Raw genomic sequence first — 72,089 nt, forward strand, 5'->3', positions numbered from 1 at the left:
TCGATGACATCCGTCGTTTCCTCCTACTTCGCTACTAAGAAGAATTCCCACTATTACCTATCCTTGAGGGTCTGCTTCCAGGGTCGGTGTGTCGAGAGCGCCGCCATGTTGGACTCCGGGGCCAGTGGGAACTTCATGGATATCGCGTTTGCAAGGAAGCATGGAATCAGGGCAGTGAAGAGGGAGTCGTCAGTCTTGATGGAGACAGTAGACGGGTCGCCACTTACATCTGGACCGGTAACCATGGAGACTGAGTCGGTGAAGGTATGCATTGGAGAGGAACATGTGGAACATTTGTCCTTTTTACTAATATCTTCTCCTCACTTCCCTATTATCCTGGGGTTACCTTGGCTCCAGGTTCAGAATCCTCGCATCAACTGGGAGACCAGGGAAGTGCAGTTCCCTCCAAGTTCTAACAACAACCCCGCTATTCCTAAGGTCGCTGCTATCCCCAAGGTAGTAGCTACGACTGAGGGACAATTACCACCGGAGTATCAGGATCTGGCAGAGGTATGTGACAAGAAGAGGGCAGATATGTTACCTCCCCACCGGCCTTATGATTGCCCGATAGAACTGGTATCTGGGGCGGAGATCCCATTCGGGCGTATTTACCCTTTGTCTGGTCCTGAATTAAAGGCCTTGAAGGACTTCATCGACGAGAATCTCGCCAAGGGCTTCATCCGACCGTCTACTTCTCCTGCAGGTGCACCAATCTTCTTCGTGAAGAAAAAGGACGGGGGTCTGCGTCCTTGCATGGACTACCGTGATTTAAACAAGGTAACGGTCATGAATCGGCACCCGCTACCCTTAATCTCTGAACTACTGGAGAGGGTGAAGCAGGCTAAGATATTCACCAAACTGGATCTTCGGGGAGCCTACAATCTCGTGAGAATTCGGTCTGGAGATGAGTGGAAGACGGCCTTCCGCTGTCGTTATGGACACTTCGAGTCACGGGTCATGCCGTTCGGACTACGAAATGCTCCTGCAACCTTTCAGCATTTTGTTAATGACATTTTCCGAGATGTGCTTGATGTATTTATGGTTGTGTATCTCGATGACATTTTAATCTTTTCCAGTGATCTCGAGGAACATCAGCTCCACGTGAGGACAGTGCTGCAACGCCTGCTGCATAACCATCTTTACATCAAATTGGAGAAATGCGAGTTCCACAGGGCAACAGTGCAGTTCCTCGGTTATGTCATCTCTCCACAGGGTCTCCAGATGGACGATCAAAAGACCAGAGCGATCCAGGAGTGGCCAGCGCCAGGATCGGTGAAAGAAGTTCAGAGGTTTGTGGGATTCGCCAACTTCTATAGGCGCTTCATCCGTAACTTCTCTGAGATTGTGGCACCCATCACCCAACTGACTAAGAAGGGGGTACCGTTCCGGTGGACTCCGCAAGCCCAGGAGGCGTTCACACGGCTGAAGGACAAATTTGTGTCGGCTCCCATCTTAAGACATCCAGACCCAGACCTGAGCTTTACTCTTGAGGTGGACGCATCGGATGTCGCCATCGGCGCAGTGTTGTCACAGAGAGGAGGTGAGAAGGCAGTTCTTCATCCTTGTGCCTTTCTTTCTCAGAAGCTATCCCCGGCGCAGAAGAACTATGACGTAGGGAACAAGGAGTTACTGGCGATTGTGACGGCATTCAAGGAGTGGAGACACTTGCTGCTGGGGTCCTCAACTCCGATTACAGTTCTTACCGACCACCGAAACTTGGAATTCATGCAGTCCGTAAGATGTTTGAACCCACGTCAGGCACGTTGGAGCTTGTTTCTAAACCAATTCAACTTCATCATCTCCTACAGGTCGGGGGCACGGAATGGTAAGGCAGATGCGCTATCTAGGATTGCTGCTCCTGAGGAAGTGATTGAGTCGTCTCCTAGTACTGTTGTGTCTCCCGCTCATTTCATCTCTGCAATCCATCATCAGGATCTTCTGTCTGAGATCAAAGCAGCATACGCAGCAGATCCGTTGCTAAGGCAACCTACCCCCGAAGTAAGCCTAAATTTCAGTGGAGGAGTGTGGTTACAGGAGAATCGGCTGTATGTACCAGAGGTGACAAGACTTGAAGTCCTCCGACTGATCCATGATTCTAAGATTGGGGGACATCGTGGAATAACGAAGACCCAAGAGTTCCTGGCTCGGTACTTCTGGTGGCCTTCGTACCGGAAGGACGTGGAGGGATACGTGTCATCCTGCGAGGTATGTGCTCGGTTCAAGACGCCTCGTGCGTCGCCTTCCGGGTTGTTACAACCCTTGCCTATACCATCTCGTCCCTGGAGATCCATCTCAATGGACTTTATTGTTGAACTACCGGTCTCCAAGGGTAAGAACACCATTCTAGTGGTCGTAGACCGCCTCACTAAGGCAGCACACTTTATCCCTTGCGCTGGATTACCCACAGCAAAACAGACTGCAGACTTGTTGATTCAAGAGGTGGTCCGTCTGCACGGGGTCCCGGATGAGGTGATCTCGGATCGTGGGGTGCAGTTCACGTCTAGGTTCTGGAGGTGTTTCTGCGCGGCTCTGGATATTAGAGTAAGTCTGTCTTCGGCTTACCATCCACAGACCAATGGACAGACGGAATGTACGAATCAGACCCTGGAGCAGTACCTCCGTTGCTACTTAAGTCATCTGCAGGACGATTGGGTAGATCTGCTTCCCCTGGCAGAGTTCACATATAACAACTCGCAGCACTCCTCGACTAAGCAGTCACCGTTCTTTGCTAATCAGGGTTACCACCCAAGCATCTTGCCGCAGTTCCCCAAGGAGGCTGCAGTACCTGCTGTGTCTGACCATCTTTCCTTCTTACAGCAGAATTTGGAAGCTCTAAAGACCACCTTGACGACAGCGCAGGAGAGGTATAAGAGAGCAGCAGATCGTACCAGGAGGCCGGCTCCGGTGTATAGGGTGGGAGATACGGTCTGGTTGTCTACCAAGAATCTGAGGGTGAGGGCACCGACTGTCAAGCTTGGACAGAAGTTTGTAGGGCCATACAAGATCGTGGCTCTAGTGAATTCGGTAGCGGTGCGTCTGAAATTGCCCCCTGCCTGGAAGGTTCACCCGGTGTTCCATGTTTCCCTACTAAAGCCAGTTGTACCAAATTCCTTCCCAGGGCGTACTTCCTCTCCTCCAGCTCCAGTGCTCGTTGATGGACATGAACAATATGTCGTGGAGAAGATTCTGGATTCACGGATCTTCAGAAGGAAGCTGCAATACCTGGTCAAGTGGCAAGGATACTCTGTCGAGGAGAATTCCTGGGAACCGGTGGAGAATATCTGTGCTCCGCGGCTGCTGGAGCAGTTTCATCTAAGGTACCCGGACAAGCCTGGTCGAAGATTGTCCGGAGGACATTCTTTAAGGGGGGAATAATGTAAGCATCGTTCCTATTCTGCTGTGTTCCGGACTTTGCCCTTACTGTTGCCCTTAAGCCTGGCTTCATTCGGCCATACTGGTTCCTGTGACATCACCGCCTGTTGGTCCCGCCCGCCGGGTTTAAATAGCTTTCCTGGACGTGACTACCTTGCTTGTATATCTCGTCCTGTACCTGATCTGCTAGCTGGGAGTTGCACGCTGTGCTACCTCCTTCCTTCCTTCTGAATCCACCTGGATTACCTGCTGCCTAACCGCCGCCGCCTGGACCTTCTGACGGTGTCTGCCTGAAGGCTCCTTCCAGCCCTGCCTCCACCGCTCACCGCTCCTACAGCACTCACGGTATGCGCTGAAGATCTTGACTGCTGTGTGCGTTTCACCTGAGAGACTTATCCCTGCTACCTTTACTCACTCAGTATCAATTACCTAGTGACTTTCTCTGCCACTGCACTGTGCCCGAAGATTCCCCTTCCGCAAGGGAGAGGGCTAAGTGACTGTCCTTGCCCTGCATTCTTAAGACTGTGTCTGCTTACATCTACATAGTGCTGGTGTACAACTTGCTATCTACTGGACTGAGTTCTGCTGCTGTTACCACTGCTGTCATTGTCTGGCTCCGCCAGCACCTGTGCTGTTCTGTGCTGCTTGTTTAATACAAACTACTTTCACGTATACCTGTGTCTGTGACTCTATCATCTAGCCACTGTCTTCATAGAAACCTACTATACATCATTACAACAGGCTTTACTTTCTCTTGGAGAAGGTGAGTATAAATACCGCTATCATTTATACATTTTTCTCGGATAAGACCCTATTGCGCTCTTGTCTCAACCTTTTAGTGCATACAATTATTGAAGACCCTTGGTTAGCACCCGAGCATGGCGGACAACTCCTTATCTCAGCAAGTTAGCTCATCACTATTCATTTTCTCCCAGTGGTCACACACGTAGACGTGTAGCCCCCAGTTTTAGAAACATTTACGACTATTGCAGCGACTGTAGCTCAATGCAACTCCATAAAAAAAAATCATTGTGATGTAACGTGACATGTTGCCATGCATCCCTAAAATCAGGGCTCATTCAGACATCAGGTTTTCTCACTGATCGCACTTGTAGCTATGACCGTCAATGGAGCCGTTCATAAGTCCATGATTTTCACAAACTAAGTGATCTGCACAAAGCCGCATAGGCTGCCCGATATTCTTCCAAGTTTCTCTATCTTCCTTTTGTTTCCCCATCCAAGGAAAACTGATGAAACTCAGCCCAAACTATGATTGTTAACATGGATGCTGACAAAACCTTCGATAAAAAAAAAACAAACACTGTTAAAACTTGGAAGGATTTTCTTGCATCAGAAAAATCACTAACATCTGCATAAACTCTTATAGGGAGTCTTGTACTCCAGAGGGAGAGCGATTCTTTTCGGCAGCTCTCTAGGGTTTCCTATTAAAAGTTTGATCATCAGGACCCCTTATCCCACCAAGGAAAGGACGAAACATTTGAGGCATTAAAGCCACTGGAAAAAACAGTCAAATGTACTCTACAGTAGGGTCACATCACTATTTCTTGCCTGCAAAATAAGAGGTTTGTGAATCCAGCAAAACAGACAGCAGGTTTACTTATACAGTGTAATATATACTGATTAGTGCATTCTCCGCTTACCAGCGCCACTCCGTTACTCTTCTGGCCCACATGATGTGCAAATAAACTAACCTAGATCACACAGGGGTTCATGTGTGGATCGGGGCTACTTTCTCAGTGAAATGCTATGGAGCCTCCTTGGGCTTATATTGGAGGACAAGGCACTGCCTAATACAAGATCCTTGTGTGAGCCAGCAAAGAATGGCACTGAAATCCAGAGAACACCACAATTGGTAAGTCACTATTACTGAAAGCTACAAGCAGCAGTGTGATGGACAGGTGCCAGCCTCCATGCAAGCTACTTTTTTCTTATCCTTCTGACATGCCATATCCCCAGTTTTCATTCTGTTTGGGTATATAGTCGTAATTAAAGAGTTATTCCATTCTGTAGAAGTGATCACCTACGTGACCCTACAGATCAACACAATGGGGCTTTGCAAAGCCGCATCTGAATGGACCTGTGGACAAGCACAAACACCTCTGCTCCATTCATTCCCTATGAGGTCACACAAAAAAGTTAAGTACTCAAGTTGTCCATGCAGTCCTATAGAACAGGGTTCCGCAACTCCAGTCCTCAAGGCCCACCAACAGATCATGTTTTCAGGATTTCCCTAGTATCGCTCAGGTGATCACCTGAAAACATGATCTGTTGGTGGTCCTTGAGGACTGGAGTTGCGGAACCCTGCTATAGAGAATAAATGGAGTGGCGGCGCAAGTGGAGCTGCCAAGGTTTTTTTAAGCCTTTGCCTAACAAAAAAAAAAGTAACTAATCTGACTTTTTTCCTAAAGCAGCTTAGTTGGCGCTTGTGCCTGCTTTTTTTTTTTTTTTTTTAAATACAGGAGAATCTTTTCCCTATACTTTCTGCTACAGTTTCAAAACAAAGCCGCCCCAGAATGAGCATGTTAAAGACTGCTTCAGAACCCTGAAGAGGTTAAAAGTAGCAATAAAAAAAAAAAAAAAAAAAAAAAAACTCGAGATGTGCACAGCATGGTTGTTTTATACATTGCTGTGCAATTATTGCAGCTTTTTTTCCCCTTTTAAAAAGGTAGATTTCAGGCAGACTCCACCTGAAGGAGATTCCTGTGCACAAACCCTTATAGATTCCCTAGTGCCCAAGCGTCACTGATCTTGCATGGCTCTTATCTGGTCTGATCCCTCAGAAGCACAAATTGCTGAAAAAGTGAATGCCTGCTGTGGAAAAAAGAGGTCACAGTGCATTGCAGCTTACTTTGTAGCCATAGACCAGTCTGATTGCTCCTGCTGACCCCTCATCCACCCATGAAATCCCCTACAATGGGCATTTGAGAATCAGAACTGGACTGAAGGTGCCACCTTCCAACTTATGAAGGCTTTCACTCATGTCTATATTATCAAGCAGATGGTTTAAATTTGTTGTTCATTACTCAGACAACCCCTTCTTAACCATCACAGCCCCCCCGGTAAAAGTTATACTCCCCTCGGGTACGGGTGCCTGCACTCCTGGGATGATATTGTGCTATGTGAACCTTGCAGCCAAACCATGTCATGAGCCCCGAGAGAGGAGGCGCTGGAATGGCACCAGCAGCGGAGGAGAGCACAGCTGCTATTATTTTACATGGAGGAACTATCATGATTGGCCGAGTAGTGGACAACCCCTTTAATGTGTTCTGGATGATGTATTATTGGAAGGTTTGTTTGGCTTATTTTGTATTTCCAAAAAGGTGAAAAATCTGTATATGATATTCATCCTACATCTTTTATTAAAAAACATTAAACAAGTTTCTTTATATTTTTATTTCTCATTTTATCAAAACATTCTCCGACTGAGATATGGATCCACTTCCACAAAAAAAAAAAAAAAAAATCCTTGACAGGTTGTTATCTTTCTTATGTGTTCACTAGCAGACCGAAAAAGATGGAGGGATGTAGACAGAAGCCTCCCCAATCATAGCTACACAGGGTGTCACATTAGTGGGCTAATCTTTGCACCTCCTCAGGTACGAGCTCGGGTGGGGGGTCAGGGGAAAAAGGGCAGTTATCTGTCGACAAATTTTACTTTTTATTAACTAATAATCCGAACATTTCTAACAACGGCTGCAGTCCTGAGAATTATTTACTAGTCATTTATGTATCACGTGAAAAATCTGATCACCCCTCCTACCACCCTAAAATTTGGACATTGGGGAGTGTTGTAAGGCAGATCAAAGGAACAGAAAAAAAGATCTCAAATCTGAGAAGAAGTGATCCAGTGTCTTACTGTTAATTGTGACAGTACACTATCCGTATATACACAAACACATACACACCATAAGTGCAGCAGGGCAGTGCCCAGAATCATGGTCGGACATTCACACACACATTCAGCGCTCTGACACTCTCTGATCTCTTAATTCTCACATTTGGTCCACATGGAAAAAAAAAAAAAAATCCACCTTACAACACTCGTTAGTTAGGGGGGAGATCACCTGCCTCTTCGGTCTTCCCCCACCATTTCCCTGAAGACTTGGTAAATCAGTGGTGTTATCGAAGAGAAATTGTAAAATCTGAAGCGATGTTAACGCCTGGTTTTCGTACAGTTATCACAGAAGTTTGTGCATCGTAGTCAAATTCCAGCTGCACTTCTGAGCCACCTACAAAAGAAAGAAAGAAAGAAAGGTTAATAAATGAGCAAGTGTTCCGGTCGCAGACCCGTGGGGGTGCGTACTCCACAATGGCGGCTTAGGCATATAACCGGCAATAGGTTGTCCACTACTTTAGCATTGATCGCTTATCCATAGGATCGGTCAGGGTCTGAGACCCGGCACCCCCGCTGAGCAACCCGTAGAGCTGCACCGTCTCCTGATCGTGGCAGCCTCAGGGTACTGTACATTTGCCTATTGATTTGACTAAAAAAGGTAAATGTGCAGTACCCTGCATGGGGAATCTATGAAAGATATCAATCATGTCAAGGGAGATGCGATTAGGAGAAGATCTGTGGCTGTCATCTCCTGTAGTGTATACGAGGATTTGGGGTACACACGGTAAAATCTCTCTATCGCTTCATTGGGGGACACTGGTAACCATGGGGCTACTCAAGATCAGCAGGACAGGAATCATAGGGGAACAGGAATGAATTAAAGAGGAATCTTTAGCACTAAGGAGTGCTTTTTATTGATGACATGCGAGTCGGAGAGGTTATTAATAAAAAAACAAAACCTTCCCTTTATAATAGGATTCCTCTCTAATCAATAACAAGCTCTCGTTAATAAAAAGATTCCTCTTCTTTAATTCATTCCTGCTCCCTTGATTCCTATCCTGCTGATCTTTGGGAGCCCCACAGTTACATGTGTCCCCCCAATGAAGCGATAGAGAAAAGGAGATTTTTGTGTACTCACCGTAAAATCTCTCTTAGCCTCTAATTTGGGGACACAGAACCGTGTGTTATGCTGCTGTTCACTAGGAGGCGACACTATGCATAATCTGAAAAAGATTAACTTTGGCTCCTCCTCTGCAGTATACACCCCTGGACGGCGTCAGCCATCTCCAGTTTTGTACAAAAGCATTAGGAGGAACAGAACAATAACAACATAACCATGCCTGTAATAGGGCTACTATGTACGAGCTCAAAGAACAATATGAGAACTTAACCGTAACAACGGCCCGTAAGGGCAACAGGGTGGGAGCTGTGTCCCCCAATTAGAGGCTAAGAGAAAGAGATTTTACGGTGAGTACACAAAAATCTCCTTTACTCTGTCGCCTCATTAGGGGACACAGAACCGTGGGACGTTCTAAAGCAGTCCCTGGGTGGGAAGCAATGGACGAATATTGTGCTAGCAGGTCCCTAAACTTGGGGCACTGCCGCCTGCAAAACCCGTCTACCCAGGCTCGCATCCGCTGAGGACTGGGTATGAACACTGTAGTGCTTCGTAAACGTGTGCAGACTAGTTCAAGTGGCCGCCTTACACACTTGTTGTGCCAAAGCTTGGTGCCGAATGGCCCAGGAGGCCCCTACTGCCCGTGTAGAGTGTGCCGTGATACCGGCCAGAAGAGGGGAACTGTTAAGTCGGTAGGCCTCATGTATGGTGGACTTGATCCACCTGGCAAGGGTAGCCTTGGAAGCCGGCAGTCCCTTGCGACCGCCTTCCGGAAGAATGAAGAGAGAATCAGACTTCCGGAAGGGAGCAGTCCTGGACACGTAAATCCGCAATGCTCTGACGAGGTCAAGCGTATGCAGAGCCTTCTCCACTCTATGAACCGGGACCGGGCAAAGGGATGGCAGTGAAATTTCCTCATTGAGGTGGAAGTTGGACACAACCTTCGGAAGGAAGGATGGTACTGTACGGAGAACCACCTTGTCCTGGTGAAAGGCTAGGAAAGGCCGTCTGCAGGAAAGTGCTGACAATTCAGACACTCTGCGTAACGAGGTGATTGCCACTAGAAAAACCACTTTCTGTGACAGAATGCAGAGTGGAACTTCTTTAAGGGGTTCGAAGGGTGGTGCCTGCAATGCTGTCAGGACGAGATTGAGGTCCCACGTGTCCAGCGGACTTTTGTAGGGAGGAACCAATCGGGAAACTCCCTGGAGGAAAGTCCTTACTTGCGGTTTGGTAGCAATGCGCCTTTGAAAAAGGACTGAAAGCGCTGACACCTGACTCTTAAGCGAGCCTATGGATAGCTTGGCGTCTAGGCCCGATTGAAGAAAACTTAGGACCTTCGGGAGAGAACAAGGGAGTGGGACTTGTCCATGAGATTCGCAACAGGAAAAGAAAGCTCTCCAGGATCGATAATAAATCTTGGCGGAGGCTGGCTTCCGTGCCCTGATCATGGTCGCAATGACTTCCGGTGAAAACCCTGCCTGGGTTAGAATCCAGGTTTCAAGGGCCATGCCGTCAAACTGAGAGCCCCTGAATTCTGATTGTAGAACGGACCTTGAGACAGAAGGTCGTGACGGTCGGGTAAATGCCAGGGGGTATCTGCCGTAAGTTGAACGATGTCTGCGTACCATGTACGTCTGGGCCAATCTGGCGCGATGAGGATGGTTGGAACTCCCTCTTGTTTGATCTTCCTCACGACCCTGGGGATCGGGGAGGGGTGGAAAAATGTACAGGAGTTGGAACTGGGACCAGTCCTGGACCAGGGCATCTGCTCCGAGCGACCGCGGGTCGTGTGTCCTGGCCATGAAATTGGGGACCTTGGTATTGAGATGGGATGCCATTAGGTCCACATCCGGGGTTCCCCAGCGTTGACAGATCTGGTAAAAAATCTCGGGATGGAGAGACCACTCCCTCGAGTCCATTCCTTGCCTGCTGAGGAAGTCGGCTTCCCAGTTTTCTACACCCGGAATGTGGACCGCAGAGAGTACAGACCTCGTGTCTTCCGCCCAGTGGAGGATATGTGCCACTTCTCTCATCGCCTGGGCGCTGCGGATCCCGCCTTGGTGATTCACGTATGCCACAGCCGTGGCATTGTCCGACTGTATCCGTATGTTCGAGGCTGCAAGCAGGTGATGAAAGGCTCTCAGTGCCAGGAAGAGGGCCCGGATTTCCAGGACATTGATGGGCAAGGTCGCTTCCCTTGGTGACCACTTGCCTTGTGCCCTGTGATGTAGGTGCACCGCCGCCCAGCCTGTCAGGCTTGCATCTGTAGTCAGGATCTTCCATTGACCTGAGAGAAAGAGTTTTCCCCGTGCAAGCGAGGTTGGCTTGAGCCACCAATGCAGGGACCTCCTGGTTGACGACGTCAACCGGAAGTCCCTGTCGAGGGAGAAGGGATTCCTGTCCCAAGATCTGAGTATGGCTAGTTGAAGAGGCCTGAGGTGAAACTGGGCAAATGGCACTGCCTCTATTGCTGCTGCCATTCTGCCGAGGACTCTCATGGCAAACCGGAGAGATCGGGGAGGACTGTGGAGGAGTGTACGAACTCCCAGACGGATGGCCAGTGTCTTGTCCTTGGGAAGGCGCACCAGGCCCCTGGAGGTGTCAAATAGCATTCCCAGGAAGGGTAGAATCTGACACGGGGTAGTCGACGATTTTTGTAGGTTGACTAACCATCCCAGACGACTCAGTGTGTCTATTGTGATTGAGACACTGACCTCGCAGTCCTTGAAGATGGAAGACTTGATGAGGAGGTCGTCCAGGTACGGGACGACTAGAATGCCTCTTGAGTGCAGAACGTCCATGGTGGCTGCCATGACTTTGGTAAACGTTCTTGGAGCCGTGGCGAGTCCGAACGGAAGGGCGACAAACTGGTAGTGGTTTTGGTTTACCGCGAACCTGAGAAACCTTTGATGGGCGGGAGCAATTGGTATGTGCAGATATGCATCTTGTATGTCTATGGAAGCAAGGTATTCTCCCTGCTCCATGGACGCAATGATGGACCGGAGGGACTCCATGCGGAAATGACGGACCCGTACATATTTGTTGAGCCGTTTTAGGTCTAGTATGGGCCGAACGCTGCCTCCTTTCTTGGGAACTACGAACAGATTGGAGTAGAACCCTCGGAATCTTTCGTTCGCGGGAACCGACACCACGACTCCTGCTTGAAGGAGAGAGGAGACCGCTTGGTGGAAGGCACGAGCCTTGTCTGATGGTGTTGGAGGGGTAGAGAGGAAGAACCGATTCGGTGGAGTGGAAGTGAACTCTATCTTGTATCCGGAAGACACTATTTCCCTGACCCACCTGTCTTCTGTAATAGGCAGCCAGACTTGTTGAAAGAACAAAAGTCGCCCGCCTACTGGTGGGGTGTCGTCCGGAGTTCGTGAGTCATGATGAAGCGAAGTTCTGAGGTTTTCCTCCCTTGGGTTTCGCTTGGCCTGCTTTCGACTGCCAAGTCCTGTCCGGTCTCTGCGCCGTCCTTGGGTTGTCCCTGCGTGGATAGTGGTTCCGGTTTAGCGCTGGGTGCGAGACGGACCAGCCCGAGGAATTCCGAAAGGATCGGAATCGTGTCTGGTTTCTTCGTTTAAACGTGCGCTTCGGTTTTAGTTGAGGGAGAAAGGTACTCTTACCCCAAGTGGCATTGGCTATCATTGTGTCCAACTTTTCGTCGAAAAGCCTTCCAGTAAGGTACGGAAGATGCGTGAGGGACTTCTTTGAGGCCGCATCCGCTTTCCATTCTCGCAACCAGAGGATACGCCGAATCGTAATGGCCTTCGCCGCTATCCCCGCCAGATCTCTTGCTGAGTCTAGGGCTGCGTGACGCATGTAGTCTGCTACCACTGCTATCTGGACCGCTTGGTCCAAGAGCCCGGCATTTGGAACTTGAAGACTCTCCTGTAGTTTGTTGGCCCAAGCCAGGATGGCTTTGGCTGCCCAAACTGAAGCAAACGCAGGGGCCAGGGAGGCCCCTGCTGCTTCGAAAATGGAACGAGCCATGCGTTCTACTTGCCGGTCTGCTGCGTCCCTGAGGGTTGAGCTGTCTGGCAGAGAGAGTAAGGTCTGCGCTGCTAGTCTAGATACCGGGGGTCCACCTCGGGCGTATCTGTCCACTGTTTGGTGTCTGTGAGAAGGGGTATTTCGCTTCCAAATATTTGCGATTGGCAAATTTTTTCTCAGGCTGCGAAAACTGTTTAGTAAGTATCTTCTGGAACTCATGGTGATTAAGGAACACCTTAGGTGGTTTCTGAACACTTTCAAAACAAATCTTATGTTCTGGGGCTTCCGAGACTGGCTCTGAAATTTCCAGCACCCGATGAATGGCAGAGACTATGTCCTCAACTAGCGCTGTATTGCTAGGGGGGGGGGGTAGGTACCACGGACCTCTCCGTTTCGTTGTCCGAATCGGAGTCACAGATGCCTTCCGAATCCTGTGTATCGCTAAGGTGATCCCTGGTGGGCGACCTGGGGCGGGGGTCTTCTGTGGTGGGGGATCTCTGTGGTGAACTGCATTGTCTGTCTCTGACAGGGGACTGCCTAGGAGACCTGGAATGACGGTATCTCTCCCTGGGATGGGATGACCTTGTGCTATAGGACAACTCAGGCGATCGTGACCTGTGGGTCCGCTTACGTCTGTGAGTAGGAAGCAGCATGTCCCTGAGACAAGCTGTCCGTTTGCTGGGTAACGTTCATAGCCGGGACCCGACCCTGCAGAGCTTGCAGCAATGTGGTGGTTAAGTTATCTATGGACTGAGTCATAGACTGTGACATCTGAGTAGTCCATTCCGGCGTGGTATCTGACACTGGAGCGTTGGTAGGTACTGCCTGGGGTTCTGACCCAGAGCTCTGGATGCAATCCCGGCAGTGCGGATATGTGCTGCCACTGGGGAGCGTGGCTTTGCAGGCTGTGCAGAATGCATAGAAACATTCCTGCCTGGTTCTCTTTCTTGAGCCCGGCATAGTGCACAGAGGCTGGCTATCAGGGATCCTACAGGGGTGGCTACGCAGAGGGAACCCACAGAGAGCCTTATAGGAAGTATGGATTCACAGCTGAGTAAAGAGAACCCAGCTGTGATCTTACCCCACCAGTGTGCCTCTAGGTCCAGCGCCGACAGATCCCCGTTCTGTGCCCCCCGGAGACTGTTGTGGTTCTCCTCTGCTGAAGGCGTCCGTTATCAGGGTGTCTGCAGCCAGAAAAATGGCCACCGGGACGCTGAGGAGAGGAAGGAGGGGGCGGAGAGTTGAAAAGGGCGCGCTGGGCTATGTAGAAACGCGCCCTTTCTGCCTCGATCCGCCCCCTCTATGACACTCTAGTGTGTCATTTTAGTCATCCGGGGTGCGGGCCGGGGGGCCGGGAGAAGGCGACGGCTTCAGCTAGGCCAAAGCCGCGGTCTCAAGTAGAGGCCTGATGCCCAGGAGGGCTCCAGAGCGGCGCGGTAGTCTGGGAGGGGGTCGGATTTGTACCAGACCCCCCCGGAATGGGCGACTACCTAGCGGTGGGGGCAGCAGGGGTAGCGGTTCCTGTGTGTGGGGTCCCTGGAGCCACTGCTGCTGCAGAGACAGGGGAGCAGAAAGCCCTGTCTCTGCTGTGCCACGTCTGCCTGCACCATCCCCCGGCCTTCACAGGATCCCACAGCTGGTCTGGGGTCCCTGGATGCTGCAGTGCCTATTCTCCGACCCTACCTGCGGCATCTTCACCTAATGCCCCCTGCGGGGGATTAGGGAGGGTGCGTCTGTCACCGTCAGGGGGTCTTCATCCTCGCCTCAACCTCAACCCAGACCCCAAAGGGGTTGGGGAAGGAGGGGGGTCTCAACTTCGCACCAGTACCCGAGGGACTGGGGAAGGAGCGACATGGGGAATAGCCGTCTCCACTTCAACTGGGCACCCCTAAAAAGGGGGCCAAGGAAGGAGCCATGCCGGGAGTCTCGCTGGAGACCCACTTTTCTTCATCTGTATTTCCGGACGAAAAAAGGAAAAAACGGAAGAAAAAAAGGTGTGCCTCCTTGCGACACTAAGCAAAAACTGGAGATGGCTGACGCCGTCCAGGGGTGTATACTGCAGAGGAGGAGCCATAGTTAATCTTTTTCAGATTATGCATAGTGTCGCCTCCTAGTGGACAGCAGCATAACACACGGTTCTGTGTCCCCCAATGAGGCGACAGAGTAATAACCCTTTAAATCTCATTCACCATGCCGCAGTGCCCATCTGCTGTATGCAGCCAAATGGGGTCATAACCTCTAATTCTAAATACATTTTTCAATCCATTTCTTCCTATGTAATGCAGCTATCAAAGCACCGTACACACCATGCTGTACTGTCTATACAGAGAGAACAGAAAAATTATATATAACTCTAAGGAATAGTTTCCTACAGATGAGCGCTCACCTGGCTGATGTAAGGTTATGTTCTTTGGCTTTGTTGCTCCAATTATCACGACACGCTCCAACCAACTGGGGGTCTCAAACTTTCCATTAAGATCCAGGGAGCTGGTAAAAGACAGATTATGTTACACAAGTACCAATTAGGCCATGTTCACACATTCAGTATTTTCCATCAGTATTTGTAAGCCAGAATAAGGAGAGGAACAATCAGAGGAAAAATATAATAGAAACACGTCACCACTTCTGTCTTTATCACCCTCTCCTGGATTTGGCTTACAAATACAGGCAGTGTGAACGTGGCCTTACTCAGATCCCGCCATTTCTTCTGATCACGTCTCCATCATACTGACGTTACTCAGCCTCACCTTGATGTCAGTTTTCCATGGCTATAGCTGAATTTTCTGTATAAGAACTCATTTTGTTGGTAACTGAAGCTGTGACCATCATCCAAGTACAGTTCACCTTGGGCTTCCCCCTAAAACAAGGGGAAAGATCTGCTGCTTATAGGAAAGTCATAGACAAAGTGCCTAAGAGGTTCCGTTAGATGATGGCATCAGCCGTAGAACGACCACCCAGAAATGTCCAGTTCACTCACCTGCAGATTCAGGGCCACGTGCAGAGTAAACGGATCATCTTGCACACAATCTGAGGAACGTCTGGCTCGATCCATCCGAGGGATTATAGACCCACCGCGCTGAAACACTGGGATCTGGAAAAGTCACAAGGACAAACACAAATTATCAGGAGCTCTGAATGCCAAGAAAGCAGAAGTACATGTTTTACTAGTTAATAATAAAGAAATAATCCACAAAAATATTTTTCTTACAGTCGCCATATTCTGAGATCATTTTTCAGTCTTTTTATTCCATTTCTTTTTTGGAGGAAATCTGATGTGACCACAGATTCTGCCATTTTTTGTTTCCCATTTTGATGTTCACTGTATGCGATAACTATTCTAATATTTTATAATTTCAGGAAAATATGTATGCAGTGATAGCATATCATTTTTTTTTTCTCCTCTACATTTTTCTATTAATATTTAGGGAAAGGGAGCATATAAAAGGGAATCTGTCAGCGGGACTTCACGCCTCCAGACTATTCATATATGCATATGTAGCCGTTTCAAAAACAAGTCCAGCAATATCTTCACATGGCCAGTTCATTCCTCTGTTACTGAGAAATCAGTGTTTGAATTGATATGTAAATAAGACTGAAGAGCTATGGTAGATCTGAAAGCCTCTGTCACTCCAGCTCTATTCCCTGCCCAGTGCTGCTTCCTCCTGCTTTACTGTGATAAAATGAAAACCTGGCACTCAACTTAATGCTTAGTGAGTCGATTTATTGTAGCACCAGAAAACGTTTCGGTCGATATTGACCTTCATCAGTTACGTGCTAGTATGACTGAGTATAGTTTAAAGGAGGGCGCTTATTACGAGTTTCACTGGAAAGCCGAAAACATGGATTTTTGTGATAACTCACCGTAAAATCCTTTTCTCCGAGACGCTCATTGGGGGACACAGGTACTGTGGGTGTATGCTACTGCCGCCTGGAGGCTGATACTAAGTGAAAAAAAGAGGTTAGCTCCTCCTCCGCCATATACACCCTCGGCCCTGACTGCGGGCGGAAACCAGCTTGGTGCAAAAGCAGTAGGAGATCAAACAAAAATTAGACAACATCAACCTTAATGCAGGCAACAACCTGTCTAGAAATAATCACCCTAATCTCATACAGAGAGCATATTAAATAAACAGAAGCCAACTTGGCCATCAGGGTGGGTGCTGTGTCCCCCAATGAGCGTCTCGGAGAAAAGGATTTTACGGTGAGTTACCACAAAAATCCATGTTTCTCCTTCGCCTCATTGGGGGACACAGGTACTGTGGGACGTCCTAAAGCAGTCCCTGGGTGGGAAGTTGACTCACCGATCCAAGCTACATGCACCTCCTGTCTAAAGATGCGCCACCGCTGCTTGGAGAATCCTTCTACTCAGGCTCGCATCCACTGAAGCCTGAGTATGGATATTGTAATGTTTAGTAAACGCGTGCAGGCTGGACCAGGTTGCTGCCTTGCAAACCTGTTCCGCCGAAGCCTGGTGCTGAAGCGCCCAAGAGGCGCCCCCTGCCCGAGTAGAGTGTGCTCTGATCCCTGCTGGAATCGGCGCGCTTCCTATGCGGTAGGACTCCTGAATAGCCAAACAAATCCATCAGGCTATGGTCGATTTTGAGGCAGCAAGTCCCTTCCTGTGACCTTCAGGGAGCACGAACAGCGCGTCTGACTGACGAAAGGGTGCTGTCCACGACATGTACCCCCTGAGTGCTCTCACCAGGTCCAAAGTATGAAAGGCCTTTTCCACACGGTGTACCGGTGATGGACAAAAAGAGGGCAAGACAATATCCTCATTAATGTGAAACGAGGAAACGACTTTTGTCAAAAAAAGGAGGAGCTGGTCTAAGAACCACCTTGTCCTTGTGAAAGGTCAGAAACGGGGCTCGACAAGCTAGTGCTGCCAGCTCAGAGACCCGCCTGATTGATGTTATAGCTACCAGGAACACCACCTCCCAGGAAAGGTCTGACAAAGACATCCTGAATCGGCTCAAATGGAGCTTCCTGCAGAACACTTAGGACCAGGTTAAGGTCTCAGGCGTCCATAGGTGCCTTATAGGGAGGTACCAAGTGGGAGACCCACTGGATGAAAGTCCTTACTTGCAGGTTGGTCGCAATCCTGCGCTGAAAAAGGATGGATAAAGCCGATAACTGTCTCCTGAGAGAACTGGGGGCCAAGCCTGAGTCTGTGCCAGACTGGCGAAAAACTAAGATGTTAGGGACAGAGAATCTCAGTTGAGAATAACCGTGGCGTCGGCACCATGCAAAGAAAAACTTTCCAGGTGTGGTGGTAACTTCGTGGCGAGGTAGGATTCCGGGTGCTAACCATTGTAGCAACCACTTCGTGCCCAAACCCCACCTGAGTCCGAATTTAAGATTCAACGGACAAACAGTCAAACCCAGGGCCCCCAAGTTCGGGGCAGATCGGCCCCTGAGAAAGTAGATCTGGGCGTTCTGTTAGTCGCCATGACACGGTGGCGAGCAGCTGCATTAGATTTGCATACCACGCCCGACAAGGCCAGTCTGGGGCCAGCAGAATTGCTGGCACCCCCTCTGCCTTGATCTTCTTGATGACCCTCAGAAGTAGTGGCAGCAGGAAAAATAGGTATGTGAGGCAAAACAGGTTCCATGGCAGAACCAGCGCATCCACGGCGATTGCCTGCGGGTCCCGGGACCGGGCGACCAATACGGACACCTTGGCGTTGACCCTGGAAACCATCAGATACACATCCGGTGTTCCCCACCGTTGGCAAATCTGCTGAAAGACCTCGGAGTGCAATGACCATTCCCCGGACGCAAGTCCCTGTCGGCTGAGGAAGTCTGCCACCCAGTTTTCTACACTCGGGATGTGGACCGCCGATATCACTGAGCGGCTCCTCTCGGCCCAGTGAAGAACGTGCCCTACCCCGTGCATGGTTGCCCTGCTGCGGGTGCCTCCTTGGTGATTTATGTAAGCCACCGTCGTGGCGTTGTCCGACTGGATTCGGACTGGACGGCCTGATAGATGGTGATGAAAACGTTGCAGAGTAAACCGGATTGCCCGTATCTGCAACAAGTTGATCGGGAGGCGTGCCTCCTGCGGCGACCACCGTCCCTGGGTCGTGTGGTGGCGAAAAACCGCTCCCCAGCCGAAGAGGCTGGCGTCGGTTGTGACCACCAGCCACTGATCTGGGGGAAAGGGTTTCCCCTGAAGAAGGGAGGAACTGGTTGTCCACCACTCTAGTGATTGTCTGACCTGAGAGGACAACCGGCATCGGTGATCGAGCGTGGACAGGTTCTTGTCCCAGGATAACAAGAGGGCGAGCTGCAGGGGGCGAAGGTGAAACTGGGCGAACGGGGGTCGCTTCCATCGCCGCCGCCATTTTTTCCTATAATCCTCATGCAGGAAACGGATGGTGTGAGGGACTGGTTGGCGCAATACTAGCACCCCCTGCCGGCTAGGGCCTTGTCTCGAGGGAGAATTATCAACCCTCGGAACGTGTCAAAGACCATCCCTAAGAAGGAAATCCTCTGGGTTGGGACAAGGGATGACTTCTATACGTTGACCAACCACCCTAAACGGGCAAGAGTATCTAGCGTGATGCTGACACTTTCCTCGCATGCCCGCCTTGAAGGGCTCTTGACCAAGAGGTCGTCTAATTAAGGCAATACGACTATGCCCCGGGAGTGCAGGATGGCCATGGGGACTGCCATGACCCTTGTGAACTCTCTGGGGGCAGTGACTAGCCCGACGGGCAGCAAATTGAAAGTGTAGACCGTTGATGACGAAGCATAGAAACCTTGATGCAGAGGGAAACTGAGGATATGCAGACAGGCGTCCTGGCTATCGATAGAGGCCAAGTACTCTTCCTGCCCCATCGCCGACATAACTGAACGGATAGACTCCCTCTGGAACTGTCTGATCCTGATAAATTTGTTCAGGAGCTTTAGTTCCAAAACGGGCCTGACCGACCTGTCCTTTTTGGGGACTGCAAACAGGTTGGAATAGAAGCCCCGAGTTTTCCGGTACTGGAAAGAAGACTCCATTGTGGCTGAGCGAATTGATGGCTCCTAGTAGCGCCTTTGTCCGGCTATCCACCTTGGTAAGACGGGAAAGAAAAAAAAAAAAAAAATAGTCTTGGGGGTACCTGACAAATGCTATCTTGTACCCCGTGGACACCAGCTCTCTCACCCATGTGTCGAGCGCGACATTGAGCTAGGCGTGGTGGAACCAGAGTAGGCGACCGCCAACCTTGTTGGTGTCGCCTGGCAGATGCCCTGAGCCATTTGGCTGCAGATCTTTGGGAAATGGATCCTCTTGACCTGGATTGGTTAGCCCGCATTCTGCCCAATGGGTTGGCTCTATATGAGACCTGTCGGTCCCTATTCTGGTTGGGGCGCCCTGACGCGGCGTAATTAGCCGCTGTTGCCCACCCGGGGTTGCGACAGGCCCGAAAAATGCGCCTGAAACTGGTGACGAAACAGCGGTTTGACCTTTTGTTGAGGAAGAAACAACGCTCTTGCCTCCTGTGGAGTCGGAGATAAGCTGATCTAACCTCTCTCCAAACAGATGGCCACACTGGTATGGTAGCGCTGTCACTGACTTCTTTGAGGCCGAATAGGCCCGCCATGCCCTAAACCATAGAGCTCTCCTAATGGAGATTGCATCTTCGGCCGCAAGTGCCGCGCAGTTGGCCGCATCTAAAGATGCATTGATCAAGTAGTCCCCCGCCATGGCTATTTGATTTATGATTTCTGATACTTCAGCTGGTAGGTCTATGTCTTGCAAGGCTCTATTCAACGATTCTGACCAAGAAATCATGGCCTTGACTACCCACGTTGCTGCAAACGAGGGAGAGAGTGCTGATCCCGATGCCTCAAAACACTGAGCGAGCCAAGTTCTCTATGAGACGATCCGTGGGATCCTTAATAGAAGAACCACTAGGTACTGATAGTAGAGCTTTCCAAACGTGACACAGGTGGATCCACCGTTGGAGATTCTGTCCACTTTTTACGGAGATCCGGGGCCAAAGGATACCTCGCCTCTGTGTCGTTGCGCTATGTCCTCAAATTCAGGGTGAGTGCAAAATACTCTAGGGGGACGCTTGACTCGCTTAAATGACACCTTATGGCTCAAAGCCAGAGTGGAATCATCCTCAATCCCCAGCGTCTGGTTGACTGCTTCTATGAGACTGTCAACAGTTTCCTCACCCCCCAGCGTATCAAGGTCAAGGGGTTCGTCCGAGTGGTAGTCCGAGCCCTGCGAGCTCATGGATGCCGAGGCACCGGATGAAACGGGAGACGCCGTGTGGGTTCGTTTCCCTGGGTCGGCCTGGAGTGAGAGTGGCCCCTGCAGGCCGGAGGCTCCTGTGAGGTAGGGGACCCCTCTAAGACAGGCGAGCCACTGTCCCTGCCCCTATCTGAGGCCTGAAGGGACTCAATTGATCTCGTGACGCCATGGATTGCGACAGTGATAACGCCCATTCCGGGGGACCTGGTACCCTGGGCTCGGTCGCAGGGGAGGGCTCCTGGGTGCAATCGGACTCGCAGGCTTCGCATACTCGCTTGGTCTACGCCTGCGGAAAAGCGGACCGACAGGAGATGAAAGCAGCGTATAAAAACGTATGCGTCTTAGGTTTTCCTGACATGCTGTACCCATCAGACCTCCGTGCTGAAAACACCGCCGGGGGAGGGCGCTCTTCGTTTCTCTTAGCGGCACTCTGTGGGGCTAGGGGGCAGCACTTACTCCAGTCCTGTGTCCCGTGTCCTGGCGTGCAAGACACTGCGGGCGGGCCCCCGGAAGAAGAAAGGGATCCTGGGGGCGGTACTTCCAAGTGCGGCCTAGCTTCGGCCTGAAGCCGGGGCCTAAATTTCTTCGGCGTCCGCCCAGGCCACAGGGCAGCTGCAACGCCGGGGGCGGGAATTTCCGGCCGCGGCCTAGCAACGGCTGAAGCCGCGGCCTTGATTTCACTATCTGCCCGGGGGCCAGAACCAAGGCCGGGAACCGATCCGTTCCTTCCAGAAGCACCCATCTCTGCTCACCCAGAAGTTAAGCGCCGCTGCAGGAGCCCTCCCCGGCCATCCTCCTCCATCCAGCTCAGGTAGAGGGGAGGGGAGGCCATATGAAAAAAAGGACGGTGCAGGCACCCTAACTCCATCTAACCCTTTGCAAGGGTGAGGAGAGTGACCGTCCGCCGCCTTGCCGCACCGCAGTCTTAGCATTGGTGGGACAGTGGGGGCTGCACGGACTACACCTGAGCCTCTGTGCAGCCTAGGGTTTCAATACGCCAGGGTGGACAGGGATAAGTCCGGCATCATGTCCCATGGTGCGGGAGAGGATGCATGGAGGTACACTCACACGTGCTCGCCCGTTGTAGGTTGGGGGAGATCGGCCCCTTTCATTAGGGTCCGTCGCCCGTATCTCACCTCCGTGGTTTGACAATATCCCACGCTGCGGGAGAGGATACGTGGAGGGATACTCGCATGTGCTCGCCCGTTGTTGGTATGGGGAGATCGGACCCCTTCAATAGGATCCGTCGCCCCTAGCTCATCTTTATGCGAAAAAAAGGACAAAAAACCCTGGTTGCGGGAGAGGATACGTGGAGGGATACTCGCAAGTGCTCGCCCGTTGTTGGTTTGGGGAGATCGGACCCTTTCAATAGGGTCCGTCGCCCCTGTCTTATCTTCATGGGAAAAAAGAAAATCAGCCTGGGAAACAGACAGACGTGTGCCTCCAACGGACACTAAGCATGAACTGATTTCCGCTCGCAATTAGGGCGAGGGTGTATACGGCGGAGGAGGAGCTAACCTCTTTTTTTCACTTAGTGTCAGCCTCCAGGCGGCAGTAGCATACACCCACAGTACCTGTGTCCCCCAATGAGGCGAAGGAGAAAATCAAGAGTGCTGCTGTAATGCAGAATAATCTTAATGAATGGCAGTGTAAGCGCAGCCTGGTCCTCCTGGACGCGGGTAAACACCGGCTTTCCAGTGAAACTCATAATAAGCGCTGATTTCACAGGAATGGATCAATGGACTGGGCATGTAAAAGGTATTGCTGGACTTGCCTTTGAAAGCGCTACATGCAGTCTAAGGCTACTTTCACAGTGTTTTTTAGCGCTGCGCTTCGTTCGCAATAGAAACGCATGCAAAAAAAAAAAACGCATCATGCGTTTTGCATGCGTTTGTGTTTTTTAGGCGAATGTGTTTTAACCAGTTTCTAACCATGTTAACTCTTAAAACGCATGCGATTTTAAACGCAGACGTGCGCATGCACACGCCTGCGTTCCCATAGACTGTAATGCGTTATTTTGTCGCATTCCGTGCGCATGCGTTTTTTTTTTGTTTTTTTTTACACAGTTGGACGGACCCAAAAATGCAACAGGTTGCATCCGGCGCGCCTAGGCGCACACTACAAAAAACCGCATGCGCACGAAAACCCATACGAACGCATGCAAACGCTAGACCATGCGCCCGCCATGTTAAACAAAGGGGTGCATAGACGCGCCCGATGCTCTGCGCTAAAAAACACGTGTGAAACCAGCCTAAGTGATGATCTATGTGTATAGTAACGTGGCAGAAATGGGGCCACGGTAACCCATCAACACCCTCCGATCGCATAGCACACTGGCAGATAGATCGGAGAGCTGCCATATTTGGTAGCTTTTAAATGCCGTCATCTCTACTGACTGTGGCATTTAAGATGTTGACCTGTTGTGATCAGAGCTACCTATATACAGAAGATGTTGTTAAGTGCTTAAGAACGCGCATCAGCTCATCTATCACGGTAATGATACTCACTGAACTCATGGTGACCGACTGGTAGAACTTATGAGGAGACTTGTACTGCTGATATGTGTGGACATCATACCAGACCTGTGAAGAGTTACCAGGGGTCAGCAACATGTGTGTGATCCTTGGAGGCTACAATCACAATGATGGACTGGTGCACTCACTTCTCCGGTCCCAGGAAGATAGATCTGCACTCCGCGAGCATTGCTCTCTGTTACAGGGTGCACCAGAAGTCCAGAGCCTGCACAATGTTCATAAGCAGAACCAAACATTACAGGCGCTACCGAAATACCATAATATCTACAAATAATAATGGCGTATATTTCGCTTTTCAAAAAAACAAAGTAATTATAGGGGTTTTCCACATACAAAGAAGGGGTGACAACATGGTGGCAAGACACAAATAGAACGTCTCCGGGTCCATCGGTGACGTCTTGACAAAAGCGAACATCACGGCTGCATCCACTCACGTGGCTCAGCTGCTGTGCTGAAACACACGACATGAGTCACTTAGCTCGGTGATTGGCCGCAGCTGTGCTGCGCGCTTCAGTTGTGACGTCACCGTTGCAGCCCAAAGAAGCGGTGAAAAACCAGTGATGGGACCTGGAGAGGGGCGAATACTGTGATTGCTGGCTGCCAACCAAGCAATTGATTGGGCACCACTTTTGTGAAAGTGAAAAACCACTTTAAGTGTCAAAATAAAGACTCCTAGAGTTGATAAGAGAGGTACATATGCACAGACGTGGATAATCGGCTCACCCAATAAATACTGGTCGTCCATCGCAAATGTGGAGACGTCTGATGGAAAGTCGATCCAGAGAGCCCTAAAATATACAAAGCCTCCATATTTAGATCACTACTGACATCTGCTTTCCATGATTTCTAATGTTAAAAGGACGCTGACATCGCCAGCGACATCGCAGCGCTGCAGCCAAGCACTGAGCTCAGCGATGTCGGCTGTGTCTCCCGGCAGTTAGGTGATCAGTTCACAATCTTAATCCTTAAAATGAGACAGAACTGTTCCAGGTGAAACAGAGCGCGTCGGTACTGGTAGAGGACCAAGGACTAAAGGGGGGGACAAACCCTCTAAACCCCACATTTCTATCCCCCCCCAGTTTCCCAGCATTGAACAATCCCCTCACCTCATTACGGGCTCGCCATCACGATGTGCGGAGTAGAACAGTGTATACCAGTATGGAAGGAGCGCGTATCTTTCCTGTAGGGCTTCACGTATAATATCTGCATTGGTTTCTCCGTGTAACCAGGGCTCACGTCGAGGTGTGTCCAAATGCGCGTGAGCACGGAAGAAAGGCTGATATGCCCCGGCCTGGTACCAGCGGACAAGCAGTTCAGTTTCGGGGTTCTTGAAAAAACCGCCAACATCCGCTGTAAAAGTTGAAGCAGACTATAGTTTATAATCACTTACTATTCATATATCGCTAATATAATCCAGGGCGCAACTGATTGCAATACGGATGACCTAGTAATGATGTTACTTGTAGGTTCCACTTGTCTTTAACCGTGCAGCCACATGGACTACACTGTGGCATGAAGCAGATTTGTTCTATTGATTAACCCCTTCATGACCCAGCCTATTTTGACCTTAATGACCTGGCCATTTTTTGCAATTCTGACCAGTGTCCCTTTATGAGGTAATAACTCTGGAACGCTTCAACGCATCCTAGCGATTCTGAGATTGTTTTTTCGTGACATATTGGGCTTCATGTTAGTGGTAAATTTAGATCGATAATTTTTGCGTTTATTTGTGAAAAAAATCAGAAATTTGGCGAAAATTTCGCAATTTTCAAATTTTGAATTTTTATTCTGTTAAACTAGAGAGTTATGTGACACAAAATAGTTACTAAATAACATTTCCCACATGTCTACTTTACATCAGCACAATTTTGGAAGCAAAATATTTTTTTGTTCGGAAGTTATAAGGGTTAAAAGTTGACCAGTGATTTCTCATTTTTACAACAAAATTTACAAAACCATTTTTTTTAGGGACCACCTCACATTTGAAGTCACTTTGAGGGGTCTATATGGCAGAAAATACCCAAAAGTGACACCATTCTAAAAACTGCACCCCTCAAGCTACATTCAAGAAGATTATTAACCCTTTAGGTGTTTCACAGGAACTAAAGCAACATGGAAGGAAAAAAAGGACATTTTAATTTTTCCAACCAAAATTTTCTTTCAGCATCAATTTCTTCATTTTCACATGGGCAACAGGATAAAATGGATCCTAAAATTTGTTGGGCAATTTCCCCTGAGTACACCGATACCTCATATGTGGTCAAAAACCACTGTTTGGGCGCACGGCAGGGCTCAGAAGGGAAGGAGTGCCATTTGACTTTTTGAATGGAAAATATGCTGGAATATTTAGCGCTTGCCATGTCGCGTTTGGAGAGTCGCTGTGTGCCTAAACACTGGAGCTCCCCCACAAGTGACCCCATTTTGGAAACTAGACCCCCCAAGGAACTTATCTAGATGCATAGTGATCACTTTGAACCCCCAGGTGCTTCTCAAATTGATCCGTAAAAAAAAAAATAAAAAAAAAAAAAAAGTACTTTTTTTCACAAAAATTATCTTTTAGCCTCAGTTTTTTCATTTTCACATGGGCAACAGGATAAAATGGATCCTAAAATTTGTTGGGTAATTTCTCCTGAGTACACCGATACCTCATATGTGGTCATAAACCACTGTTTGGGTGAACGGCAGGGCCCGGAAGGGAAGGAGCGCCATTTGACTTTTTGAATGGAAAATTCGCTCCAATCGTTATCGGACACCATGTCGCGTTTGGAGAGCCCCTGTGTGCCTAAACATTGGAGCTCCCCCACAAGTGACACCATTTTGGAAACTAGACCCCTTAAGGAACTTATCTAGATGTGTAGTGAGCACTTTGAACCCCCAAGTGCTTCACAAAAGTTTATAACATAGAGCAGTGAAAATAAAAAATCATTTTTTTTCCTCAAAAATGATTTTTTAGCACGCTATTTTTTTATTTTCACAAGGGTAACAGGAGAAATTGGACCCCAAAAGTTGTTGTCCAGTTTGTCCTGAGTATGCTGGTACCCCATATGTGGGGGGGGGGGCACTGTTTGGGTGCACGGCAGGGCGCAGAAGGGAAGGAGCGCCATTTGACTTTTTGAAATGAAAATTAGCTCCAATCGTTAGCGGACACCATGTCGTGTTTGGAGAGCCCCTGTGTGCCTAAACTTTGGAGCTCCCCCACAAATGACCCCATTTTGGAAACTAGACCCCCTAAGGAACTTATCTAGATGCATAGTGAGCACTTTGAACCCCCAGGTGATTCACAGAAGTTTATAATGCAGAGCAGTGAAAATAAAAAAATCTTTTTTTTCCCTAAAAAAAAATTTTTTAGTTGGCAATTTTTTATTTTCACAAGGGTACCAGGATAAATTGGACCCCAAAAGTTGTTGTCCAGTTTGTCCTGAGTATGCTGGTACCCCATATGTGGGGGGAAACACTGTTTGGGCACACGTTGGGGCTCAGCAGGGAAGTAGTGACATTTTGAAATGCTGACTTTGATGGAATGGTCTCGGGCGTCATGTTACATTTGCTGAGCCCCTGTGTGCCTAAACAGTAGAAACCCCCACAAGTGACCCCATTTTGGAAACTAGACCCTCCAAGGAACTTATCTAGATGTGTGGTGAGCACCTTGAACCCCCAAGTGCTTCACAGAAGTTTATAATGCAGAGCCGTGAAAATAAAAAATCATTTTTTTCCCTCAAAAAAAATGAATTTTAGCACGCAATTTTTTTTTCACAAGGGTAACAGGAGAAATTGGACCCCAAAAGTTGTTGTCCAGTTTGTCCTGAGTACGCTGATATCCCATATGTGGGGGATGACCACTGTATGGGCACACGTCAGGGCTCGGAAGGGAAGTAGTGACGTTTTGGTATGCAGACTTTGATGGAATGGTCTGCGGGCATCATGTTACATTTGCAGAGCCCTTGATGTACCTAAACTGTGGAAACCCCCCACAAGTGACCCCATTTTGGAAACTAGACCCCCCAAGGAACTTATCTAGATGTGTGGTGAGCACCTTGAACCCCGAAGTGCTTCACAGAAGATTGTAACGCAGAGCCATGAAAATAAAAAATCATTTTTTTTCCTCAAAAAATGAATTTTTAGCCCGCAATTTTTTTATTTTCACAAGGGTAACAGGAGAAATTGGACCCCAAAAGTTGTTGTCCAGTTTGTCCTGAGTATGCTGATACCCCATATGTGGGGAGGGACCATTGTTTGGGCACACGTCGGGGCTCGGAAGGGAAGTAGTGACGTTTTGAAATACCGACTTGATCGAATGGTCTGCGGGCATCATGTTACGTTTGCAGAGCCTCTGATGTGCCTAAACAGTGGAAACCCCCCACAAGTGACCCCATTTTGGAAACTAGACCTTCCAAGGAACGTATGTAAGATGTGTTGTGAGCACTTTGAACCCCCCAAGTGCTTCACAGAAGTTTATAATTCAGAGACGTGAAAATGAAAAAATCATTTTTTTTCCACAAAAATAATTTTTTAGCCCCCAATTTTTTATTTTCCCAAGGGTAACACGAGAAATTAGTCCCCAAAAGTTGTTGTGCAATTTTTCCTGAGTACGCTGATACCTCATATGTTGGGGTAAACCACTGTTTGGGCACACGTCAGGGCTTGGAAGGGAGGGAGCACCGTTTGACTTTTTGAACGCAAAATTGGCTGGAATCAATGGTTGCACCATGTCGCGTTTGGCGACCCCCTGATGTGCCTAAACAGTGGAAACCCCTCAATTCTAACTCCAACCCTAACCGCAACACACCCCTAACCACAGCCCTAACCCCAACACATCCCTAACCACAAGCCTAACCCTAATTCCAACGCTAACCCTAATTCCAACCCTAACCCTCTTTCCAATCCTAACCCTAACCCTCTTTCCAACTCTAACCCTAACCCTCTTTCCAACCCTAACCCTCTTTCCAACCCTAACCCTCTTTCCAACCCTAACCCTCTTTCCAACCCTAACCCTCTTTTCAACCCTAACCCTAACCCTCTTTTCAACCCTAACCCTCTTTTCAACCCTAACCCTAATGGAAAAATAAAAATAAAAATATTTTCTTTATTTTATTAGTTCTGCCTACCTATGGGGGTGATAATCGGGGGGTTTATTTACTTTTTCTTTCATTTTGATCACTGTGAGAGTGATCAAAATGAAAGAATGGAATCTGCAGCCGGCAGATTCGGGCGGGCGCACTGCGCATGCGCCCGCCATTTTCTAAGATGGCGGCGCCCATGAACCGGACCCGCCGGACACCGGGAGCGACAGGGGGACTTAGAAGGTGCCGGGGGAGGTGAGAGTGGGTGAGGGGGGGATCGGAAGCTGGCGGGGAGCGGAGGGAATGGGAGGGGGGCAGATGATGACAGCGGCGGCAGATCGCCGCTGTCATTCAGTTGCGGGGGGGGGCGATCGCCGGTGGGGGGGTGGAATCGGTGTCTCCAGCCATGTCCGATGCTACAGCAGCATCGGCCATGGCTGGATTGTAATATTTCATCAATTTTCATTGATGAAATATTACTATCGCTCTGATTGGCTGTTAAAAGTGAAACAGCCAATCAGAGCGATCGTAGCCACGTGGGGGCGAAGCCACGCCCCCTGTGGCGAAGAACAAAGTCCCCTGTATCTGCGGGTCGGGTGACCTTTCAGTGACCTAGGTCACCCGACCCGCAGGGGGGCTTTAAAGTCATGACGCCACATAGGCGTCATGGGTCGTTCTGACACGACTTTTCATGACGCCTACGTGGCGTCAAAGGTCGTGAAGGGGTTAAAGAGGGTCACAGAAGTCAGACCCTGGCCAAAATCAAGAATTAGTGGCACTGTCCCTGCAAACCATAATTAAAAATAAATAAAATAAATAAAATTAAATGGCTCAAACCTCCACAGAATGAGATCCCAACAAGAGCCAGACTCAGGCACATGGGGAGAGAGATCTTCAAGTGCTCCCACTCTGCAGCATTATCACCTGTCCACACCGCACCTGGGTAACGACAGGAAAGTTCTCCTGTAACCATCAGATGTCCAGTGTACCAGAGCAGCCCCGGTTTTTACCGTTACTCTTACCATAACGCTGTGACCCTGCAAAGAAGGCTCGGGTCAAGACGAACGGTCTCTCCTTCCCACCGGAACGATGGATCAAGCCCTCGGCGGTGGCTTTGTGCTATACGTATGGAATAGCAGAAGGTTGGATCTAGACCACATACCATACACCATATACACATACGATGCAGTACTCACCACATACAGCCCATAAAGGTTGTGAACCTCTCGGTGCTCCCAGCCACCCCAATGTACGGCATCTTTGTGCATAGTCACTTCAGGGCCGTTGAATACAGACGGTTCGTTCATATCGTTCCAAACAAAAAGGTTATCCATAGATCCCTGACGAGGAAACAAGAACATAAGCAACGGCACAAAATAAAGACCGAAGAACAATTGGCAGCACTTCACCTCATACTGGTCATAGGAGAACATACTGGACCACCAGGCTCGCATGTCTGGATTGGTGAAGTCGGGATAGGCGGCAGAACCTGCAAAGGAAGAGCGTAAGAAAACACGGCAGCCCGAGACGTGACCGCAGTCTGCGATGGATCAGACCTACCTGGCCAGCACCATCCCTCGTAGTCACTCCCGTCTTTGGATTTAATATAGAAATTTCGAGACCGGATCTCGCTATGAATCCGATAAGCGCTGTCTATTTTTATGTGAGGATCAACAATCGCCACCATCTGCAATACAGGAAAAGAGCAATATAAAAACAAATGCTACACCAAGTCAAAAAACTGATCCTCTACTATAGAAGAAAGGACTGAAGAGAGGGTGCTTTTTTTTTTTTTTAAAGTTTGAGTTTTTTCCTTTGTAACGCGGAAAACCCGTCACTAGGCTAAAGTTTGATACAAGAAAAACACAAAACTACTTTATAAAGCGATTTTCCATTTTGAAAAACCTGTCCCAAGTTGCAGATTTTTTTTTCTTCTTTCAAAAAAACAAAACAAAAAGGTGCGCTTTACTCACCCTCCTCGGGTCCAAGAAAGCCTATGCACCGAGTGAGTTATAGTCAGCAGCACCGACCTGCTGTCAACTTGAGCAAAGCAGCAGCTGAGCTCAATTATTGTCTGCAGTGCTGTCGACGTGATGTCAGCGCTGCAGACAGTAAGAAACCAATAGCAGCGGAAGAGACTCCGTGAACTCACGGAGGGCTAGTAAAATAGTTTTTTTTTTTTTTTAAAGTTTTTTCTTTTTTTAAAGGCAAAACTGCATCCCGGGGCCCAGAGAGTTTCCGAAAGTGGACAACCCCCTCTTTTAAAAGAATTCTGAACTTCTGCTCTGCTACAGGAACAGAAAAACAAAAATTTCTATCAAATGACAAATACAAACGGCACCAGACAAGTAAATAATGGTGTTAGCGGGGGTCAGTCATTACTGGAGGTGTCGACACTGTGCCATCTCTTTGGATAAATATGAAGGCTGTCCCGCCAATGCAGACGTCAGCGGAGCCTTATGCAGTCTTGATGCAAGCTGACCATCTTACCTTCCTGCGCTTCGCTTTCAATCCAGTCAGCATATTTTTGGGAGTGGGGAACTTGTGAGGGTCCCAGGTGAAATATCTCTTTCCATCAGCATGCTCAATATCTAACCAGATGACATCGTAAGGCATATCGTGCTCGTCAAAGCCGGCATCCACATTACGCACATCCTCCTCGTCGTTGTAATTCCATCGGCACTGGTGGTAGCCCAAGGAGAAGTATGGGGGCAGAGCCTGGGTGCCTGTAAAAGGGTGGAGAGAAAGAAACATTTAGCAAAGATGATCATTTTTCAGTTTCCTGGTGATGTTCCTGAAATCAACATATGCAATCTGGGATGCTAAAGTGGTTGGTAAGATGAGGAATATTCGAGGTTGCGTTGCTCCTCCTGTAATCACCAGGGTGTACAATAATGATAGTTGCCCATGGTCAGCAGATGATACAGCTGCCTGGTACCGGGGTGTGCTGCTGAAATATAGTATGGATTAACTGGTGTAATGTCAGCAGGACGCTACTAGAACTGCAGAACATCAGCTGTGATCAGGGATTTGTAAGTTTTACTAAGAGCAGTAAAAGTTGGTCTATTAAGACAAGAAGCTGCTGCTCTAAGGGGACAAAAGCAGTGAGCAGTCTTGTTACCTTTTATATAAATATCACTGCCTCCTGCATGTTTGCACTTAGCCCTTTTCAAATGATACCCAGAAGCCTCCATGCTGTGCCAGTCAATGCACTAGTTGCCCATGCACCACAGCATACAATATAAGCTTATCCATCTCCCAAACAAAGCTCTCCTCAGTGCTGCACCATCCCACATCTTAGCCCTCCTTGTGTTCTCCTTTTCTAATGATACAAGACTAACATCTCCAAAATCTGTTCTCACTCTAATCTCCAAGACGTTTCTCGTGCTGCACCATTTCTCTGGAATGCACTACCCAAGACAGTCAGATTATTTCTCTGTGTCCACAGTTTTAGTCGTGACCTGAAAACACATTTTTAGGCAAGCATCTTATGAATCTAACTGGTTCTGCACTTCCGTCCTACATTCTTGCTCAGAATTCAATCACCTATTCCAGCATCCTCCGTGCATTCAGAGGCATATGATATCTGGACATATACAGATACCAGCTGATGATCGGTTCGTGCAGCTGTGCATGAATACCTGGACCGCACACCACAAGTACTTTGTGTCATCTCTATTTTCTTGTGTATTGGAAGCTCTTTGGCATCAGCCCCGCACTCCTTTTGATAAAACAAAAAAAAACACAACAGACCTATCACCTTGGAAATTGCCATATCCCTGCAGACATAGGGTTAATCTGCAGGTAATTAGCATTACAATGTTGCCCGTCCACCTTATAGAAAGTGCAGCTATAGGGAGAAAAGGAACTTATTTCCTCCCAGGAGCCACCGGCTTTGTCATGCACGGAGCAGCTACAGTCATCGCTTAGTATACTGAGCGGCACAGGTTTGCACAACCCGGCACATTGACAGCTCGCTCTGCACATATGCCAATCAACGTGGGGAGCACGATGTATCACAAAGAAGAATTGCTAGATACCTGTCAGACTGGCATACTGCTTAAAGATATCGCTCGGTGAAGGCCCAAGTAAAATGAACACATCGATGATCCCACTCTCCGACATCCAGCGCACATCCGTCTGTGGTGTCTCATCACCTCCTTGCATGTACTGCAACATCTTCCCCAGAAGAGTCTGCCGGGAATACAAGCATATTAACAACCAGCCATCCCCCCGATGTGTCATTCATCGCTTTCAGACCCACGTTGCCCTCACCTTGCCAGCTGTGTTGGAGCTGATGTCAACCCAGGTCTCAGCAGCATTGAGCCAAAATATACCTAATGTGCGCTGAACATTGTGAGCTAGCAAGAGGGGCACGGCGCCATACAAAGCCATGGTGTTGTACAGCTCATACTGAAAGACGTCCAGGTTATAGAGCCGATAAGGATCTGTGCTCCTACAAGGACAAAAACAGTCATTTCTAATGTGATCACAGACGCAGAGAAAAGGGGCAAGAGGGCAACAGAGAGAAAGACCACCACCATGATTTTAAGAGACAGCCCCTATAGTATGCTTCCATGACCTCAGTGTGGGGTTTTTAAGGTGAGGATGGGCATGATATATTGAGAACAGAAGATATTGAGGGTCCACAATTATGGGACATCAGTAAGCGAGGTGACGACGGAATTAATGTAATGAGAATCAGAAAGAAGTGCACAAGATCTCCTCACTCTGTTGTCCGTAGTCGGAGGTTGTCCGCGTGTTCTGGAATCCCGTAAACATGTTCAAATCCCGGTAAAGAGAAATCAAGACCCACAGAAGAAGGACCTGCAACAAATGAACACGTTACACCCGAGTCACATTTTGGCTGGTTTCAAAGTGTCCAACACTGACGGTCCGAGCACGGCCTATGAGGTCCGGACCCTCAGCTGGACTCCTGACTCTGACTTAATAGTTTCACATGAGGCTGATGAGTTTGGGTCAGATGAGCTGTGACCGGTACAGACGTCGCAGTACTCGGACCACAAATGTTGTGTTGAGGGAGGGCTAAATTAACCCTTCACGGCTGACCAGGTGATTTCCAAATTAATTCACAGGATGTTGCTAGCAACTGAGAATGACCACACGGAGATGTGTCTCTGTATGGGAGGATCAAAGCAGACCACTAATCCCGTTTATTGAATCTCACATTACATAGCATTCTGCTTAATTATGCAAAGAATACAGCTACCAATAGAATCGTAATACATTTAAGCCAATAGTATTGCAAGAAAATCGGAATATGTCCCTAGCTGCGTGACGTAGAAAACAGAACAATAGCACATTCTTTTAGGGTCTCATATCTTGTACAAGCTGGAACAGTCTGGTTTCATAACAACCGTGAACTTTCATCTAGTTAAGTTACAAAATTTAACTCGTAAACAAAATGGCGTCGCAAGCACAAAAATGGATCCCGGAGAACAAGATGTCCCGTACATCTGAATACTGTACTTCACAATTGTATGAAACATCCATATCTGTGAAAGTAATGTGAAGATAACAACACCGCTCCAGGACCCAGTAATCGTAAAATCCATTTTGTTAATCTCATTGGGGTACACAGAACCATGGGATAGTCTGCTGCCACCTAGAGGCTGACACTATCATTGCATTTAAATAAAACTTGCTCCTCCCCAGCAGACTATACCTCACCTGCTGGACTCAGGCTTCCACGATCTTTGCAGTCTCAGTTGAAGGCAAAGTCTGTCTCAGACCTGTCTTCGGTTAAGGGCCTGTTACACTAAGCGATATCGCTAGCAATATCACTATAACGTCCCTGGTTTTTGTGACTTAGCAGCGATATCGCTATGTGTGATACTTACCTCCGACCGCTCCCCGCTGGTTATCGCTGATCGCGCGAGAACGTCCTGCACCATTTCTCATCGTCAGCTTTGTGCTGGGCTTCCTGTGGCGCCGACGAGCGACGCATGGACGCGGGCGGGAGGACGTCAGGATCGCCTCGTCTAACAGGTAAGTAACGACCCCCGACCGCTGCTTTGTCGCTGGCGAGATCTGCCTGTGTGGCAGCTCATTAGCGACCACTTAGCGATGCACCAGCGATCCTGACCGCGTCATATCGCTGGTGCATCGCTAAGTGTGACAGTACCTTTAGGCGCTAATCATTTTGCTTGTGTGTTTCAGATGGATGTCTCTGGGTAACAGCGATCATAGATGGTTTCACCCACTTAACGACGGAGAGTACAGGCTGCAATTGTTCAGTCCGTATTCTCTGACGTCGTGTGGTCAGACTAATGTACCTTGAGACAGTCGGTAGTAAGGTACTGGGATGGAAGTCCATATGCTAACTAGCTCTTGTCTGCTGCCCCACATATCACCTGTTTGGATGGAGAAGATTAAGGATCCAAATCTTCAGGACAGGCGTAACGCTGTTGTGAGCCTTTTCTTACCTTCTCCTCCCTGGTTCCGCACTCTTATACGCTTCTATTTCTTTGCTTGGGGTGGTAGTTGCTAGAGGCTGTATGGATCAGGAGAAAAGGAGACAGTCCTGTTGCAGGGGCCAAGTGCTGCTGCTGGCTGTTTTACTTGCCCATCGGAGCGCCCCTTGGTTTTATCTGGTCGGGGTTAAACAGGTTGCTGGGCTGGAGTGGGGCCTTGCCGCATAGCTGCTCTTCTCTCTCTGCCGGTAGCAGGCCAGACCCTGTTGGTGTGGATCCATAGAGAACGACGCCTGAAGGAATACACAGGCAGTCGCGCAGCAAAAGCAAGGTCCCACTTCAGACCACTGACCTTTTTAACCCTGACCAGACAAGGAGCGCTGAGAAAAGCAAGTAGGACAGCCAGCAGCAGCACCTGGCCTCTGCAACAGGACCGTCCCTTCATTCCTCCTAAGCCGTAAAGCCTCTAGTAAGCACCACCCCAAGGACAGGAATAGAGAGTGGGGAACAGGGGGAACGAGAGGGTTATATTTACCTGTCCAGAAGATCCGTATCCCTTTAATTTCAGTTCCGCACTATTTGGGGTGGTAGGCAAGAGGTAGTTGGCTTACGGACCTCCATCCCAGTACCTGACTACCATACTGTCTCACGGTACGTTGGTCTGGCCCCACCGATGCAAGTAGACACGTACTGAACAATTACAGCCTGTACGCTCTGTCGCTACATGGGTGAAACAGTGCACAATTACACTTTTCTACCCTGAGACATCCATCTGAAACACCCAAGCAAAATGGTTAGCGCCTGCCTAACCTAAGACAGACCGTGCCTAAAAGGGACACTACAAAAACTGAGGAAGCCTGACTCCAGCAGGTGAGGTATAGTCTGCTGGGGAGGAGAGTTTATCTACATGAAAAAATATCGTCAGCCTCCAGGTGGCACCAGACTATCCTTTGGTTCTGTGTACCCCAATAAGTCGAACGAGACATACGAAATTCACTCCAAGAGGTGCATTATTTATTGGGGTTTTCCAGGTCCCTAGCATTTTAAAAGAAAAATATGGTGGGAGAAAAAAAAAAAGTAACATACACAGAGGTCTTGATTTTTTTTTTTTTTTTTAAATCTTTAATGGGACATGCCTTGGAGTCTTGGCCTTCAAGGGAACCCTGAAGGTAGGAATGCCTGCACAATGCCCACATGCTGAGATGTCCAGCAGTCCTATCATGTGTCATGCCAGACTAGTTTGGGGTAAGAGATAACCCTCCAACCTAGTCCTGCCACATCTCATATGGCGTTGTGCAGAATGAAAGAAGCAAAGTTTGTCTGCAACATAAGAAAGTATAGTCACTACAGTGGTGGATGGAAACAATCAGGGGACCTGATAACTCTTGTGGCGGGAAGCTGTCTCATGGCAGACAGCATCGGCGTATTCACAGGGTATGCCGTTAACGAAAAGATGCCCAACACGGAGCTAAGCACCCACCTCCTATAATTGGTGCCTCGGCCGCAGTGACAGGAGAGATAGCTGCACCCAGGAGCAGCATTCTCCATTTACCACTGTGGTCGGCTTATACGCCAACCTCCCCGTCTCTTAATGTGATCAGACCGCACCAGCTCAATATATTATTATACAGAGGATGGTTTGTGATTTCTTAGAGCAACCAGGACATCTCCTACTAAGCTCGCCAGAACCTCCGATTTTGGGGATGGCTTAGAAACTGGTTCTTGACTCGTCTGAGGACATTTTATGGGCACATGTGAACTGTAATGTCGAGAGGAAACTTCATGGATTTGCCCTCCATTATTGAGCTGGGATCTCCATTTGCAGTCACCACAGTCCTTACCATTTGGTTTACTGTCCGTGTGAGTTTTAAAGGTTTCTTCCCATGTTCCTGGCTCATCCTCCTCTTCCTGGCCAAAAATAAAAAATATAGGAAGTGTTATTACATGGACTAACCAGATCACTGCCCAAAAGGGGTCCTGCAACACGTCTATCACTGCAAGGCAACTGTCTGATGCCCGGCACGGCAGGTATCGCGCCAATCTGAGATGCGTATGGTACCCGCCAGGCATCTAAATGTTGGCCATCTTGGCCGGCGTAAGACAGGAAAATGAACGCCACTTGCACAATCCTCCTTAGAATCACTGTGCCCGAATATCAGACGCACATTAGCATTCTGTCTATTATTCCCCTCCCTTGTACATTATCCCATAAAAATATCAGTCATCCCCCTTTCTCACCTTCTTGCTCTCCTCTTCCTTTGCCACTTCCTCCTCTCCTTGGTTTTCATCATCACTTCCAGTGGGTTCATCCGTCTTCTCAGAATCACTACAAGCCGAACAAAGACGAGGGGTGAGGAGTGACGCTTCCAGGAGGATGGGACATAGAGAAACAGAGGCAAGGTAGAGAGGAGGGAGAGGGTTAGAAGATGAAGAGGGCACGTGATGATGAAGGGGCGTGACGTCTAAGGCTATGTGTAATGGGTTACTGCCGTCATCCTCTGCCGCTCGGTCGTGAAGCTCTCTATCGGACCACCCCCGGGTTAGCCCCCCCTTAGTGAGAATTTGGGTAAAAAATGACTACATTCGTTAGATCTTTGTTAGATCCGGTTTGATCAACCAAAACTAACGTTAGATCACCCCTACAAAATGAGATATTTACGATCTTTTCCAGGGGGGGCTAACCCGTAGCTAGCCCCCCCAACTATGAAATTTGCCGTTTTTTGGATGGATTCTGATAGATATTCGTTAGATCCGGTTTGATCAGCAAAAATTAGCGTTAGATCTCCTTTCGTTTCCGAGATATTGGGGGTGTCAGGTGGGGGGTTAGCCCCCCCTAATTTGAAATTTGCCATTTTTTGGATGGATTCTGATAGATATTCGTTAGATCCGGTTTGATCAGCAAAAATTAACGTTAGATCTCCTTTCGTTCCCGAGATATTGGGGGTGTCAGGTGGGGGGTTAGGTACGGGTTAGCCCCCCTAATTTGAAATTTGCCGTTTTTTGGATGGATTCTGATAGATATTCGTTAGATCCGGTTTGATCAGCAAAAATTAACGTTAGATCTCCTTTCGTTCCCGAGATATTGGGGGTGTCAGGTGGGGGGTTAGGTACGGGTTAGCCCCCCCTAATTTGAAATTTGCCGTTTTTTGGATGGATTCTGATAGATATTCGTTAGATCCGGTTTGATCAGCAAAAATTAACGTTAGATCTCCTTTCGTTCCCGAGATATTGGGGGTGTCAGGTGGGGGGTTAGGTACGGGTTAGCCCCCCTAATTTGAAATTTGCCGTTTTTTGGATGGATTCTGATAGATATTCGTTAGATCCGGTTTGATCAGCAAAAATTAACGTTAGATCTCCTTTCGTTCCCGAGATATTGGGGGTGTCAGGTGGGGGGTTAGGTACGGGTTAGCCCCCCCTAATTTGAAATTTACCGTTTTTTGGATGGATTCTGATAGATATTCGTTAGATCCGGTTTGATCAGCAAAAATTAACGTTAGATCTCCTTTCGTTCCCGAAATATTGGGGGTGTCAGGTGGGGGGGTTAGGTACGGGTTAGCCCCCCTAATTTGAAATTTGCCGTTTTTTGGATGGATTCTGATAGATATTCGTTAGATCCGGTTTGATCAGCAAAAATTAACGTTAGATCTCCTTTCGTTCCCGAGATATTTCCGATCATTTTCTGGGGAGGGCTAACCCGTAGCTGTCTGAATGCAAAATCCTACAGAGACAAGTAGCATCTTGGAAAATTCATTGTGGCGGTCTAGACTAGAAATAGGAAAAGCAAATGACCCCAGTAACAGCAAACGTCGCATGTGACCACTGGATATAAGGCCTCTTTCACATGATCTTAGTTTTGTCGTGTAATAAGCTGTTTTTCACGCATGTGTATTTCACGATGAAATGTACCCATTGAAACCGATGCGTTTATTCTCATATGCGTTATTTTCATGCATACGCAAATGCGTGTAAAAAAAAAATAACAATTACAGGATGTTCTATTTTGTAGCATATTACACGATTAGCCCATTAATACAAATCACTGGGCTGCGTGAAATATGATGGGAAATGCGCAGTGACAACGCTGCATTTTTAACGCGCGCAATACGCATATGATCATGTGACAGAGGCCTAAAGGTAACATAATCACTAGTGCGGTCTGCAGAGCGCCTGTGTAGCTAGTTTCTGCCTATCTATGGTCACTGTATAGGAGTAATATTGGTCTTTGCATGGTGTTTTATTCAGTCACAGTATGGCAGTATTGTTTCATTACTACGTTTGTGTAACTCTCATCAGAGTGGGGGCAAGTAGGAAATCTTGGTGCGTTCCCACAGTTTTTTCCCAGAACTTAACCCCTGGTAGTAGCTGATCTGTAATCCAATGTGAGCATGTGATGTATGGTGCTGAAGGGGTTCCCCGGGATTTCCCCAGGCTGCAGAACGCTGGTGGGGTGACGTCACCCTGCCAGCGGGAAAGCTCAGGGAATCCTTACAGTGCCACAACAGAGGGATGCCGGTGAGCAGTGCTCCCCTGCACATCGTCCTCCCGCTTCGCTGCAGTGGCACCGGTACTCATGGCCTCCCTTGCTGTCGGCTACCTGTGGGTCTTGTACTGCAGGGCTTGTCTGTGGTTCCCTGGCGTTTCCCCAGCATAGGAAACTGGAGGGGCGACGTCACCCCGCCAGCAGGAGACACCAAGGAACCCCTGCAGTACCACATTCAGAGTTTAATTCCGGCTCAGAGAAAACAGGTGTCATATTTAAGCAGTGTGAACTTAGCCTACGTCAGCAGATAAACATTGATATGCGTCTATGACTTATCAAAAGTTACCTGAAAGCTAAATACAGGGCAGGAAATGCAACAGGTGGCATAGCGGCGGAACAGAGGAACGCAGCATGATGGAGCCGATCACATGCTCACCAGCTCCCTAAGCACTGCATGATGCCACTGAAAACCACATGTGGAAAAACCAGGTGGGGCAATGGCTTGAAAACCCACTTAGCTCCTTTTACATTTGCATGTAGTTTTATCAACACAATGTATCAACTTTTGAGTGATTTTGATCCCACCCTCTGTTTGACCCTGTGTGTGACCCTTTGGATGTTCAGCTTCACTTCAGTCATAAGAGCAGGCAGAGAAACACATCCTCGTACAAGTGTGATCACTAAATGTGAAGGTCGGTATTGATTTCCTACGTATGGCATATTTCTATGCAGGAAGGTCTGATCTGCTGTGTGTAATCTGTGCATGAGTGTGTGTATGGATCTGCTGGTCAGTGTGTGCAGATATGGATGGCGGCAGGAGAATGGATGTACAGAGCTGTGTGTTAGGAAATTAAATCCCACTTTAAGCACATAAGTGCACAATAGGAAAATGTGCCAAGTAGCTGCCACCAGTCCTTTACTTCAAGCCTCCCCATTACGTTATTTGTGTTGGCCAATTTATTCATATATAGGATATTAGTCATTCACACGAGTGTTGAATGCTTCACTGAAATGCTGAGAACTGGCAGCAGAGCTGGGCTAGTGACCACATGACCAGCCTAGTCGTGCTATTAGATAGCTGGCATGCGCCTAGTTCTGGGCGCTGCAGCACCCAGACGGCACCTCGGAGTGGAGCGCCACTGGTGTCATTATTCTGTGTGTCTGCAGGACAATACAGGCCTGCTGACAGCTGCATAGGGTAGCATTAGGTGGAAGATTCCCTTTAAGCACACCAACATATATAAATCCAAAAGAAAAGCATGATGCCCATTAAAGAGGCACTCACAGACCACTAAAGAGGCATTCCCAGACTGATGGGTGTGCAGAGGCATGCCGTCTGAGGCAGCTAATTATCTTATCTGTCTCCTCCTCCAGCTTCTGTGTTTAGATGGCGGACATCATCCAGTATACTTGAGGAACTCCCCTGCTGTGGCACTGTTCTCTTCCATGCAGGCTCATGTGCAGATTGCAAGTACACGAGAGTGTGCCAGATGTCAGCGATCCAACCACCTCCAGCTCATGAACCAGAGGAGAAGGGGCCAGAGAAATGAAACTGCATTGAAAATTATTAATTCTCTGAGGGGCAGACGACAGGCCGTGCTCTGACCATCAGTGAATGACGACAAGAATAAGGCTGCTAGCAGCATTTTCTCCCCACTACTTTCCCACCCAGTCTTACGATGACATGACGGGACGGTGAAGTAGTGGGGAAACAAAAAATTGTAATGATAGTCCGATTCAAAGTGAATGGGACCGTCACCTCACCTTTTTTTCTTTCCTGCCATGATGGCAGTCATTGATGGGGAAAAATTGTGAGCATGGACAAAGCCTTAAAGAGTACCTGAACCTTTACTCTGCATTCTGTCATGCTGTCATGCTGTGGCTGATGCCCACAGCATGACAGAAAACGGTGTGCAGCTGCAGCTGTGCCCGAGGCCTCCTGCAGCCCGCAGTGCTGCTGCAAATGCAACGTCCCCCCTCCTACCGCCACCAGAGCCAGGAATCGCTTGACTGATCTGGCAAAATGCTAAATGAGTCAAGGTCCTTGCGCCGGGGGCAGGCCAGGAGTGGCTGCGATGCGGTCACTTCCTGGAATGAAGGCCACGCCCCCTGCAACATCACATGATGCAGCAGACTGCTGCGTCACGTGACGTTGGCTCTTGGCCCATTCAATGGCTGTGGGTGGGCTTCAGCGGCAGTGGCGTTATGCCTAAAGACCTGGTTCATCACCAGATCATTGAAGGTTTCCACTCACCAGATTCGGCAGGGGTAGGGGGCCCCCGGCCGGTGCAGCGGCATTGGTGGACATGTCCCGCCGCACTGCCGCACATACCTTACTGTCATGCTGTGGCCCGCAGCCACAGCATGACAGAATTAAAAAAATAAATAAAAAAAAGGTGCCGGTACCCTTTAAACAAAATCTATTTTTTGATGACAGTTCAACTTTACAATGAAATTCCAACCAAAACACTGAGATGTCCATGGTGTATTGGCAATTAAGTAGGATCACTTTCCATGTTACATGCAGTAATGTTTATTTGAAACTATTATTATTTATTTCTATAGCGCCATTAATTCCATGGTGCTGTACATGAGAAGGGGGGTTACATACAAAGTTATAGATATCGTTAACAGTAAACAGATTTACAATGACAGACTGGTACAGAGGGGAGAGGACCCTGTCCTTGCGGACTTACATTCTACGGGATAGTGGGGAAGAGACAGAAGGTCAGGGGTGCAGCAGCTCTGGTGGTGGTGAGGCGGCAGCGGTGGTGAGGCGGCAGAATGGTTATTGCAGGCTGTAAGCTTTCCTGAAAAGATGGGTTTTCAGGTTCTGTTTGAAGGATCCGAGGGTGGTGGATTCTGGAAATATTTTTGAGTTGCAGGCGACAGGAGGTGGCAAGAGATTGGACGTGCGGTTTGAAGGACAGGGCAGAGTCGAGAGTTACTCAAAGGCAGCAGATTTCAGATGTGGGAGAGAGCGTGATGCTGTTACCATAATAGATAGATCGGGTAGGGAAGATACATGAGGTGGAGGAAAGATAATGAGTTCAGTTTTGTCTACGTTGAGTTTTAGGAAGCGAGAGGTGAAAAATGAGGATATGGCTGATAGACACTCTGGGATTCTGGACAGCAGAAAGGTGACATCTGGGTCAGAGAGGTAGATCTGAATGTCATCTGCATACAGGTGGTACTGGAAGCCATGGGACTTTATGAGTTATCCTAGGCCAAGAGTATAGATAGAAAAAAGTAGGGGCCCCAGGACAGAGCCTTGGGGGACTCCAACAGAGAGGGGGCGGGATGAGTAGGTATTGTGGGAGTGGGAGACGTTGAATGTGCGGTCAGAAAGGTATGAGAAAATCCAGGATAGGGCGAGGTCTTTGATGCCAAAGGAAGAAAGAATCTATAGCAGGAGGCAGTGGTCAACTGTGTCAAAGGCAGAGGACAGGTCAAGAAGGAGGAGGATGGAGAATTGTCCGTTAGCTTTGGCTGTTAGTAAGTCATTAGTAATTTTGGTCAGGGCAGTTTCAGTGGAGTGGTGGGGGGTGGAAGCCAGATTGCATGATGTCAAGGTGGGAGTTAGATGAGAGGTGGGAGGAAAGTTGAGCATGGACATGCTATTCAAGGAGTTTGGAAGCAAATGGGAGCAGTGATATGGGGCGATAGCTGTGCATAGCAGTTGGGTCAAGGTTTGATTTTTTGAGGATGGGTGTTACGGTGGCATGTTTGAAGGCAGAGGGGAAGGTACCAGAAGTTAGGGATAGGTTGAAGAGATGGGTTAGGGCTGGAATGATCATGTTAGTGAGGTTGGGGAGCAGATGGGAAGGGATGGGGTCAAGTGCACAGGTGGTGAGGCGTGATTTGGAAAGGAGATGAGTAAGCTCTCCTTCAGTGATGTTGGAGAGGGAGGTTATTAGGGAGGGGCAGAGGTCTGGTATGTGGAGCGGTTGGGGTGGTGGAACTGTGAAGGTTTGCCTTATTTGGTCAATCTTGTTTTTGAAGTAGGTGGCAAAGTCCTCAGCAGAGATATGGGGAGTTGGAGGTGGCAGTGGTGTGCGGAGGAGAGAGTCGAATGTGCTGAACAGTTGTTTTGGGTTGTGGGATAGTGAAGATACAAGGCTTGTTAAATAGGTCTGTTTAGCAGAGGTGATGGCTGATTTAAAGGCAAGTGTAGCTTGTTTGAAAGCAGTGAAGTCGTCTGGCAGGCGTGTTTTCTTCCAACGCCACTCTGCGACCCTGGATGCTTGTCGAAGTTTTTTGGTGAGGTTGTTGTGCCAGGGTTGCCTATTGGTTTGTCGCACTTTAACATGCATGAGAGGAGCGACTGAGTCTATGGCTGATGTGAGGGTGGCATAACACTAACTAGACATATACCTTTTAATATCTTATTAGTGACAAGAAAAAAACATACTAGCTTATCCATTTAATTGTTTTCCTATTTTTGTTTTTAGATGCCACGAAAACCCTCTATTGATAGTCAGACATTAAAAAACACATTAAAATCTTATCCTGGCATTTTCAATGCTAATGGAGAGTTAAAGTCAGCCTCTGATCCTATCTGGAGGGAAGTATGTTCTCACCCCTCCTTGCAGAAATATAGCTCCTTGATGGAAGAATCAGAAACTTCCCAGGCTATATTTAAACCCAAACAGATACATGACTATGTATTTCAAAATAGGTATGATCTGCAGACGTTCTTACGTATGGAACATAACATCTTGCCTCAATCAAAAGATACAGAAATTAAGGAGTTGTGGCCTGACACAAGCACATCTGATGAAAACTCTTCAGAGGAACACTCTTCAGAGGGTGGCTTTGTGCGCACACAGGGACGAGAACCAACACTTCTATGGCATGTATTAATCCCTTATGACCAATACTTAGAGATCAAGCCCAAAACAGTGTTCTATAATGAGGGTGACAGCAAAAAGAGGCGCAGGGTGCTCAAAAAACACGCATGGACTTCTATTATAACAGAGGTTCTTTATAAACAGCATGGACTCCCATGTGCCTTCTCCTTTAGGAGGAACAAAGTTCGTATGGGTGAAGACAAAGCAAGAAAGTTCTTAACTGCAAATGGGCATTGCACAGAGTGCAAAGCAGCAGTGTATATTTCTGCAGAAGAGGAACCTAATCTGGGAAACCCTTTAATTCTTCATGTTCGAGCCCCTGACACAAGACCCATACCACACTCCAAAAAAAATCAGTTGACAGGTGAGAAGAGAAGGAAACTTGGAGAAGAAATGTTAAAAACTTTACCCTCCAATTGGAGACGAGAAACAATTGATTCCGAAATAGCATTTGGAGAAAAGGAACCACCAACCATACCATCACTAAGAATTTGTCAAGATGCTAGGCAAGAAGCTATGGATAGGATGTTTGGTACACCAAAGTTGAAAGATCCAGTTTTATCACTGTCTCAGATGAAAAGTACTCATAAGTATGCAGGAGATATTCATACTATCTCATATGATGGTTTTTTTGTTCATTGTTGGTCAAAGGAACAAATATATATTTTTAAGAAGTATTGTTCAAAGCATTGCTTCCCTCGCATTCAAGTAGATGCCACAGGGAGTTTGGTATTAAAAATAAAAAGAGAAAATAAATTGTCTGCTCATATTTTTTTATATGAGATTGTTATTAACTTTGAGAATACACAAATGAGTGTATCTCAAATGTTGAGTGAAATTCAAGATACTCCAACTATAACTTTTTGGCTGGAAAAATGGATAAAGGATGTGCAGAAATTGCCTAAAGAATGTGTCTGTGACTTTTCTCATGCATTACTTGGTGCATTGTCACGAGCTCTAAATGACTGTAGCCTTAACACATACTTGAGGACTTGCTTGTTCCTCCTACTTGGCAATAAAAGTGAAAAACCGAAATGCTATATACGAGGAGATGTTGCCCACCTGATTAAAACTGTATGTCGGTGGAAGTGCTTTCCAAAAAATGCAAAACTTGTGAGGAAGTTCTATATACGATGTGTTGGACTTCTGGTCAAGTGTGAATCATTTGACATTCTTAAACAGCTTGTTCTCAGTACCTTTATTCTTTGTGTATCTGAGACAACAGGTAACATCAGTGATCGTGAAACATCAAAATATAAAACATCAAAGGCATACCTTTGCCATTGCATTGAGACTGGGAATTTGAGAATTATTGATGAGTATCTGGAGAATTGTCAGGAGACTGAAATACTCAGTGATGAAAATGAAAAGAACTATAGTGAGCCACTGTCAGGATGGCTAAATGACATTGTGCAAGAAGCAGAAACTGCAAGTCTAGAACAAGGGGAACAGCCAAACCCTTACTTCTGTCCAGATTTTTCTCATAAACTAGTTCACCTTCTGAAGTATTTTCCTATTTGGACATCTGTGATGCAACCAGTTTTTAAATCACCAAATAAAACAGCCTCTTCTGCATCAGTTGAGGGAGATTTTGGCCTTTTGAAGAACTCCATTCTTCAGCATATTCAAACTCCAATGCGAGTTGACAAATTTGTTGCATTGCATTTAAGTGCTCTGTGTGGGCGCTCAAAAATGGCAGCTGCTGTACATGTCACAGAAAGTAACAGTTTAGTAACATTGCAAAAGGAAGAGGTCATCGATGAATCTGCCATAGACAAACATGGGCAGCAGGAAAAAAGTAATGAAAAAGAAGTTGTTAGTGAACACATAAAGAAACTGACAGACACTCTCCTGCCTCTTCAACAATTTATGAAAGAAACAAGTGTTTTAGAAAGTAGGAACACGGAACAGAGTGTGGTAGAGCTTAGGGAAGAAGAATGTTGGCGGGGTAAAACCAACTCTCAATTGAAAATTGTACATACTCCCATAGCACAAAATGAAGGTGATAACAAATCGTTGAAGTCCAAGGATTTACTTTCCCCACTGAACATACCTTTCAAGAAGAGACCAACATATTTAACGCCGTATCCAAATATATGTCAAATAATTGATGATCCTTGTTCACGAAAACTTTTAGGTATCCTGCGCAATGGGAATCTCTTGAACACCATTAATATAAATAATAACGTGTATAAGGTCAATAATACTTGCCCATTTGACTCTTTGCTTCATAGTTTGTCAACCATGTTTGTTGATTATGACTCATACAGAAACTTCATAACTAACTCAGAAAACCCATTTTTGGGTGTTGTTAAGTATTTTGTGGAATTTGGGGCAAATCAAAACATGTACAGAAAGAGAGCTCAGTTGATACAGGAAAATTACACAAGCCACACACTTCTAGGTGGAATTACGAGTTTGGATGCAGAAGATTACATTGGCCATACAGTAGAATTGTTTTTAAAAGACATCCCCAGTTCAACAGAAATATCTACATGTCAAAATGTCACATGTAAAAACAACAAAGAACGATGCAATATCTTTTGGCCAATCAACACTAATGATGTAAAACATGGTTTTGAGCGTGCTATGCAAATTTCATCTAAGGTCATTAATAAACCATGTACACCCAACTGCAGCCAACGTACTACGATTATCTACAAACCAGGACCACATCTTATAATAGAGCCACGTGTTGGTTTACCGAGAAAGCAACGAATCTCTGAATTCCCCACTCAAGTGATCATACCAGATATACGTTATACATTAGGAGCCATTATAATGCATGTTCAAGGAAACCACTACATTTCATATCGTAGAAGAAAGGACAGTTGTTGGGAAGTTTACGACGACATGAGCTACTCTGTAAAAACGGTAGACCCACATAAACTATGTGGAAATGCAGAAGTTGTAATATATGTTAAAATGTAGCTTTTCCTGTTTACAGGTATAACAAATGAGTAAAGACAATCGCTCTTTAAAGAGTAGCTAAACTTTTAAGCAAGTTTACCTCTATTGTCTCCTCGGGCCTTGTTGTTATGACATTACTTAGTCCTGCAGCAGTACAGCGCTCCTGACCGCTGCATCGCACTCTGTCTCCCCAATGTCCACCAGATATTTCCTCTTGCTGGTGACTACATATGGAGTCACCCAAGATTGCACCAGAACTGATCAGAGCCTTCCTTTCCTTATTGCGAATCAGATTTCACAGGAAAAGGAAGCCTCCGATTGGGGCTGATGCCATCTTGGGTGACTACACATGTAGACACTTGCCAGAGAAAATATTGGGTGGATGTCGGGGAGACAGAGCAGGTGTGAATGGCAAGAACCATGGCTGATACCACAGTGTAGGAACACAAAACTGGCAGGACTAAGGTAAGTTAGAATGAGGGTGGGGAAGCCAATTGATTTAAACTGGTTTGAAAGTTTAGCTATTCTTTAAAACACTTCTTGTAAAGCTAAGGCTGGGGGTCAGGGGGGTTTCATTCAGCTCCTCTGTCAAAAATAAGAGGCTGAATACAACAAAACAAAGACTTTTGCTTCCCCGATAACTTGAATAAGGATACAAGCCTTCTGAACTGCTCGTACTAGAAATGTTAAGGCTGCTTTAAAATAGGGGGGTAAAAAAAAGGCCTGCATGTAGGAAGAAAAAAAAGTGCTAATATTTTGAGCACTAGCAGTTCAGTAAGTTACTGTCCCCGTTCCAGCAAACAGGGAAGCAAACTATTATATTTGGTTCTGTCCAGCCTCTCCTTTGGACAGAGAAGCTGAATATAACTATACGTTGTCCTTGTGAACTCAGCCTACGCTAAGTGCATTTACAGACCATTTTCATATACTGTAACTGAAACCAAACTAGATTTCAAAATTAGTTATATGTCAAAAGCAATAAGTAAAAAAAAAAAAAAAAAAAAAAGAGGACTATCTTTTAATTCTCAAAGAGTAACTAAACTTTTCTATTTCATAAGTGGGCAGGGAGGGGGCATATATATTTACTTCTATATAGATGCAGGGTCTACAGATTCTGAAAGTGCCCCCAAGTTACACCGCCAACCATCCTCCGGATTTTTATTTCTTCAGCCGACTGGCTTAATCAGCCTGACTGACAAAAGGGAGAAAAGGGGAGAGCAATGTGACCGTGGTCCTAATTGGCTGGTTGCTGTTAGAGCTAGCAGCCAGCCAATCAGGAGTTTGGCCACAGTGCTAGCCATGTCCGTGATATCATGCAGATCATGGAAGAAAAGGAAATCTAGTGGACAGCTGTGGAAATTGTAAGGGGAAATTTGAAGGCACTTACAAGAGTCTTTAGACTCTGCATATAAATACAGTACAGGTTAGTATGCAAATCTCAGTGGCTTTCACTGCCACACTGTACCAACCAAGAAGAAACAAAAAAAATGTAAATTTGCATGGATTTCTAACAGACAATACATGTAATACAAGTAATAACCCTCACATACCCCCATGTTAAGCAATAATGCCCCCAAAGTCAGTAATGTTGCCTTCGTTTTGCTCTCCTGTGTGTCCCGAGTCCCACTCCTCACCACCTGCTGCACAGCAATATGGCTTACATGGCAGCAGGAGCGAGTGGCTGCATGGAGCTCATCACCTACAGGAGGGCTGCTGCTGTCTGAGCTGATCCGACATCTGCAGTCTGGGTCCGGACGCTTAGGAGGCAGTGACACAGCAGCGCTTGCCAAGCTCCTCACAGGCTGAGCACAGCTACAGCCTCTACTAGGAGCTAAGCCGGCCTCGGAGGAGCGTCCCGACCGCCACACACTTCTTTCTATCCAAAGACTGTTTCTCCATTCCTAAGTAGGGTTTTTGTATGAGTGAAGAAAAACTATAAGGGAAATGGAGATAAATTTATTCAAATATGTTTAATCATAGGATACCAATAATAATTTACAATACATATTCACGAAAGATGTAGGCTGTATCTAAAGAATAGAAGGACTGAAAATTCCCATGAGTGCCAAATAACTCAAACAAAGGAAAGAAGAAGAAGAACAGTAACGCCCCGGTGTTGGGGTGATAGTGTTCTTTCTTTTGTTTGAGTTACTTTGCACTCATGGGAATTTTCAGTCCTTCTCTTCTTTAGATACAGCCTACATCTTTCGTGAATATTTATTGTAAATTATTATTGGTATTCTATGAGATTAAACATTTGAATAAAATTATATCTAGTCACATTAGTAATTTTCTTTGTTTTTTGTATAATTCAAACACCGATAACTCAGGAACTTCGTCTAGATGTTAAAATGTACATGTTATATTTATATTACAGGGATTTACAGTCCTAAACTTTCAGGTTTTCACTGTTTAAATATCTATTTCTGTAAGGTATTACTTTTACTTGTGTTTTTGTACTAATAAGATTTATTTTTTTGATAATTAAATTGATTAAAAATGAGACCACATGAGGAGTTTTTGTTTAGTCTATGTACAGGCTTTTTTAACCCCTTGACGACCGCCCATTGACTTTTGCCAACGGGGCTAGCCGGGCCTTATTCATCCGCCATAGAGTTTTCACGTCGGGCGGGGAATGGCAGCCCCAGCTAGCCCCATCGGCAATCGCGGGATCCCAGCTGTCCTACTGTCAGCTGGGATCCCAACCCCCAAAAATTAAATATTTTAATATTTATTCCACACGGTAAACACCATAAAAAATAAAAAAAGCCATAATTTCTATTTTTTTCACTGTTTGAGTCACAAAAAAAGGCATAAAACGCGATTAAAAAATCGGATATACTCCAAAATGGTCCGAATAAGAACTACAACTCTTCCCGCAAAAAATGAGGCATCCCACAGCTCCGTAGTCAGACAAATAAAAGCGCCACGGGGCTGCGCATGCGGCGAGACCAAATCCTCTCCAATTATTTAAAAAAAAACATTTTACTTTTTAAAAGTAGTAAAAAGAAAAAAAATTACATAAATTTGGTTTCGGTGTGTCCGACCTGACACGGAGAATAAAGATATTCTGCTATTTTTACCGCACTGGAAACTAACTAAAAATAAAACTCAAAAAACATTAGCGTAATTAATTTTTTTTTAAATTTTGCCTCTCCTAAAAAATAAATAAAAGTTATACAAAACATTATATGCACTCCAAAGTGGTGCCAAGGAAAAATACAACTTGCTAGCTATGCAAAAAACAAGCCAACTGTACTTTGAAATTTGCCGATTTTTAAATGGATTCTGATAGATATTCGTTAGATCCGTTTGAGCAGCGGCGACTTCGACGGGGGCCAGTTGTGGGCAGCATCAGGACTTCACTGGCGATGTGTCATGGCGAGGAAGGGGGACAGTGTGCTGCGATGATTGCGAAGAGGCGAGCCTGTAGGCATCATGGGGGACGAGAATGACTGACTCGCTGACCGAACTTTCAGATTGTCCCACTCACTCACCACCTCCTCACTTCACTCTCTCTCTGTTGGTCTCCCCCAATTGGACCCCTCCTCTTCTCCATCTACACCTCAGAACCGCTGCTAAAACGGATCTAACGAATATCTATCAGAATCCATCCAAAAAACGGCAAATTTCAAATTAGGGGGGGCTAACCCGTACCTAACCCCCCACCTGACACCCCCAATATCTCGGGAACGAAAGGAGATCTAACGTTAATTTTTGCTGATCAAACCGGATCTAACGAATATCTATCAGAATCCATCCAAAAAACGGCAAATTTCAAATTAGGGGGGGCTAACCCGTACCTAACCCCCCACCTGACACCCCCAATATCTCGGGAACGAAAGGAGATCTAACGTTAATTTTTGCTGATCAAACCGGATCTAACGAATATCTATCAGAATCCATCCAAAAAACGGCAAATTTCAAATTAGGGGGGGCTAACCCGTACCTAACCCCCCACCTGACACCCCCAATATCTCGGGAACGAAAGGAGATCTAACGTTAATTTTTGCTGATCAAACCGGATCTAACGAATATCTATCAGAATCCATCCAAAAAACGGCAAATTTCAAATTAGGGGGGGCTAACCCGTACCTAACCCCCCACCTGACACCCCCAATATCTCGGGAACGAAAGGAGATCTAACGTTAATTTTTGCTGATCAAACCGGATCTAACGAATATCTATCAGAATCCATCCAAAAAACGGCAAATTTCAAATTAGGGGGGGCTAACCCGTACCTAACCCCCCACCTGACACCCCCAATATCTCGGGAACGAAAGGAGATCTAACGTTAATTTTTGCTGATCAAACCGGATCTAACGAATATCTATCAGAATCCATCCAAAAAACGGCAAATTTCAAATTAGGGGGGGCTAACCCGTACCTAATCCCCCACCTGACACCCCCAATATCTCGGGAACGAAAGGAGATCTAACGTTAATTTTTGCTGATCAAACCGGATCTAACGAATATCTATCAGAATCCATCCAAAAAACGGCAAATTTCAAATTAGGGGGGGCTAACCCGTACCTAACCCCCCACCTGACACCCCCAATATCTCGGGAACGAAAGGAGATCTAACGTTAATTTTTGCTGATCAAACCGGATCTAACGAATATCTATCAGAATCCATCCAAAAAACGGCAAATTTCAAATTAGGGGGGGCTAACCCGTACCTAACCCCCCACCTGACACCCCCAATATCTCGGGAACGAAAGGAGATCTAACGTTAATTTTTGCTGATCAAACCGGATCTAACGAATATCTATCAGAATCCATCCAAAAAATGGCAAATTTCAAATTAGGGGGGCTAACCCCCACCTGACACCCCCAATATCTCGGAAACGAAAGGAGATCTAACGCTAATTTTTGCTGATCAAACCGGATCTAACGAATATCTATCAGAATCCATCCAAAAAACGGCAAATTTCATAGTTGGGGGGGCTAGCTACGGGTTAGCCCCCCCTGGAAAAGATCGTAAATATCTCATTTTGTAGGGGTGATCTAACGTTAGTTTTGGTTGATCAAACCGGATCTAACAAAGATCTAACGAATGTAGTCATTTTTTACCCAAATTCTCACTAAGGGGGGGCTAACCCGGGGGTGGTCTCTATCGGTAGTCTTAGACTGGAAACCCGGACATGGCCCGTACTACTGTCATCCCAGGAAAATGTACAAAAATGGCAGCCAAGGAGCAAGTTAAAGTATCTCCTGTTCTGGGGAAAATGACTGATACTACTGGAGTAACCATGTCTCTAATCTGCTTTCATTAGCGGCACGGACCGACTGCCGTCTCCGGTGATCAACCACCATATTACATTCAGTAGGACTGGAGCCGGCACCTCTCCAGCACTCTCCTACCGAGCCGCCAAACAGAAAATGTACATGAAATGCAGAAAATAATTTGTAATATTCTCCGCTTCTCTACTGCAATGAAATCCTAGACATATGTAAATGATTTTTTTCCCTGCATGTTATACGTGTCCCTTCACAACAGTGGCCATACACCTAGCAGTGGATCGCTGTAGGACAAATCTCTGCTCCATAATGGCTAGACCCTTCTGGATGAGGCTCATCTTCACTGGGGAATGGATAAGAGGAGAACTGGGAGACCCCAAAACACATTACAAAGCTGGCAATCCAAGCCTGCAGTGTATGGGCACCTTAACTTAAGGCAACTGCTGCAAAAAAATCCGCTCTACTCATCCTCCCCAGGTCCACCAGTCTCTCCATGCACTGACGTCCCATCAGTAAATCTCAGCGACTTGTGCCCAAGCTCACAACTGAGTTCAAAGTAACGTCAGCGCTGCAGACAACAGATACTGGGAGCAGCAATGGAAACTCTGATGTGGACCTGGGGAGGGTGAGTAAAGCAAGTCACTGGGGGAAAATAGGTCTTTTGAAATCAGAATACCCTTTCTAACCAGTGTCTCACTTGAAAATGGAAAGCACCATAGAAAAAGTAGCACTTGGTCCTCTACTAGAGTTCTACCTGCCGCCTTTAGTTCCCCGTTAAGTCTCACCTGCGTTATTCTTACGTCAAAGCTCGAGTATGTCAGTCATGTATGTCAAGTCAAGTTTGCAAGCGGGATCAATGATTACCTAGAGAAAAGATTCTTCACTTTATGCCACATGTTACCGACAGCGCTACTAACTTTAGCCGAGAGACTGGGAGGTGATGGGGCACGAGAGGAGAGGGCAGAAAGAAAAAAAAGGGATGGGGCATAGAGCAAAAAAGAAAGAAAAACACATTTCAGTTTCAATTCCCAGGTCAAAATAAGCCCAACCCATAACCCCAATAATTCAACGATTTATTCCCAAAATTACGTCCCAATCACTCGTGAGCGCCCTCCATTACTTACGTGTCTTTCCTTTCTCTGTACTCCTCAAAGTAAAGCAAGCCACGAGAGTTGACGCTCAGGACCAGATCTCGCCCGGCCAGGATGTCCAGGCGGAAAGGTGATCCGGTCACCAGAAGCTTGTGCTCCTCGCTCCCCAGGGACAGCTCCAGGGTATTATCGTCCTGTCCGGTTACCTGCAGACTGTCGGAACATTCGTGAGTACACATGTACGCGAAGAGAGCTGTAAGGACGTAACGTACACCAACGTGGGTTCACTTACTTATCAGGGGTGGGTGTCCCGAGCAGCACATCGGGAACCTCATAACGGGGTCTTAAAGGCTTGATCTCATTGATCTTAATACGGGTCATGTTCCCATGGAGCCCAAAGACTTCCAGAAGGAGGGAAACCTAGGAGGGATTAAATCAAGAACCGCTCAGGAAATAAACTAAGACGTAGGCCTCACTCGGACGTCATTTTTATTGCATCCCAAAAATGGATCCATTTCCATCAGTATTATAAAAAATAAAAGATTGAAAAGTTATAGCACAAGGATGCAACTCAGAAGACATCAGTAGGCTGTGAGAGACCTTCGCGGACCTATAAGTTTGAATGGGGGAGATTGATCTGCATCTTCGATAGAAAAAAAAAAAATGTTGTTTTTTTTTTTTTGGGGGGGGGAGGGTCTGCCAGACATATAGACATGTGAAAAGCCCCGTAGACTTTACTGGTTAGGCCGGGATCACACTACCGTGTCTGATGTGAGAAACTCGTATCAACACCCGGCGGCACTCATAAAGATACATGTAGCCGCAACTCTGGTCCTGATGCAAGAGACTCGTGCGAGTTTCATCACACACGGTAGTGTGATCCCAGCCTTAAGCCTTCTATCCATGAAAAACAGATGTGTGAATGAGGCTTAATACAGACCTAAAAATTACCCAGGGGCTGTGAGGACTTGCAGTGCATACACTGGGGAAAGGATAATCGATCCTGCCGAAATCTTACCTGGGTCTTGTCGTTAATCAGCTGGATTTCAAGTTTATCCGCAGTCAGTTTTGCGCTTCCCAGCAAAGCCCGGTATTGAGAGGGTCCCGGCTCCAGCTTGCGCTGACGTCTACAAGAACATCGGTGATAAAAGACAAATATTTATCCCAACTGAAAGCAAAGAACAGACTATGGGGGGCTGTAAATAAAAATCTGCTCTGCTTTCCATCCTGGCTATAACAGGTCTCCTCAACTATAAAAGATTATAGGAGATCTTGCTGATCACAGGATCCCTTCCTTAATAATTGAGACCAGGGACTGCAACCCCTAGAACCAAATTCTGCAGAGACCTTCTGGAAAGATTTGGGAGGTGGTCACATTAAGGCTCCGCTCTATTCAATGTCTATGGGACTGCCGGAAATAGCCGAGTGCTGGACTTTCACAGACAATGAATGGAGGTTAAACGTGAGCTCTCTTCAACAAGGTGCTGTGCAGAACCCCATTTTGGGCTTATTTCCTTCTACCTATTGAGCTGGAGTATAGAAGGTGTGGGGATCAGAGGAGTTAAAAAAAAAAAAAAAAGAAAAAAAAATCAATTTACCCCCCAGTGTCTCTAACTCCTCGATACTGACACTGGAGTTGGCCTCCCCTGCTTATTCAGCGTCTATAGGGATTTCTAGGAACGTCTGAACTTCAATTTGCATCTCACTCAGAATCAGAGAGAGGAATCCCAGACATCAAGATCATAAATTGATGGCGTAGCCTTGCAAGAAATAGATTAATGAAAGGCAAACGGCCCTTTTTAATTTCTAACACCAACTAATTATTAGCGGACCTTTTACTTAAGTGCAGTCGTGTGGACTGTGTGTGACCGCTGAGGGAAAGCCTGCAGCGTGAGATCTGTATTAGAGCAATTATTAATACGCCCGCTTCGAGAATGGCTGCACTCTCGACCTCATCAGTCAGCGGCGGCTACCAATGGAGGCCATAACTGCAGTCTGCCGCTCACCAGCCCTGCGGCTCCATCCTGTGGTTTTGGGATTAGGTAACTTGTCACTTAAAACAGCAGATTCCCCGGAATCCAGAGACGAGATTTCTTATGCTCTCTGTGGAAAAGGGGTCCGGCGACCCCCCTGTACTTTCCATAGAAAGATCTAAGCAGCCGCGTGGCAGAGCGAGTCTTGCACAATGCAACAGCACTCCGGGCACTGCCAGCGCCACGCGTCCTCCAGTGGGTGCAGTCATTGTGATTTTGTAGGAGAAGGTGCACAGACCTATGAAATATTCGGGTCACTTACTTGCAGAACGAGCTCTGTTCACATGTCTTGAAGTTGCTCCTATCGACACTCAGGCCGGGAGTAAGACAGACCGAAAACACGAGAGCGAGCCCAAGGAGCCTAGAAGAGAGCAGGACGAGATCAGACAGGAGACGGTGACAAAGGGGGAAATTATACAAAGAAAGAAACTGGAAGGATCAGAACGGGGGATCGGTGAGGGGTTCACGTTTATCACCCCCCCAAGACTATCTCAGTCCTGAAATATGGCAAGGTGCAGCCAATCATATCCAATATGGTTGACCAGTATTTCCCGTGGCCAGGAGGAGTTTTTCTGACAACATCACAAACAGATCTTCCCTTATAAACCTTCACAAAAGTAAGAAAATAAATGTAATGTGCTGCCAAGACACACAGAGGGACAACATGCAGACACCTTCCGGGTATGGAAAGAGGATCTGTCATCACTCCTGACGTCTGTAAACAAATATCTTATTAACAGCTCTTATAAATCTGCAGAAGGTGGGTCCCCCGTTATTCCCCCTGGAAATGGAGGCGCCCCTAAATAGTGACGGCCAGCTGAAACTTCAAGGAGGGATAACAGAGGAAAAGGAGATCGATCTCGGTTCTAAGAAAGGAATGGGGAAGACAATCATTGAGTAAAACTGCCAAATCCTGGGAGATCAATTATTAACCATCCAGTGTACAATTCATGGGCTCGCCCCATTGCAGAGACCTCCACTGATCACTAAAACTGTCATCCCAAAGCGGAGGTTTAAGCCCCCCGAGAAGATAGTAGGCTGGTGGGTGAGAATCAGTAGCAGAGGGGGCGTTGTGGTCTGGGACCACCCAGGGACGATTAGGCACAACCTGTAGAGTACGGGACAATCCCTTTAAAAAGGGGACCAAACAGCATAGTTCTGATAATATAACGTTAAGTTAACCATTTGAGCCCCCACAAAGATCAACTCCGAGCATATACAAGCCAATGGAGTCAGAATGTTGGAAAAGCCGAACATCTCTGCAAACTTCCCTCCGTCCCCTGTATATTGGGCAGGTTAGACATAAGTAGTGCGCTCTCAGAATGAGAGAACACGGGGCTTGTGTGCCATTTGTTACCATGGAAACGCATGGGTCAGCAAAGGAGCTGTGGACCCAACCAGTGGAAATTTTGCGCTCGCTTCACTTTCCTCATAATTCGATGCACTGGAGCTCACGATTCCGCCACAATAAGTCACTAAACCAAAAACGTTTAATAAATAAAAGAAAAATGAGAAACACAGAAGGGAATCGCTGATCTGTAACTGGAAAAGTCATGAACAAAGAACTGCCGGCACGTTATGTACTATGGTGACATGCCACGGGAGAGGGGAGGCCTAGAACTGAGGCACGACTGCTAAAGAGCTCTGCCCACCCTGATACAGTAATATCCTACAGTACATGGTGGAAGCTGGGGGTAGTGATCAATCCCTATCACACAGTACATGGTGGATGCTGGGGGTAATGATCCATCACTATCACACAGTACATGGTGAATGCTGGGGGTAGTGATCCCTCACTATCACACTGTACATGGTGGATGCTGGGGGTAGTGATCCCTCACTATCACACTGTACATGGTGAATGCTGGGGGTAGTGATCCCTCACTATCACACAGTACATGGTGAATGCTGGGGGTAGTGATCCCTCACTATCACACTGTACATGGTGGATGCTGGGGTCAGTGATCCATCACTATCACACTGTACATGGTGGATGCTGGGGGGTAGTGATCCATTACTATCACACAGTACATGGTGAATGCTGGGGGTAGTGATCCCTCACTATCACACTGTACATGGTGGATGCTGGGGGCAGTGTTCCATCGCTATCACACTGTACATGGTGGATGCTGGGGGTAGTGATCGCTCACTATCACACTGTACATGGTGGATGCTGAGGGCAGTGTTCCATCGCTATCACACTGTACATGGTGGATGCTGGGGGCAGTGTTCCATCGCTATCACACTGTACATGGTGGATGCTGGGGGCAGTGATCCATCACTATCACACTGTACATGGTGGATGCTGGGGGTAATGATCCATCACTATCACACAGTACATGGTGGATGCTGGGGGTAGTGATCCATCACTATCACACAGTACATGGTGAATCCTGGGGGTAGTGATCCATCACTATCACACTGTACATGGTGGATGCTGGGGTCAGTGATCCATCACTATCACACTGTACATGGTGGATGCTGGGGTCAGTGATCCATCACTATCACACTGTGCATGGTGGATGCTGGGGGCAGTGATCCATCACTATCACACTGTACATGGTGGATGCTGGGGGCAGTGATCCATCACTATCACACAGTACATGGTGGATGCTGGGGGCAGTGATCTACCACTATCACACTGTACATGGTGGATGCTGGGGGTAGTGATCCATCACACTGTACATGGTGGATGCTTGGGGTAGTGATCCATCACACTGTACATGGTGGATGCTGGGGGTAGTGATCCATCACACTGTACATGGTGGATGCTGGGGGTAGTGATCCATCACACTGTACATGGTGGATGCTGGGGGTAGTGATCCATCACACTACATGGTGGATGCTGGGGGTAGTGATCCATCACACTGTACATGGTGGATGCTGGGGGTAGTGATCCATCACACTGTACATGGTGGATGCTGGGGGCAGTGATCCATCACACTGTACATGGTGGATGCTGGGGGCAGTGATCCATCACTATCACACTGTACATGGTGGATGCTGGGGGTAGTGATCCATCACTATCACACTGTACATGGTGGATGCTGGGGGTAGAGATCCATCACTATCACACTGTACATGGTGGATGCTGGGGGTAGTGATCCATCACTATCACACTGTACATGGTGGATGCTGGGGGTAGAGATCCATCACTATCACACTGTACATGGTGGATGCTGGGGGTAGAGATCCATCGCTATCACACTGTACATGGTGGATGCTGGGGGTAGAGATCCATCGCTATCACACTGTACATGGTGGATGCTGGGGGTAGTGATCCATCGCTATCACACAGTACATGGTGGATGCTGGGGGTAGTGATCCATCGCTATCACACAGTACATGGTGGATGCTGGGGGTAATGATCCATCGCTATCTCACTGTACATGGTGGATGCTGGGGGTAGTGATCCATCGCTATCACACTGTACATGGTGGATGCTGGGGGTAGAGATCCATCACCCATCACTGTACATGGTGGATGCTGGGGGCAGTGATCCATCACTATCACACTGTACATGGTGGATGCTGGGGGCAGTGATCCATCACTATCACACTGTACATGGTGGATGCTGGGGGCAGTGATCCATCACTATCACACTGTACATGGTGGATGCTGGGGGCAGTGATCCATCACTATCACACTGTACATGGTGGATGCTGGGGGCAGTGATCCATCACTATCACACTGTACATGGTGGATGCTGAGGGCAGTGATCCATCACTATCACACTGTGCATGGTGGATGCTGGGGGCCGTGATCCATCACTATCACACTGTGCATGGTGGATGCTGGGGGCCGTGATCCATCACTATCACACTGTGCATGGTGGATGCTGGGGGCAGTGATCCATCACTATCACACTGTACATGGTGGATGCTGGGGGCAGTGATCCATCACTATCACACAGTACATGGTGGATGCTGGGGGCAGTGATCCATCACTATCACACAGTACATGGTGGATGCTGGGGGTAGTGATCCATCACTATCACACTGTACATGTTGGATGCTGGGGGCAGTGATCCATCACTATCACACTGTACATGGTGGATGCTGGGGGTAATGATCCATCACTATCACACTGTACATGGTGGATGCTGGGGACAGTGATCCATCACTATCACACTGTACATGGTGGATGCTGGGGGCAGTGATCCATCACTATCACACTGTACATGGTGGATGCTGGGGGCAGTGATCCATCACTATCACACTGTACATGGTGGATGCTGGGGGCAGTGATCCATCACTATCACACTGTACATGGTGGATGCTGGGGGCAGTGATCTATCACACAGTACATGGTGGATGCTGGGGGTAATGATCCATCACTATCACACAGTACATGGTGGATGCTGGGGGCAGTGATCCATCACTATCACACTGTACATGGTGAATGCTGGGGGTAATGATCCATCACTATCACACAGTACATGGTGGATGCTGGGGGCAGTAATCCATCGCTATCACACAGTACATGGTGGATGCTGGGGGCAGTGATCCATCGCTATCACACTGTACATGGTGGATGCTGGGGGCAGTGATCCATCACTATCACACTGTACATGGTGGATGCTGGGGGCAGTGATCCATCACTATCACACTATACATGGTGGATGCTGGGGGTAGTGATCCATCACTATCACACTGTACATGGTGGATGCTGGGGGTAGTGATCCCTCACTATCACACTGTACATGGTGGATGCAGGGGTCAGTGATACATCACTATCACACTGTACATGGTGGATGATGGGGGCAGTGATCCATCACTATCACACTGTACATGGTGGATGATGGGGGCAGTGATCCATCACTGTCACACTGTACATGGTGGATGCTGGGGTCAGTGATCCATCACTATCACACTGTACATGGTGGATGCTGGGGTCAGTGATCCATCACTATCACACTGTACATGGTGGATGATGGGGGCAGTGATCCATCACTATCACACTGTACATGGTGGATGCTGGGGGCAGTGATCCATCACTATCACACTGTACATGGTGGATGCTGGGGGTAGTGATCCATCACTATCACACTGTACATGGTGGATGATGGGGGCAGTGATCCATCACTATCACACTGTACATGGTGGATGCTGGGGGTAGTGATCCATCACTATCACACAGTACATGGTGGATGCTGGGGTCAGTGATCCATCACTATCACACTGTACATGGTGGATGCTGGGGGCAGTGATCTATCACACAGTACATGGTGGATGCTGGGGGTAATGATCCATCACTATCACACAGTACATGGTGGATGCTGGGGGCAGTGATCCATCACTATCACACTGTACATGGTGGATGCTGGGGGCAGTGATCCATCACTATCACACTGTACATGGTGAATGCTGGGGGTAATGATCCATCACTATCACACAGTACATGGTGGATGCTGGGGGCAGTAATCCATCGCTATCACACAGTACATGGTGGATGCTGGGGGCAGTGATCCATCGCTATCACACTGTACATGGTGGATGCTGGGGGCAGTGATCCATCACTATCACACTGTACATGGTGGATGCTGGGGGCAGTGATCCATCACTATCACACTATACATGGTGGATGCTGGGGGTAGTGATCCATCACTATCACACTGTACATGGTGGATGCTGGGGGTAGTGATCCCTCACTATCACACTGTACATGGTGGATGCAGGGGTCAGTGATACATCACTATCACACTGTACATGGTGGATGATGGGGGCAGTGATCCATCACTATCACACTGTACATGGTGGATGATGGGGGCAGTGATCCATCACTGTCACACTGTACATGGTGGATGCTGGGGTCAGTGATCCATCACTATCACACTGTACATGGTGGATGCTGGGGTCAGTGATCCATCACTATCACACTGTACATGGTGGATGATGGGGGCAGTGATCCATCACTATCACACTGTACATGGTGGATGCTGGGGGCAGTGATCCATCACTATCACACTGTACATGGTGGATGCTGGGGGTAGTGATCCATCACTATCACACTGTACATGGTGGATGATGGGGGCAGTGATCCATCACTATCACACTGTACATGGTGGATACTGGGGGTAGTGATCCATCACTATCACACAGTACATGGTGGATGCTGGGGTCAGTGATCCATCGCTATCACACTGTACATGGTGGATGCTGGGGGTAATGATCCATCACTATCACACTGTACATGGTGGATGCTGGGGGCAGTGATCCATCACTATCACACAGTACATGGTGGATGCTGGGGGCAGTGATCCATCACTATCACACAGTACATGGTGGATGCTGGGGGTAGTGATCCATCACTATCACACTGTACATGGTGAATGCTGGGGGCAGTGATCCATCACTATCACACAGTACATGGTGGATGCTGGGGGTAGTGATCCCTCACTATCACACAGTACATGGTGGATGCTGGGGGTAGTGATCCATCACTATCACACTGTACATGGTGGATGATGGGGGCAGTGATCCATCACTATCACACAGTACATGGTGGATGCTGGGGGTAGTGATCCATCACTATCACACAGTACATGGTGGATGATGGGGGCAGTGATCCATCGCTATCACACTGTACATGGTGGATGCTGGGGGTAATGATCCATCACTATCACACTGTACATGGTGGATGCTGGGGGCAGTGATCCATCACTATCACACAGTACATGGTGGATGCTGGGGGCAGTGATCCATCACTATCACACAGTACATGGTGGATGCTGGGGGTAGTGATCCATCACTATCACACTGTACATGGTGGATGCTGGGGGCAGTGATCCATCACTATCACACAGTACATGGTGGATGCTGGGGGTAGTGATCCCTCACTATCACACTGTACATGGTGGATGCTGGGGGCAGTGTTCCATCGCTATCACACTGTACATGGTGGATGCTGGGGGCAGTGATCCATCACTATCACACAGTACATGTAGGATGCTGGGGGAAGTGATCCATCACTATCACACTGTACATGGTGGATGCTGGGGGCAGTGATCCATCACTATCACACTGTACATGGTGGATGCTGGGGGCAGTGATCCATCACTATCACACTGTACATGGTGGATGCTGGGGGCAGTGATCCATCACTATCACACTGTACATGGTGGATGCTGGGGGCAGTGATCCATCACTATCACACTGTACATGGTGGATGCTGGGGGTAATGATCCATCACTATCACACTGTACATGGTGGATGCTGGGGACAGTGATCCATCACTATCACACTGTACATGGTGGATGCTGGGGGCAGTGATCCATCACTATCACACTGTACATGGTGGATGCTGGGGGCAGTGATCCATCACTATCACACTGTACATGGTGGATGCTGGGGGCAGTGATCCATCACTATCACACTGTACATGGTGGATGCTGGGGGCAGTGATCCATCACTATCACACTGTACATGGTGGATGCTGGGGGCAGTGATCCATCACTATCACACTGTACATGGTGGATGCTGGGGGCAGTGATCCATCACTATCACACTGTACATGGTGGATGCTGGGGGCCGTGATCCATCACTATCACACTGTGCATGGTGGATGCTGGGTGCCGTGATCCATCACTATCACACTGTGCATGGTGGATGCTGGGGGCAGTGATCCATCACTATCACTGTACATGGTGGATGCTGGGGGCAGTGATCCATCACTATCACACAGTACATGGTGGATGCTGGGGGCAGTGATCCATCACTATCACACAGTACATGGTGGATGCTGGGGGTAGTGATCCATCACTATCACACTGTACATGTTGGATGCTGGGGGCAGTGATCCATCACTATCACACTGTACATGGTGGATGCTGGGGGTAATGATCCATCACTATCACACTGTACATGGTGGATGCTGGGGACAGTGATCCATCACTATCACACTGTACATGGTGGATGCTGGGGGCAGTGATCCATCACTATCACACTGTACATGGTGGATGCTGGGGGCAGTGATCCATCACTATCACACTGTACATGGTGAATGCTGGGGGCAGTGATCCATCACTATCACACTGTACATGGTGGATGCTGGGGGCAGTGATCCATCACTATCACACTGTACATGGTGGATGCTGGGGGCAGTGATCCATCACTATCACAAAGTACATGGTGGATGCTGGGGGTAGTGATCCCTCACTATCACACAGTACATGGTGGATGCTGGGGGTAGTGATCCATCACTATCACACTGTACATGGTGGATGATGGGGGCAGTGATCCATCACTATCACACAGTACATGGTGGATGCTGGGGGTAGTGATCCATCACTATCACACAGTACATGGTGGATGATGGGGGCAGTGATCCATCGCTATCACACTGTACATGGTGGATGCTGGGGGTAATGATCCATCACTATCACACTGTACATGGTGGATGCTGGGGGCAGTGATCCATCACTATCACACAGTACATGGTGGATGCTGGGGGCAGTGATCCATCACTATCACACAGTACATGGTGGATGCTGGGGGTAGTGATCCATCACTATCACACTGTACATGGTGGATGCTGGGGGCATCAGCCTCAGTGAGGGTCTGAAGCAATTGGACAAAGGTCTGCATTTGGGCCATGGCTCACCAGAAAAAATGGGCGTTTGGATATAATGTCACGATATGTGACTGGCCCTGCGTGACGCGACCCAAAGATCGGTCAGTCACCAAAACAACTGGACAAACAAGGGGACACTGGGGAAACAATTACAATGGTGGGCCCTGCGATACGAAATGGGGAAATTGACACCTGCAATCTCCTGAGCATGTGCCCTGTTCTTACTAGCATCCCTATACAGGTTCTTTTAACCTGTCGCCAAGCAGGATACCTTGTCCCTCACTTAACCTGCACCTATCCCTCACTAAGGAATTGGTAAGTGCAGACACTGGTCCCACCACTGCACTAATAAACACCAAGGGAAGATACAGACAGGGCTAAAAAAAACATTTAGCTTTCTCTGCTGCCAATGCTCCAAGCAGCAGAGTAAGGCTCCTGAACTCAGCTTTCAGCAGTATCACCACTGCTCCAGATAAGCTGAACCACCACTGCACCAGGTAGTTCCAGTCTTCACCACGGTTGGTATCCCTAAAGGACCTGTCATAACCAACAGTCAGCTGATGCACCAGGTGACCTTATATAGGAAGATATAGGAAGGTGGGATTGGTCACCACCAGCACACACAGACTAACTAAACATGTAGTAACACCAGTGGCCACCGGGGGAAAAAATAATATTAACCCCCAATGGCCTGAAAGGAAAAAAGTTTTTATGTGGGCAGCCCAAACCGACACAGATCCAAAAATGGATCGTGATAGAAGGTTCTGGAGTGGCCTTCTCAGTTTCCTGACCTAAGTATCAATTGAGCCACTCTGGGAAGATCTCAAGCACGCAGTTCATGCTAGACAGCCCAGGAATTTACAGGAACTGGAGGCTTTTTGCTAAGAAGAGTGGACAGCTTTACCATCTGAGAAAATAAAGAACCTTGTCCACAACTACCACAAAAGACTTCAAGCTGTCATTGATGTTAGAGGGGGCAATACACGGTATTAAGGAATGGGGTATGTAAACTTTTGAACAGGGTCATTTGTATGTCTTGGGTTGTCATTATGATTTTAAAAGAGAAAACACAGAAGTTTGACAATAAATGGCATCACCTATCCACTAACCATGGGTGTAGAAAAAGTTTTGGTCTTAACATTCATATTCTCTGAAAAAAGGACAAGAAAGCAAAAATTCTGCTGGGGTATGTAAACTTTTGAGTACAATTGTAGGTGTATCTGCAGAAATATAAAAAAAATGGAGTCCAGCAAATTACACCACAAAGCAAACTTTTTCTAAGTTCTTTTAAAAGCATAAATTCAAAAATAAAATCATTAAAAACAAGTCCATACAGTTGTCATCACAAAACAATCAAATCAAATCAAATTCAATCAAATTTATTTATTATCGCCAAGTACATATTACATATATACAAGGAATTCTTTGTGGCAAAGAGGCAACATAATATATAACAACAGATACAACAAGTAACATCTAACAAGACAGATACAGTATATAGTCTACACATGACGATTTAATTGTTGAACAGAGAGTGGATAGAAGCTGTTCATATGGCGGTTGGTGCTGCATTTGGGGACTCTGAAGCGACGTCCTGAAGGGAGTAGTTGGAATGAGGAGTGTCCCGGGTGAGAGGGATCGGATGACATTTTCAATGCGTGGGATCGAATACTCTTATCATAAAGATCCTGGATTTTAGGCAGGGGGGACCTATAATTCTCTCTGCTGTTCTGAAAGTCCTTTGTAAGCGGAGTTTGTCATGCGCAGTGGCTCCCCCATACCAGACTATCAGAGAGGAACAAATCACAGATCTGATGACAGCATTAAAGAATAAGATCAGCAAATTCTTAGACAAACCATATCTTTTCAGCTGACACAGGAAGAACATCCTCTGTTGTGCTTTTCTTAAAACAGCATCCACGTTTTTCCCCATTTAAGATCATGAGACATGATAACACCAAGGAATTTGGTCTCTGTGACCCTAAGAACCACTTCGTCATGGATGTAGATTGGAAGTATCTCATGTTGATCTTTCCTAAAATTCACAACCATCTCAGCAGTTTTTTTAGTGTTGAGTACAAGATTATTGGCTTTACACCAGTCACATATTCTTTCCACCTCTCTCCGATACAAGTCTTCAGCATTTCCCCTGATGAAACCAATCAGTGTCATATCATCGGCAAATTTCAAGATTTTTACTGAGTCTGCTGAAGAGATGCAATCATTCGTATAGAGAGAAAACAGTAACAGTGACAAAACACACCCCTGAGGTGCCCCAATGTTTGTGACCAAGGTGTCCGAAGTGAATGGTCCAACTTTTACACTCTGTATCCTGGCTGTCAGGAAGTTATAAATCCACAAGCATAAGTTGAGAGGGACTCCAAGAGCTACCATTTTCTTATGAAGCAAATTCGGATCAATGGTATTGAACGCTGAGCTAAAGTCCATGAAAAACAGCTGTACAACAACTCTTTAAACCAATGAAGGCTAAAAAAAGCTAATAAATACCAGTGGATCCCATGGATTATTAAGTTAGGATCCTGTGACACACAGTTTATTCATCGCTTTTTCAGTGCTTTTAGGATACAACTTTTCCTCCTCATTGATCACTTTAGTCGTAACAGTGCCGGCTCTAGGTTTTCGTGGGCCCAGCACAACAGAGTCTCAGTGGGCCCCTTAAACCTATACTATAATGCATGATGTACAGATACGTCAAAGAAATATAGGTATAGTACAATGCCAAAGATTTCACTTCTTTTATTACATGAGTGATATCTATTGTAAATTCTACAATAGCTCTGAAATCGGACAGTATAGTCATCCATACAATATTATGGCCACGACGTAGTGCTCCATACAGTATAATGAGCTCCATATATTTCTCCATACAGTATTAAGGACACCACACAGTTCTTCAGACAGAATAATGAGCCCCATATATTCCTCCTTACAGTACCATGGGCACCACATAGTGCTCAATATAGAATAATGAGCCCCTCATATTGCTCCATACAGCAAACTTTTTCTAAGTTATTTTAAAAGCATAAATTCAAAAATAAAATAATTAAAAACAAGTCCATACAATTGTCATCACAAAACAGCTGTACAACAACTCTTTAAACCAATAAAGGCTAAAAAAGCAAATAAATACCAGTGGATCCCATGGATTATTAAGTTAGGATCCTGTCACACACAGTTTATTCATTGCTTTTTCAGCCTTCTTAGGATAACAACTTTTCCTCCTCATTGATCACTGATAGTCGTAACAGTGCCGGCTCTAGGTTTTCCTGGGCCCAGGGCGACAGAATCTCAGTGTGCCTCTTAACTAGTGTTGAGCGATACCACCCGATACTGAAAAATATCGGATCGGAATGGATCGGCCGTTCTAAAAAAAGTATAGAGTATCGCCGATTCCGATCCCGGAAGTCCCATTCAAGTCAATGGAACAGAAATATCGGAATAAAAAAAACCCTTTTTTTCCCTGTAGGTTAATTCTACATGAAGAAAAACAACTAATAATAATGTAGAATGTATTGTGGGAGGTGTAGGAGATATTAAAGCCATAGAGGTTTAGCCCAATCAAATGGAATAGCAGTAATTTTTTTTTTTTTTTTAAAGACGTTCGTAGTTACAAAGATATTGACTATGTTAAAGTCTTTAATATTTTGTCAGATATGTATGTTTCACTACTTCCATGCTCTTCACCTTCTTTTTTGCTTCTCCCACACTTTCTCCTTCATCATCCTCAGCAGCATCTTTTTCATCAACTTCTTCTTCACCTTATTCATCTTCTTCTTCACCTTCTTCCTATTTTTTTTTTTTTTACATTCTTCATATTCTTCTTATTCAACTATTATTCTTCTTCATATTCTACTTCTTCATCTTCTTCCTATTCTTCTTCATCATATTCTTATTTGTGTCAGGCATTCCTGTAGTTATAATCTATAAAAGTTTGAAGATTACACCTTCCGTTCAGCCTGTCACAAAAGATTTACAACAGGATTTGTCCGCGTTCAGTTTGGCCTGCAGCAGCAGGCCTTTTCCAGGGGCAAAACGAGGAGGAACGGACTCACCCCCATACACTGCTTAGTCTTCTTCTGCTTATAAATTAGATATCATTTGCTCAGATTTTTAATCTTATGCTTAATGTTCTTCTGCTTTTGGTTTTTATGCTTCTTGTTCTTCTGTCTCTTGTTGTTCTGCATCTTGATGGTTGTCTTCAAGTTCTTTGTCCTCTTGGTCATCTTCTTCAGGGTCATCTTTTCGGTATTCTTCTGTGTGGTCTTCAGGGTCATCGTCTTCAGGGTCATTGTCAGGGAGAACCAGAGTGAGAATCAAAAACCATTTCCAAAAGCTTGAACTTGGAAAAGTAGCAGAAGGTACAAGAAGGCTGAGGAACTGCCGAGAACCAGCTGACGGTACTGGAACCCGGATGGGTAGCAGAAGGAACAATAGCAAATGAAACTAGCGAGGACCAGTTGACAGTGCTGGAACCCGGAGGGGCAGAAGAAGGAACAAGAGCCAATGGCACAACTGTGGACCAGCTGACGGTGCTGGAACACGGTTACTAAGCAGGAGGTACCTGTGTTACAAAGCACTACCAAGGACCAGCAGACGTTGCTGGAACTCGGATACCAAGAAGGAGGCACCTAGGCCAAAGGCTCTGCCGAGAACCAGCTGACGGTGCTGGAACCCGGATGGGTAGCAGAAGGTACCCATAATCAACAAAGTTGCAAGGCCGCGAGCAGGATGCAGTTACCGAATCCCACAGTCCAACAGGGGGTGCTTGTCCTATTGGCACTACGGAACCAGCCTTTAGTACCAGAACTCGCAGCCCACAAAGGAAGCACCAAAACTGCAGGCACCATAGACTCGGCTAACCCAACTGCAACACGACAGGACAACGTATTGGTGGCAAAGTGACATTGACACTACCCAGAAACAGCAGGCGTGCTGGAACCAGGCTGGGCAGGAGGGAGTACCCGTGCCAAAGACACTGCCGAGAACCAGCTGGCGGTGCTGGAACCCGGATGGGTAGCAGAAGGAACAAGAGCCAATGGCACAACTGTGGACCAGCTGACGGTGCTGGAACACGTTTTCTAAGCAGGAGGTACCAGTGCGTTAAAGCACTACCAAGAACCAGCAGACGTTGCTGGAACTCGGACACCGAGAAGGAGGCACCTCGGCCAAAGGCTCTGCCGAGAAACAGCTGACGGTGCTGGAACCCGGCTGGGCAGGAGGGAGTACCCATTCCAAAGAAATTGCCGAGAACCAGCTGATGGTGCTGGAACCCGGATGGGTAGCAGAAGGTACCCATAATCAACAAAGTTGCTGTGACGGACTCAGCTCCAGCTGAGCCCATTTTTTGAGTGGACCCTCTGGGTCGTGGCACCCACCCACCGAGAGCGAGCTGACCTTGTGAGAATCCACCCCCTATACAGGGAGTGTCAGGGGCAAGACCAAGGGGGTGAGCCACCACGACTGCTGGGACCAGACGGCCAGCTCAGGGGACACTAGACTAGTGTCTGACGACAAGGACGAGCAGGAAGCAAGACGAGACTAGACGTAGGTGCAAGGTATCTTCATTAGAATAACACAGGATCACATACAGAGTAAACAAGCAAAACGTGCAAGGTGCGCGCGTGGGCTCGCCAAGGTCCATAACATGGTACGTGCCAGGTGGCACGCCTAGGCACAGGTAATGGCATGATGGCATCGGACTCCGGACTGCTGGCAAACCGACAGGGTCCAGGAATCAGGCTGCGGACGTCAGCTCCGGACATCAGGCCGTAGTCATCTGGTTCCGGACCTCTGGCAACGGTCGGCAGGTTCCGGGCATCCGGCAGGCAAACCAGTGTTCAGGCAAGGAGGCACGACAGATATCCAAGCAGGGTGCGTGTTTAGGGAACACGCCAAGGTCCAAGGCTAGGTGCGTGTGTAGGGGACACGCCAGGGTTCAAGGCTAAGTGCGTGTGTAGGGGACACGCCAGGGTTCAAGGCTAGGTGCAAGGCAAGGTGCGTGTGTAGGGGACACGCCAGGGTTCAAAGCGAGGTGCGTGTGTAGGGGACACGCCAAGGTTCAAAAACGAGACAGGGTACGTGTGTAGAGCCACACCAAAGCATAGGATAAGAAAGAGTGCGTGTAGAGACACGCCAAGGCACAAGACAGGGTGCGTGTGTAGAGCCACGCCAGGGTCCAAGGTACAAGACAGAGTGCGTGTAGAGACATGCCAAGGTTCAAGGCAGGGTGCGTGCTAAGAGCCACGCCAGGGTTCAAGGCAGGGCTGCGTGCTAGGAGCCATGCAGAGACGCACACCTCACTGGCCAATGCACACGGCTGTAACGCCAGCACGAGGCATGACTAAGGCACAGGAGGCGGGCAAAGGAACCTTCGTGCTAGGAACCACGCCAGGTTCAGGGCAGGGTGCGTGCTAGGAGCCACGCCAGGGTTCAAGGCAGGGTGCGTGCTAGGAGCCACGCCAGGGCACAAGGAAGGGCTGCGTGCTAGGAGCCACGCAGGGGGCAAGCCACACTGGCCAGTGCACACGGCTGTACACAAACACGTGGCACTTACCACGGCACAGGAGACGGCCAAGGGGAACCCATACCGGGGTTCAATGCAAGGACAATGCAGGGAGCAAGGCAAGGAACACAAGCAGAAACAGAGCCAGGTCAGAGCGAGGACAGAGTCTAGCAGCGGAGCGTAGGCAGAAGCCCAAAGCCGGGCCAAGGGAAGACCTTGGGACTAGACATAGAAACGAGCACTAAGGAGAGGAGAAATGGTGCGTGTGCCAGGGAGCACTACAGAGCACCATAGGAGAGAGCGAAGCAGAGCAAGCAAAGACTGAGACCATAGGGAGGAACACAAAGCAAGGAATAGCAAGGCAGAGAACACAGGGAGGACTACAAGTCAAAGCATAGCAAAAGCAAGACATGGCAAAACAGGCGAGGCAGAGAACACAGGAAGGACTACAAGTCAAAGCATAGCTAAGGCGAGACATAGCAAAACAGACTAAGACAAAGAACAGCAGAAGGACTACAAGGCAAAGCAAGGCAAAGACAAACATGGCACGAGAGACAACACAAGACAAGAGGCGGAATACGAGCACGGAGCATGTGCAGAGACGCACTACAGAGCAAAGTGCAAGGGCACAGAATAGAGGGAGCAACCCCACAGACCCAGAGCCTTGCAGGGAAGCAACACAATAATCAGGCCCTGAGCATAGGAAGAGGCGGCCTGATATAGGGCATAGCACCTCCTCCTCCAGGTCAGGACCAGGGGAGCACTTCCGGGATTCTAGACATGACGAGATGATAGCAGAACCAGACAGTGCAGGATCTTAGGAAACATCACATGATCAGGGTTTCAGACATGACGAGAAGATCACAGAAGGCAGAGCAGAAACGCAGGCATCCTGCAGCTCAGACATGAGGTGAGTCTGCACACTGCTCTAGGGAACATGCAGGACAGCAGACAAAACATGCACATGCACATCGCTCCAGGAGTTCTTGAGACAAACAGACATGGCGGACGTGACAGTTGCAAGGCCGCGAGCAGGACGCAGTTACCGAATCCCATAGTCCAACAGGGGGTGCTTGTCCTATTGGCACTATGGAACCAGCCTTTAGTACCAGAACCCGCAGCCCACATAGGAAGCACCGAATCTACAGGCACCATAGACTCGGCTAACCCGACCGCAACACGACAGGACAACGTATCGGTGGCAAAGTGACGTTGACACTACCCGGAAACAGCAGGCGTGCTGGAAACAGGCTGGGCAGGAGGGAGTACCCATGCCAAAGACACTTCAGAGCAGCAACTGGCGATGTTGGAGCCCAGGGGTCAATCATGCAGCAGGGTGAGGCATACTTGGAGTGAGTTTTATGTTGGTTGTACACAACTACTGATTGTAACCGTGCTCCACTTCGGCCTTTGGCTCTACTGTCTCTAGTATTTCCCCTGGCCTCCAACCCCACCAGTTGCTGCTCTGAAGTGTCATCTGCACAATCCACACTTGTTCCTGGGTTACAGGGGTTCAGTCACGTCAGTTGATTCCATGATGTGTGTCCGGCAAGGTCTCCTGCTCTGTCCACATTCCCACTACTAGTAATGGGAATGGGGACAGAGCAGGAGACATTGCTGGACACAAATCAGGGGATCAACTGACGTGACTGAGCCCCAGTAACACAGGAACAACTGTGGATTGTGCAGACGACACTTCAGAGCAGCGACTGGCGGGGTTGAAGGCCAGGTGAAATACTAGAGACAGTAGAGCAAGAGGCCGAAGTGGAC

At 47.6% G+C, this 72,089-nt stretch overlaps 1 protein-coding gene across 2 annotated transcripts; it reads right to left on the reverse strand.

The window, feature by feature from the left end:
* Positions 1 to 6,767: 6,767 nt before the first annotated feature.
* On the reverse strand, positions 6,768 to 55,609 carry LOC141058410 (neutral alpha-glucosidase AB-like). Of its 2 annotated transcripts, XM_073554659.1 has the most exons (24): positions 55,488 to 55,609; positions 54,211 to 54,319; positions 53,485 to 53,612; positions 53,226 to 53,405; positions 52,966 to 53,031; positions 36,859 to 36,946; positions 36,462 to 36,528; positions 32,917 to 33,013; positions 32,462 to 32,642; positions 32,227 to 32,380; positions 30,677 to 30,912; positions 29,747 to 29,873; positions 29,596 to 29,675; positions 29,383 to 29,526; positions 29,209 to 29,305; positions 29,024 to 29,125; positions 24,233 to 24,476; positions 23,850 to 23,914; positions 23,255 to 23,331; positions 23,100 to 23,174; positions 15,319 to 15,432; positions 15,089 to 15,198; positions 14,728 to 14,828; positions 6,768 to 7,622 (listed from the first exon to the last, which is right to left on the reverse strand). In XM_073554659.1, exons 3-24 carry the CDS (start codon positions 53,571 to 53,573, stop codon positions 7,513 to 7,515), a joined length of 2,604 nt encoding a protein of 867 aa, XP_073410760.1. In that variant the 5' UTR covers positions 53,574 to 53,612; positions 54,211 to 54,319; positions 55,488 to 55,609; the 3' UTR covers positions 6,768 to 7,512. The 2 variants fall into 2 exon arrangements, with proteins under 2 accessions (XP_073410760.1, XP_073410761.1); XM_073554660.1 differs by lacking the exon at positions 52,966 to 53,031.
* Between the last annotated feature and the right edge of the window lie 16,480 nt (positions 55,610 to 72,089).

This window comes from Dendrobates tinctorius, unplaced genomic scaffold (assembly GCF_039654945.1).
Source record: "Dendrobates tinctorius isolate UK_male_01 unplaced genomic scaffold, ASM3965494v1 ptg000211l, whole genome shotgun sequence".
Lineage (NCBI taxonomy): Eukaryota > Metazoa > Chordata > Amphibia > Anura > Dendrobatidae > Dendrobates > Dendrobates tinctorius.

Bases quoted from the DNA above. Each gene is read 5' to 3' on its own strand.
- LOC141058410 (XM_073554659.1), bottom strand. From the start codon at position 53,573: ATGACCCGTATTAAGATCAATGAGATCAAGCCTTTAAGACCCCGTTAT. The intron at 29,676-29,746 runs GTAGGTCTGATC...CTTCCTTTGCAG, and splicing joins CGAGGGATGGTGCTGGCCAG to GTTCTGCCGCCTATCCCGAC. The intron at 23,332-23,849 runs GTGAGCCGATTA...AACATTGTGCAG, and splicing joins GGACGACCAGTATTTATTGG to GCTCTGGACTTCTGGTGCAC.